This window comes from Triticum urartu, chromosome 7A (assembly GCF_056163025.1).
Source record: "Triticum urartu cultivar PI428250 chromosome 7A, HENAU_Tu73, whole genome shotgun sequence".
Lineage (NCBI taxonomy): Eukaryota > Viridiplantae > Streptophyta > Magnoliopsida > Poales > Poaceae > Triticum > Triticum urartu.
The window spans coordinates 559285259-559357347 of NC_141879.1; the positions used below are offsets into that span (position 1 = coordinate 559285259).

The following is a 72089-nucleotide window of genomic DNA, read 5'->3' on the forward strand; positions in this document are numbered from 1 at the left end:
GGACCGAACATCCATGGGGCTGGAAATCCTGGTGGGTGCGATAAACCCTGCAATGCATACAGATATTGGAGTGTAACCATAATTGATAGACCGTCCTCACAAAAAATATGATATGGATACTTCAAAATATACAAACTGAATTGAGTGGACAGACATTAACATAGACTGTTCTCAGGATTGACCACACACCAAAAGCGGCAGTACTAATAAACAATACAGGGTTCACAAACACAAATCAAGTACAGAACAATAGTACTTACTACAGACAAGCAAAGTTGCACTAACTAAACTCTGCAGACTATTTTTTGCCACCGACCTACGGGATGAACCCCGCATAACTGACTAGGCCATGGACTTCATGTGAGATGTCTACATGCACCATCACCATCTTGTCAACCTTGGAGAACCTAACAGAGTGGTCTTTCCACTCATAAACATGATGATGAAGATAGGCCGCATCAGATTTGTTGGGAAGCTTTACAAGAACCACACCCTTCGTAATCGAAGGCACAGCCAGGAAATTGTTGTGGTCAAGTACAACCTCGAGAACACGCCTGACAACAATGCTACAGGAAAACACTATTTCAGGACACGTGGCGACACAGACACAGCAGCTGGATAGTTCAGCAGTAGAACTCATCATCAGGTCTTCCAGTTCACACGGCATGACTTTGAGAACTTCATCTCCACCGCGGACCTGGTTCTAATTCAAACAGAAACCATATTTTATTACTACCTCCGTTCAGAAATATAAGATGATTTTCGATATTATACTCCATATATGACTACATATACGCACAGAAATGAGTGAACAAAGACACTAGAACATGTCTTCAAAGGCATGAGAGCAGAGGGATTACATGCAATATCCATAACACAAGTTACTGAGGCAAATATACCCTCTTAAAAGGTAGCATTGATGTTCATAAAGTACTCCCTCCGTCCCAAAATTCTTGTCTTAGATTTGTCTAGATACGGATGTATCAAGTCACATTTAGTATTAGATACATCTGTATCTAGACAAATCTAAGACAAGAAATTTGGGACAGAGGGAGTAGTTGAAAGTAATCTATAAGAAATCAGTGTCAACCTCTCGCATGTTTTGGTCAAAAGAGGAATTTAGAACCGTCATTTGGCACACAAAAATCACATGCAAGATCACCCAGAAAGTTGTACTACTAGTACTAGTACTGCGTGTTAGATGAAAAAACACGATCAAGATCGAGAAAAAGATCGTCAAGAAGAGATATTACCTGGACTTGCTTAATGAGGGATCCCGAAGAGGGGGGCTTGGACAGGGCGATGGCTTTGAGCTTGTCTGCGGTAGTCTCGGTGGGGTGCTTGCGCTTCTTCATACCATGAGCCTCAACAGTTTTGGCCGGAGCCATAGACATCACTTCGGCCGGTGCTCCAGCATCCATCAAGAAACTGTCAAATAGAAATAAAAGAAAAGAAACCATAATCACAAACCCAAAATAAGAAAAGAGAGGGAGTTATAGGATCAGTCTCGGGGTTGCAAGACCGGGCCTTGGCCAGAATCAACACCATTGATGCGCTCACCTTTCCTTCTTTGGGAGAGAAGAACAATGGCAGAAGCAGGTCGGGGTTTTCTTGAAGAAATGAGGAAAAAGATGAGGCAGAAGTGAGGGTTGGGTAGAGACGAAGCTGAGAGAGAAGAGTGAAATGATGGTTGCTTTGTCCGTCCAACTTACTGCTGGAAAGGAGGGGTTTTTGTAATTTGACGGCTCATTGGGCATTACTGCGGCGCTTCGATCGGGGTAGTCTACCGTCACTCTACTACGGAGTAATTTAGTGCATGGCTGGTGGACCTCGATGCTGGTTGTCCCACACGTCGGCGAAAGTGAGTACTTTAGTGCATGGCTGGAGGAGGATCCGCACGGTAGAGCGTGTCCATTGTTTTTCAGAAGAAAAAAATGATTACAGCAAGCATTTCCACTCTTACGACGGAGGAGTGCGAAACACGGCAACCACTTGAACATACACAGTGCTCCTACTACTAGGCATGTGCAGTGGTTCATATGTCAGTACTACACAATCTTGTTGCTAGTGTAGTAAGATATGACGATAACAAATGATGTTGTGCGCATGTCAACTACTCCTATATGTAACATAGTACCGCTTTTTCGACTGTCCGGTCGAGAATGGACGGTGAGATCAATGTTAACAGAACTAGGTCCATAGCGCACGGAGAGTATGGTGCTACAGTACTCCACGAAACATGAACCACATGAAGCACGAATAGTGTTAGCCAGGGTGTATGAAGGGTGCACGGGATGGGAGCAAAAGTTCCCTTCTCGACCCACTTTTGGGTGTTTGGCAGAGTGCATGAAGGGTGCACGAGCCCACACCAGTAAGTTGACAAAAATACACGAAGAGGAAACAACTATATTGAGATGAGAATGCAACCAAACACACCCACATGCTTTGTGCTACAGTGACTGATCTGCACCGTCTGAGTTTGATCTAACGGTCATGTTGCGCCGAGACATGGACATGCCCATGCAGAGGGTTTAGCCCGACGGCCGGCATCGTCGCACTGGCACGACGATAGGCATCGCGCAGCCACAACACATGCGTGGCAACTTGGATCACCAAGTGGCTGAGGCGATCTTGGACCTCGTCACGATCGGCCCGCTCGCGCTCCAGCCAGCTCCCCTGGCGGCCTATCGTATCTCCCGCTTTCTGCAGCAACGCCGCCGACGCCTCGAGCATCTTTGTGGTGGACGCCTGCCGCTTTTGAAGCTCCGTGAACTCCCGCACATAACGGAGGAGCATGGCACTCATCTCCTCATTGAGCTCACGGAGCTCCATGTCCTTGGCCCTGATCTCCGCATCCTTGGCATGGAGCTCCTGTGTCAGGAGCCTCACCTCAGACTCCGTGATCTGCTGCGCCACCATGGCACCAGGTAGAAGCAATGGGGAGAGGAAGCAAAGGGGGCGAAACGACTGAAAGGCAATGCAATCTAGGGGAAGGCGGAGGGAGCGGGGAATCTTTTGGTTTTCACCACGGTAAAACACCAGTCGGTGACTTCTCACATCAGGGAGCAGTGGGTACAGGTGCAGTCATCGTGACTAATTGCTGCCGCGCCTGCTCCCGTCAATCAAAAAATTAAAAATCCTGCCGCGCCTGCTCCCGTCAATCAAAAAATTAAAAATCCTGCCGCGCCCAAACACCAGAGCAACGCCGCGGTGGATATTTAAATTTACCTGCCGGCAAGTAGAAAAAAAAGGGGTGAAAAAACAAATGTGGCGGCGGCCTAGCTAATCGGTCGAACTAGCCCAACTAGCTAGCCACCGTGCTTCACTGATGTACTCGGCGGGAAAGGTGGTCTTTCGTGATTTGATGACTCATTTACTTGCTTCGGCGCTACGACCGAGGAGGACCCAGAAAACGCGCGGTAGGGCGTCCCACGTCAGGAAGAATATATGCGTGCACCACCCGGGAGGACCCCGAAACCGCGCGGTAGGGTGTGCCACGTCTCGGCACGGAGGAAAAATGTGCGTGTAAAAATATACTGTATCAAACGTAGTAGAGTACCTATGGTTTGACCTCGGGACCCAGCCGGTCATTGAAAACACCCCACTAGCCACACAGCTTCATCATGCAAACATGGCACGGAGGATAGATGTGGTTAGCTCCGTCTCGACCAGCCACAACGTCTCTTGTTCTAGGCGATTCTTCTATTTTCCAAGTTTTTTTAGTTGTAATAACACCACGGCAAGCTAGCGCCGCTCTTCGTGTGTGCCCGTGCAAAGGTTAGACAATGGAGAGAAGAGAGATTGAGATCGCAGACCTGGGACCCACCAGTAAGTGAGATAACGGTCATGCACGTGTTGACGAGGCACTCCCTCTACTCTACTCAACGCAAGTACTGTATAAAATCAAGTTATGGGACAAAGCCAACAACCGTTCGTTTTTTCAGGCTATCGACTTACGCTTTGTAGTCCAGGTTGCCAGTTCGAATCTCATCTTTCAGATTTGTTAGTTTTAGGTCCAAATTTGATTAATGACAAGTGGGACCCCCGTGTGTTGTTCCGATATTTCAGTGTAGGATGGTTTTTTTGAACAAACACTTTGCGCGGTTAGACAAGTAACGGCACGAGTTACACGTTTTTTGCAAGTTTACGAACAAAAATGACAGCGGCATAGAATATCACATCCACCCCACAGCTTAGATACTATGGTGATACGGGTTTTTACACCGTTGGAAGTGAGATCCAATGGCTTGGGAGTAGTCTTTGTAATTATGCGCAATTTCCAAACTCTCCAAAGGTTTTTTTGCAAATAAAACATTCAGGCCTCGTGTGTGCCGCTGCATCTTCGATCCAACGGCTCCCCGGTGCTCATATTAGGTGCTCCCCGTAGCTTAATTACCCGCTACGGTGATTGGAGTAGTTGTGGGCCGAATGCTACGAAAATATAATCTAAACCGACCGGAATAAATGCCTACACAAGTTAATCCAAGGTTTGAGTGCCCCTCGCAATGTAAATAGCTCCGGCTTTGCGAGGGATGGAGAGGTAGTAGCTTCAACGCGTGGAAGATACGGTGTGAGAAAGCAAGGTCAATCGAGAGACATATAGATAGAGAGACAAAGTGAGTGTGGTCCGACATTCATTGAACAAATATATATGCTCTGGAGAGATATTGTCCGATTGAGCTTTTTGGCAAGGGTGAGGGCTGTAAGATAGAGCTTGAGAGATGATCCAGTCACAGACGTGTAGATATATTTTGTGCGTGAGAGGAAGCAAGGTCAACCGATCACATAGGGTCGCCGTGCGATCGAAAGAGCGAGACGGGTTGGAGAGAGTGACCTAGATAGACGATGTGCGTGAGAGAGTATACAATGTGAATAGGTCGAATTGGGCTCAACATGGTGATATATCGTTTTTGTACGAGAAAGAGCAAGGTCAATCGAGACATACGGAGAGAGAGATTGAGTGAGCGTGGCCCACCATGAGGTCGAAAGAGTGGTGGCGGCTTGGATGGACTAACCTAGATAGACAATCTGCGTGAGAGAGTATAGAGTATGTCGATCGAGGCCCGAACAGGGAGATATATCATTTGTGTGTGAAAGAAAACGAGGTTAAACGAGACTCAGATAAAGAGAGCGAGATTGAGCGAGCGTGGCCCGCCGTGTGGAAGAAAGAGTGAGACAGTCTCGAGGGAGTGACCTAGATATACAACGTGCGTGCGTGCGCATGCACGAGAGGTTGGGGGCTAGATAGGCAATGCATGTATTTAGCACGAGAGGGTGAGAGGGAGAGGGGGAGAGAGAGAGAGAGAGAGCTCGGCACGGGGTGCAATGGTGGGTGTGTGAGGTAAATACATTTGGTAACAGAGTGGAAAAAGGGGTTGTGTAGTTGAGAGACTAAGAGTCGAAACATGGAGAGAAAGAATGAACGTGTGTTGGAAACCGATAGCTTCCTAAGGTGGTTAGGAGAGGAAGATTGACCGATATAGGAAGTATGTAGGGTTTGTGCGGGGGGGGGGGGGCTAAAAACAACATTTGAATGTACATAGTACGAGACTTAATGTCGATGTTTCAATTCAGTGTACATTGTAAGATTTGAACCGAGGACCAGGCATACAGGTAATTATTTCGAATTCGTGCCATACTAAGTTTCGAAAAGTTGACATTGACTCAGTTTGTTGTGCTATTTTGTAGGTCATATGTTTGAATCCATCCAAAAGTTTTCTCACTACCATGGTGTTCATCATATACATATGAATTTGTATTAAAAAAGTAGCATGGATACAGTGAAATGCGAAATCCACATTAGAATTGGAGATCACTACGTGACACACACTCTAATTCAAATAACAAGCTACGTGACACACAGTCTAATTCATATAACTAATTATGTGACACACACTCTAATCCACGTTAGCGTGGGTACCGTTTCGATTTTTTTTCAAATAACTCCTCATTAATTAATTTATAGTACTCCCTCTGTTCACTTTTATAAGACCTTGAAGACATTTCAGACAATGTGCAAAACAGTTAATTTTAAGTTGTCTGAAACAACTTACAAAAGTGAACGGATGGAGTATCTTGTTTCGAATGACTAATTATTGCAAGGAAAATACGGGCATGGTAATACATACTGATTCGTTTGCAAATGAAAGAAGATTCGTTTGCATTCTCAAATGTAGGCACACCAGGCAAACCAGGGTCGTGTCGGGGTGGACGCTGCTTCGGTGCCTTAAAGGCAACTACCTTTGGGTCACTGACATGTGGGCCAGCCACCTGTTGGGCCCATATGTCATGGACACAAAGGCAGGTGCCTTAAGGCACCGAAGCATAGTCCTGTCGGGGTGGTCGCGTGTGTCGGACGGACGCGTAGCACCCAACCACCCACCCCCCTCCCCCCAAAAAAAGGACGACGATAATATTGTTGGGGAACGTAGTAATTTCAAAAAAATTCCTACGCACACGCAAGATCATGGTGATGCATAGCAACGAGAGGGGAGAGTGTTGTCTACGTACCCTCGTAGACCAAAGCGGAAGCGTTGACACAACATAGAGGAAGTAGTCGTACGTCTTCTCGGTCCAACCGATCCAAGCACCGTTACTCCGGCACCTCCGAGTTCTTGGCACACGTTCAGCTCGATGACGCTCCCCGGGCTCCGATCCAGCAAAGCTTCGGGGAGGAGTTCTGTCAGCACGACGGCGTGGTGACGATCTTGATGTTCAACCGTCGCAGGGTTTCGCTTAAGCACCGCTACAATATGACCGAGGTGGAATATGGTGGAGGGGGGCACCGCACACGACTAAGGAACGATCACAAAGATCAACTTATGTGTTCTAGGGTGCCCCCTTGCCCCCGTATATAAAGGAGCCAAGGGGAGGGGGCGGCCGGCCAAGGAGGGCGCGCCAAGGGGGAGTCCTACTCCCACCGGGAGTAGGACTCCCTTCTTTCCTAGTTGGAGAAGGAGAAGTGGGAAAGAGGAGGAAGAGGGAAAGGAAAGGGGGGGCGTCGCCCCCTCTCCTTGTCCTATTCGGACTAGGGAGGGGAGGGGCGCGTGGCCACCTCTTGCCTCCTTTCCTCTTCTCCCTTTGGGCCCATGTAGGCCCAATAACCCCCGGGGGGGTTCCGGTAACCCCCCGGTACTCCGGTAAAATCCCGATTTCACCCGGAACGATTCCGATATCCGAATATAGGCTTCCAATATATCGATCTTTATGTCTCGACCATTTCGAGACTCCTCGTCATGTCCATGATCACATCCGGGACTCCGAACAACCTTCGTTACATCAAAATACATAAACTCATAATGAAACTGTCATCGTAACGTTAAGCGTGCGGACCCTACGGTTCGAGAACAATGTAGACATGACTGAGACACGTCTCTGGTCAATAACCAATAGCGGAACCTGGATGCTCATATTGGTTCCTACATATTCTACGAAGATCTTTATCGGTCAGACCGCATAACAACATACGTTGTTCCCTTTGTCATCGGTATGTTACTTGCCGGAGATTCGATCGTCGGTATCTCAATACCTAGTTCAATCTCATTACCGGCAAGTCTCTTTACTCGTTCCGTAATACATTATCTCACAACTAACTCATTAGTTGCAATGCTTGCAAGGCTTATGTGATGTGCATTACCGAGAGGGCCCAGAGATACCTCTCCGACAATCGGAGTGACAAATCCTAATCTCGAAATACGCCAACCCAACATGTACCTTTGGAGACACCTGTAGAGCACCTTTATAATCACCCAGTTACGTTATGATGTTTGGTAGCACACAAAGTGTTCCTCCGGCAAATGGGAGTTGCATAATCTCATAGTCATAGGAACATGTATAAGTCATGAAGAAAGCAATAGCAACATACTAAACGATCGAGTGCTAAGCTAACAGAATGGGTCAAGTCAATCACATCATTCTCCTAATGATGTGATCCCGTTAATCAAATAACAACTCTTTGTCTATGGTTAGGAAACATAACCATCTTTGATTAACGACCTAGTCAAGTAGAGGCATACTAGTGACACTCTGTTTGTCTATGTATTCACACATGTATTATGTTTCCGGTTAATACAATTCTAGCATGAATAATAAACATTTATCATGAAATAAGGAAATAAATAATAACTTTATTATTGCCTCTTGGGCGTATTTCCTTCAGTCTCCCACTTGCACTAGAGTCAATAATCTAGTTCACATTGCCATGTGATTTAGCACCAATAGTTCACATCATTATGTGACCAACACTCAAAGGGTTTACTAGAGTCAATAATCTAGTTCACATCGCTATGTGATTAACACCCAAAGAGTACTAAGGTGTGATCATGTTTTGCCTGTGAGAGAAGTTTAGTCAACGGGTCTGCCATATTCAGATCCGTATGTATTTTGCAAATTTCTATGTCAATAATGCTCTACACGGAGCTACTCTAGCTAATTGCTCCCACTTTCAATATGCATCCAGATTGAGACTAAGAGTCATCCGGATCAGTGCCAAAACTTGTATCGACGTAACCCTTTTACGATGAACCTTTTGTCACCTCCATAATCGAGAAACATATCCTTATTCCACTAAGGATAATTTTGACCGCTGTCCAGTGATCTAATCCTAGATCACTATTGTACTCCCTTGCTTAACACAGTGTAGGGTATACAATAGATCTGGTACACAGCATGGCATACTTTATAGAACCTATGGCTGAGGCATAGGGAATGACTTTCATTCTCTTTCTATCTTCTGCCGTGGTCGGGCTTTTGAGTCTTACTCAATTTCACACCTTGTAACACAGCCAAGAACTCTTTTCTTTGACTGTTCCATTTTGAACTACTTCAAAATATTGTCAAGGTATGTACTCATTGAAAAAACTTATCAAGCGTCTTGATCTATCTCTATAGATCTTGATGCTCAATATGTAAGCAGCTTCATCGAAGTCTTTCTTTGAAAAACTCCTTTCAAACACTTCTTTATGCTTTACAGAATAATTCTACATTATTTCCGATCAACAATATGTCACTCACATATACTTGTCAGAAATGATGTAGTGCTCCCACTCACTTTCTTGTAAATACAGGCTTCACGACAAGTCTGTATAAAACTATATACTTTGATCATCTCATCAAAGCGCATATTCCAACTCCGAGATGCTTGCACCAGTCCACAGATGGATCGCTGGAGATTGCATATTTTGTTAACATTTTTAGGATTGACAAAACCTTCTGGTTGCATCATATACAACTCTTCTTTAAGAAATCCATTAAGGAACGCAGCTTTGTTTATCCATTTGCCAGATTTCATAAAATGCGGCAATTGCTAACATGATTCGGACAGACTTAAGCATAGATACGAGTGAGAAACTCTCATTGTAGTCAACATCTTGAACTTGTCGAAAACCTTTTTTGCGACAATTCTAGTTTTGTAGATAGTAACACTACTACCAGCGTCCGTCTTCCTCTTGAAGATCCATTTATTTTCAATTGCTTGCTGATCATCGGGCAAGTCAACCAAAGTCCATACTTTGCTTTCATACATGGATCCCATCTCAGATTTCATGGCTTCAAGCCATTTTGCGGAATCTGGGCTCAGCATCGCTTCTTCATAGTTCGTAGGTTCATCATGATCTAGTAGCATGATTTCCAGAACAGGATTACCGTACCACTCTGGTGCGGATCTTACGAGGTTCAGTAATAACTTGATCTGAAGTTTCATGATCATCATCATTAACTTCCTCACTAATTGGTGTAGGTGTCACAGAAACCGTTTTCTGTGATGAACTACTTTCCAATAAGGGAGCAGGTACAGTTACCTCATCAAGTTCTACTTTCCTCCCACTCACTTCTTTCGAGAGAAACTCCTTCTCTAGAAAGGATCCATTCTTAGCAACGAATTTCTTGCCTTCGGATATGTGATAGAAGGTGTACCCAACTGTCTTGTTTGGGTATCCTATGAAGACACATTTCTCCGATTTGGGTTTGAGCTTATCAAGATGAAACTTTTTCTTATAAGCATTGCAACCCCAAACTTTAAGAAACGACAACTTTGGTTTCTTGCTAAACCACAGTCCATACAGTGTCGTCTCAAAGGATTTAGATGGTGCCCCTTTTTTTTCATGAATGCAGCTGTCTCTAATGCATGATCCCAAAACGATATTAGTAAATCGGTAAGAAACATCATAGATTGTACTATATCCAATAAAGTATGGTTATGACGTTCGGACACACCATTATGTTGCGGTGTTCCAGGTGGCATGAGTTTGTGAAACTATTTCACATTGTTTTAATTGATGACCAAACTCGTAACTCAAATATTCGTCTCTGCGATCAGATCGTAGAAACTTTATTTTCTTGTCACGATGATTTTCCACTTCACTCTGAAATACTTTGAACTTTTCAGACTTATGTTTCATCAAGTATATATACTCATATCTGCTTAAATCATCTGTGAAGGTCAGAAAATAATGATACCTGTCGCGAGCCTCAATATTCATCAGACCACATACATCAGTATGTATGATTTCCAACAAATCTGTTGCTCGCTCCATTGTTCCCAAAAACGGAGTCTTAGTCATCTTGCCCATGAGGCATGGTTCGCAAGCATCAACTGATTCATAATCAAGTGATTCCAAAAGCCCATCAGTATGGAGTTTCTTCATGTGCTTTACACCGATATGACCTAAACGGCAGTGCCACAAATAAGTTGCACCATCATTATTAACTTTGCATCTTTTGGTTTCAATATTATGATTATGTGTATCACTATGATCGAGATCCAATGAACTATTTTCATTGGGTGTGTAACCATATAAGGTTTTATTCATGTAAACAGAACAACAATTTATTCTCTTACTTAAATGAATAACTGTATTACAATAAACATGATCAAATCATATTCATGCTCAACGCAAACACCAAATAACACTTATTTAGGTTCAACACTAATCCCGAAAGTATAGGGAGTGTGCGATGATGATCATATCAATCTTGGAACCACTTCCAACACACATCGTCACTTCACCCTTAACTAGTCTCTGTTTATTCTGCAACTCCCGTTTCGAGTTACTAATCTTAGCAACTGAACTAGTATCAAATACTGAGGGGTTGCTATAAACACTAGTAAAGCACACATCAATAACATGTATATCAAATATACCTTTGTTCACTTTGCCATCCTTCTTATCCGCCAAATACTTGGGGCAGTTCCACTTCCAGTGACCAGTCCCTTTGCAGTAGAAGCACTTAGTCTCAGGCTTAGGATCAGACTTGGGCTTCTTTACTTGAGCAGCAACTTGCTTGCCGTTCTTCTTGAAGTTCCCCTTCTTCCCTTTGCCCTTTTCTTGAAACTAGTGGTCTTGTCAACCATCAACACTTGATGTTTTTCTTGATTTCTACCTTCGTTGATTTCAGCATCACGAAGAGCTTGGGAGTTGTTTCCGTTATCCCTTGCATATTATAGTTTATCACGAAGTTCTAGTAACTTGGTGATGGTGACTAGAGAATTCTGTCAATCACTATCTTATCTGGAAGATTAACTCACACTTGATTCAAGCGATTGTAGTACCCAGACAATCTGAGCACATGCTCACTAGTTGAGCGATTCTCCTCCATCTTTTAGCTATAGAACTTGTTGGATACTTCATATCTCTCAACTCGGGTATTTGCTTGAAATATTAACTTCAACTCCTGGAACATCTCATATGGTCCATGACGTTCAAAACGTCTTTGAAGTCCCGATTCTAAGCCATTAAGCATGGTGCACTAAACTATCAAGTAGTCATCATATTGAGCTAGCCAAACGTTCATAACGTCTGCATCTGCTCCTGCAATAGGTCTGTCACCTAGCGGTGCATCAAGGAAATAATTCTTCTGTGCAGCAATGAGGATAAACCTCGGATCACGGATCCAATCCGCGTCATTGCTACTAACATCTTTCAACACAATTTTCTCTAGGAACATATCAAAAATAAAACAGGGGAGCTAAACGCGAGCTATTGATCTACAACATAGATATGCTAATACTACCAGGACTAAGTTCATGATAAATTAAAGTTCAATTAATCATATTACTTAAGAACTCCCACTTAGATATACATCCCTCTAATCATCTAAGTGATCACGTGATCCAAATCAACTAAACCATAACCGATCATCACGTGAAATGGAGTAGTTTTCAATGGTGAACATCGCTATGTTGATCATATCTACTATATGATTCACGCTCGACCTTTTGGTCTCAGTGTTCCGAGGCCATATCTGCATATGCTAGGCTCGTCAAGTTTAACCTGAGTATTCTGCGTGTGCAAAACTGGCTTGCACCCGTTGTAGATGGACGTAGAGCTTATCACACCTGATCATCACGTGGTGTCTGGGCACGACGAACTTTGGCAACGGTGCATACTCAGGGAGAACACTTTTTATCTTGAAATTTAGTGAGAGATCATCTTATAATGCTACCGTCAATCAAAGCAAGATAAGATGCATAAAAGATAAACATTACATGCAATCAATATAAGTGATATGATATGGCCATCATCATCTTGTGCTTGTGATCTCCATCTCCGAAGCACCGTCATGATCACCATCGTCACTGGCGCGACACCTTGATCTCCATCGTAGCATCGTTGTCGTCTCGCCAATCTTATGCTTCTACGACTATCACTACCGCTTAGTGATAAAGTAAAGCATTACAGGGCGATTGCATTGCATACAATAAAGCGACAACCATATGGGTCCTGCCAGTTGCCGATAACTTGGTTACAAAACATGATCATCTCATACAATAAAATTTAGCATCATGCCTTGACCATATCACATCACAACATGCCCTGCAAAAACAAGTTAGACGCCATCTACTTTGTTTGTTGCAAGTTTTACATGGCTGCTACGGGATTAAGCAAGAACCAATCTTACCTATGCATCAAAACCACAACGATAGTTTGTCAAGTTGGTGCTGTTTTAACCTTCGCAAGGACCGGGCATAGCCACACTCGGTTCAACTAAAGTTGGAGAAACTGACACCCGCCAGCCACCTGTGTGCAAAGCACGGCGGTAGAACCAGTCTCGCGTAAGCGTACGCGTAATGTCGGTCCGGGCCGCTTCATCCAACAATATCGCCGAACCAAAGTATGACATGCTGGTAAGCAGTATGACTTATATCGCCCACAACTCACTTGTGTTCTACTCGTGCATATAACATCAAACCATAAAACCTAGGCTCTGATACCACTGTTGGGGAACGTAGTAATTTCAAAAAAATTCCTACGCACACGCAACATCATGGTGATGCATAGCAACAAGAGGGGAGAGTGTTGTCTACGTACCCTCGTAGACCAAAGCGGAAGCGTTGACACAACATAGAGGAAGTAGTCGTACGTCTTCTCGGTCCAACCGATCCAAGCACCGTTACTCCGGCACCTCCGAGTTCTTGGCACACGTTCAGCTCGATGACGCTCCCCGGGCTCCGATCCAGCAAAGCTTCGGGGAGGAGTTCTGTCAGCACGACGGCGTGGTGACGATCTTGATGTTCAACCGTCGCAGGGTTTCGCTTAAGCACCGCTACAATATGACCGAGGTGGAATATGGTGGAGGGGGGCACCGCACACGACTAAGGAACGATCACAAAGATCAACTTATGTGTTCTAGGGTGCCCCCTTGCCCCCGTATATAAAGGAGCCAAGGGGAGGGGGCGGCCGGCCAAGGAGGGCGCGCCAAGGGGGAGTCCTATTCCCATCGGGAGTAGGACTCCCTTCTTTCCTAGTTGGAGAAGGAGAAGTGGGAAAGAGGAGGAAGAGGGAAAGGAAAGGGGGCGCCGCCCCCTCTCCTTGTCCTATTCGGACTAGGGAGGGGAGGGGCGTGCGGCCACCTCTTGCCTCCTTTCCTCTTCTCCCTTAGGGCCCATGTAGGCCCAATAACCCCCGGGGGGGTTCCGGTAACCCCCCGGTACTCCGGTAAAATCCCGATTTCACCTGGAACGATTCCGATATCCAAATATAGGCTTCCAATATATCGATCTTTATGTCTCGACCATTTCAAGACTCCTCGTCATGTCCATGATCACATCCGGGACTCCAAACAACCTTTGGTACATCAAAATACATAAACTCATAATGAAACTGTCATCGTAACGTTAAGCATGCGGACCCTACGGTTCGAGAACAATGTAGACATGACTGAGACACGTCTCCGGTCAATAACCAATAGCGGAACCTGGATGCTCATATTGGTTCCTACATATTCTACGAAGATCTTTATCGGTCAGACCGCATAACAACATACGTTGTTCCCTTTGTCATCGGTATGTTACTTGCCCGAGATTCGATCGTCGGTATCTCAATACCTAGTTCAATCTCGTTACCGGCAAGTCTCTTTACTCGTTCCGTAATACATTATCTCACAACTAACTTATTAGTTGCAAGGCTTATGTGATGTGCATTATCGAGAGGGCCCAGAGATACCTCTCCGACAATTGGAGTGACAAATCCTAATCTCGAAATACGCCAACCCAACATGTACCTTTGGAGACACCTGTAGAGCACCTTTATAATCACCCAGTTACGTTGTGACGTTTGGTAGCACATAAAGTGTTCCTCCGGCAAACGGGAGTTGCATATTCTCATAGTCATAGGAACATGTATAAGTCATGAAGAAAGCAATAGCAACATACTAAACGATCGAGTGCTAAGCTAACGGAATGGGTCAAGTCAATCACATCATTCTCCTAATGATGTGATCCCGTTAATCAAATAACAACTCTTTGTCTATGGTTAGGAAACATAACCATCTTTGATTAACGAGCTAGTCAAGTAGAGGCATACTAGTGACACTCTGTTTGTCTATGTATTCACACATGTATTATGTTTCCGGTTAATACAATTCTAGCATGAATAATAAACATTTATCATGAAATAAGGAAATAAATAATAACTTTATTATTGCCTCTAGGGCATATTTCCTTCAAATATAAGTTCGCGCTTCCACGTTTCGGATTGAAATATCTGGCGGCCCCAATTCCAGCCCTGCAAAATCTCTCTTCTCCACCGTCCCCTTCCGCGCCCAGATTGCTCAAATCCCTAATTCGCCGCCAACCCTTGAATCGCCCCTCGTCTCGTCTCTTTCCCCACCATTCCCCACCTCTGTGCCGGACGACGACGACGAAGACGACGGTCGCGCTTCACCACCGCACCGGAGCTACCTCATCTACGCCCTCGTCCACCGCACCGGGTGGTCCACCGACAATGTCGGCCGCTGCAACCGACGTGCCTCACAGACACCGAGTTCCACCGCATCAGGTGCGCTTCACCGACGCTGTCTCCCAGCTCACTGGGGCTACTTCACTGAGCACATCGTCGCACCTCCGCCCCCCGAGGCCGTTGGGGCTTCACCAACGGTCTCGTCCACCGCATCGTAGCGCTCCGCTGCCACTCAAGATCTGCATCTGTGCACGGCCAGCCAACGCCAGCGCATCACCCTCAATGGCTCTGAAGTGACCCGCACTCTAGCTAGGCGATCATGCCCAAACGCCGGCCCAAACTAGGTATCCACACATCACTCCCTTGTGCACTGTTCCGATGGTGTTTGGATATCCTTTCACTGCTCTCTTAGCTTACCCGCCTATGCAACTCTGACCTTAACTCTTATTTCTTCTGGAGATATCATCTGAAACAAGCAAATCCATATTTTAGCGAAGCATGACGGTGCTACGGGATCTGGTACACATCCTGCACACCCGTATAACCTTGTAAGTATCTGTCCTCCGGTACAACATCAAGGTAGATTCCTCTTATTTGATCAACCATTCGCCGTGTCAAAAATGCAGAGGGGGATGCAAGGAGCACAAGGCCTGCACATCCAAGCAAGTGGTAACATGGACTTGTACATGGAACATCCCAAGCGCAAGCAGAGCTGCAGTGAGCCTATACAACGAGCTAGCGTAAGTCCCTGCATTTCATTTAATTTGTACTGGCATTCGTGTATGATTTGTGTGCAGTGGGTGATCCACAAATTCAAGTTACCAGGGGCGAACATTTAACTTAAAAAATACGAAGGCACTTGCACTCCGGAAATCAACATAACTTGAGAAATGTGAAGCTACATGCACTTTGAAAACCAGCTAATGATCCAAAGTAGTTCAGATTATAAACACTAAATGATGCAAGCACCAAAAAACACAAAATGCAACATGGTGTACAAGGACTACAAACATGGTCTGTACTTGCTTGAATTATTCGTTCTCTGGCTGAAAATATCGAAGTGTAATTGCATGTATAACCAGTGCGCAAACTGCATATCAATATATCTATCCTGCACAAGTATGCCAATAGTTTCAAACAACGGATTAGAAAAGTATTTATGCTATGTTTTCATGATACGGGGACTTTCTGGTAGATGGCCTCGACGTTTCCTCAAGCTATGAAAATGCACTATAATTTGCTTGTCATCAATGCCTGCAAATCTCTGTCTCTCTGAACATAGTAGATCATCATTAGACACTAAATCCTTCAATGAGCTTGCAAAATGCTTGCATTAGATCCCTCATTAGACACTATATGTTCATCACCAGGAGCATGTAAAATGTTTGCATCAAATCCTTCATTAGCAGTCTATTCATTAGACACTTCAGGCTCAAGAACAACATGAGCTTGTATATTTGCACCGGAAACTTGATTAGATACATCAGATTCAGTCAGTTCAGTATTGATTGGGGGAGTTATAAAGTAAGTAGAAATTGGTTTCATTTTCTCATAGATTCCCTACATACAAGCAGTTTTACAACATCGTCAGGTTTAACTATTGGCCAGAAATTGAAGAGTTGAATTAGATATAATCAGGGATGTGATGTACCTGCTCGTTGCGCATGCTACTCTTGCAAGCTGCGACTATCCGTTTGCGCAAGCTCGATGCCATGCCCATGCTGCCGCCGCTGCCTCCCACGCAGGCTACACCCAGGGTTGGATCTTCATCTTCTTGTCCTTCCATTCGCTTGAAGCCCGGCGACCGCCCTCCAATGAGGGCGCGAGGAAGTGCTGTGTCGGTCTGTCCAGCGGTGGCTAGGTTAGGAGTGAATCGGATTGGCGGCTGGAGCGAATGAATTGGGATTTTTCCTGCTGTCGATCGATATGGGAGGCGCTCGTTTGGGCCGCGAGCCTGCTATTGGGCCTGCCTTGCACTTATGTTATTGGCCCATCCAAATTGAAACATTTTTCTTCATTTTTTACATTGCCTGCTCGTGTGTTGGGACGAACAAAACTAGCGTGGGCCAACCTGGACGACTCAAACTAGGTGCACACTTTCCAGCCACCTGAGGCGGCCGCCCATACCAGCCCCTATGGTGGTGTCGCCCCTTTTTGCGTGTATGATTGGATAGTGAAAAATATTCCAGTGGCGCTTTTGATTTACCCACAGAATGGTTGAATTGCTTGTTTCTATGAACTGAGTTCGCCAATAATGTGAAGGATGCCAGTCTTTTCATCCTATTGTAGATTGCTTAGATCTCGATATGCCAAAAGTAATCGCATGAAATATACAGTAAAAGCCAGTGTGATGTGTTTGGCTACAACTAGTCTGACTACACGTCCTCATATAACATATTAAGGACGCACTGTCTTACCAGATTAACCATTAGACTTACCCATGCAGTGTGGGAAGAAAGAAGTATTGGGACTGCGTATCCAAGCAATTGATGCCATGGACTCCTTCATACAACCTTGTAAGCGAAAAAGAAGTTGAAGTGTGCCTGTACAAAGAACTAGCGTAAGTTCAGTTACCTGCTTCTCGGAATTTTAGTTAGCCACTTATTGCAAAATTGTTCAATTACGTTGCTTGGCTTAATTTAGTTTGCTACTGATTACATAATGGCATAGCCTGTTAATCATATTGTAGACTGCGCCTATCTATGTGTTTGATACTTACTCTTAAGAATTACCTGTTTGCCTTAACTTAAATATCTACTTGTTTGTTTAACTGCTTTGCTGCTGCAACAATGGGTTACAATGATGTTAATAACTACTTTTCAGCATCCAATTGAAACTCTTTAATTCCTTGTTTGTTTAACTGGTTTGCTGTTATAACTCCCAGTTGAGATGTTTTGCTAACTTCAACTTTTCTGAATCCAATCAGAACTTTAATGGCAAAACAGGTTAGCCCAAGATCAAAGAGCGAGGTCCCCATGGACGTTGCATCATCCCACAGCAGTGGCACCGGCCCAATCGTGCATTATGAATTGCCAACTGCTGATGCTCTAGAGGCTAAACTAGTGGTAGAAAGAGATTCTGCTTCTGCACTTAGAGATGAAGTTGACATGTTGAGGAAGCAAACAACACAATCACAAGCAGTACTCAAGACAACCATTAAATATTTGGTGGATTTCAAAACGAAGCAAGCTGAGACTGACCAAATTGTTAAGGTCCTGAAGGAAAAAAGGAAATTAAATTCCAACTTGGTAAATCATAGGTGAAATGTTCTTTCCATAGTTGAATAACCTTTGTGTTGTCTGTTCATGTAATCAATCAAACCATTTGTTTTAGAGATCATGTAATAATTGTTTTTTTGTTTTTTTGTTTGTAACTTTATTTGAGCACAAGTCTGTATTAATTGATAAGACTCGGAGACATTTCATTTGGATTGCTGTGCCAGACCTACAAATATGCCAATCGGGCTGAATGTGCATTCAGCAATAGTAGTATAGATGGACCATAAGTGGCACGCATCGGAAAGGGCCAAGATGCTGGCTAAAAAAAGGATGCTATTGTAGCCAAAAAAAAAGTACAGCGGCCTGGCTTATGTATGTAAGTTGATATTATTGATCCATATACTCTATAAGTGTTTATATGTCTGTTAGTTCCGTACATTCTTGGTTGATTGACTTGGTATTTGAATCTTGATACATCGCGTGTGTACATATCTAAATGGGAGTACACATTATGCTGCGTGTGACATTTGAGTTGGACATGAAGTGTTCCAAATATTCGAATTCACCTTAAACTGGATTCTAGTTTCTGAATTTGAGTATCGACATTTGTAAACCATATTCATATATGACAGTGGAATACATCTTTGTCGTCCTTTTGAAGATATATAAAAACACATAGAATGATTTATAAAGATTCATATAGGAATACAAAATGGATTCGAATTTAGTTGCCAGGGTAAACATGGATGCTTATTGTCCAAAAATTCGAAAGAAACAGCAAAATGTCCACTCCCACATCGGCTGCCCGAAGCCAAGTGTTTGGGAGATGGAAATTACTGTCTACCCATTACACGGACAATCCATCGGCCCGATTTCCACTGCTCTGAATAGGGGTAGATTAGTAACTTCAATTAGACGTGACACGACCGCCTCTGAGCCCATTCCGACACGGTGGGCGTCAAACATGGGTGGCAAAACTCATTTGATTCAAGCTCGTCCGAAAGACCTCTATTTCTCCCTCCATTCCCCATTCATACACGGTGGGCGGCAAAACACCCTCTCCTCGTCCGAAATAGATGTAGGCTAATATTTTAAATAGGGGCAGATGTGTAACTTCCATCAGACGTGACACAACTGCCCTACCTGTCAGCCCCGTTCATACACCATGGGCGCCAACCATGGGCGGCAAAACACCCTCTCCTCGCCCGAAATAGTTCCGGCAAATATTTGGGAGATGCGAGATTACTGTCCTATCCCCAACCGACGAGACGTCCAAATTTGAAACGGGGGATAAGTTCGTAAATTTCCCATATTTCAGACAGGCGCGTCCCAAAAACATGGTTCCCCGTACCTCTCCCTCCATTTTCCCATTCATACACCGTCCGCGCTAGAACACCCCATTCCCACACCAGCCTCCGTCCGCCACCCCATCCATCGCCGCCATCCTCCACCACATCCATCGCCACCGTCCTCCACCATGCCGGAGCGCCTACCAAGACCGTGTCGTCCACTGCTAGAGATGGATGTTTCTCATCCACGGCAACAGACCAATAGCCTTGCATCGCGTCCTCTCGCTTCATCGGCGCTGTCGTCCTCTTTGCCGGGGCCGCTCACACGACCTTCTCTTCCACCGCAACGGGACTTATCCCCCGATGCACCCCTCTACCGTAGCAGATCTGCTTCAACGCCACCGAAAGCCATCGCACCCTCGATGCATACACGGCGCCGCAAGATAGGTGGTACTTCATATCTCCTCAACTTTTTGATCTCAACCAGAAAATAGATCTTAACTTGGTTACTCTACTTTCTTTTCAGCTCTTAGAATTTAGTTCTTAGTTCGAAGCAAACAATGGATGCTAAATATTATTTCTCCGGTTTGCAGCTTCAAATCTGCCATGGCACAGCCATAATACGGTTTAATTGATCATGCTTAGGGTTTAATTGATCATGTTGGTTCCGTGGTGGTTTCTTTAATAGAAATCAGAGGGGAAACCCTCTTTTGCTAAAAAATATATGCTTAGAGTTTCCCCCTTTTATGATCACTATATGATCAGAATACATGCTTCATGTCATAATAACACTGCTCCACCCATCAAGCTAAACAAGTTTAGTTGTTCAAATACGAATCTAATATTATTAAAACAGAGTTGTCTAATTGGTCAGCTAAATGTTCCTAAATTAGTTTCAAAAATGCATGTTCGCCGCTCGGGTGTGTATCTCTGTGTGTGGTCTAGTCATCACGGTTGGGGAGGTGAAATTTGCATATGTAGGGGTTTATAGGGAGACACACTCCGAGTTGAAACCGCAATGCATTCCATAGATAATCTGACTACTTTTTATGTTTTCATGAATCTCAGATTCTGAACAGCATCATAATGATTATGAGCTTGCGTGCATGAAAAGAATAAAGCAAAACAATGCCATGGCTATCAAACTTGGCATTAAGGGACTGAAATCAAGTCTGGATGCAATGCAATGCAAACACTCTCCACCTACAGATTCATGCTCAGAATATGATCCTAACAGTGATTCTGAGCTAGAGGGAGACCTAAGTCAATGTAGCTCCCTAGTGGAGGAGTCAGAGGAAGATGCCCTATCTTATTCACCCATCAAGGTACTTGCTCTAACTTTCCAAGGTTACATTGCTCGCACATATCTTGCAACTGATGCTTTGCATTGCTTCTACTTTGTTGAACTGTCATTATCTTAGTTTACACATCGTGTATGTGAATACGCCTTGCCTATCCATTTTCAGTACATATTCCATCTGTCATCATACCATATTTATCCATTCAAATGTTGTTCTTGTGTATCAGACGTTCAAAAACAAGAGGGCGATTGCTGATCGTGGAGGAGCACAAGAAAAGTATTTAGAAAAGGTAATGGCACCTGATAAATCAAATAGCCCATTAGGTGTAGTTGCAATATCACCTGACCCACAAAATACCCCAACTCTAGTAGACTCTAGCCCTACTACACTGGTCATTTCTGATGCCCCAACTCAGTAGACCCCAACTGCAGCAAACAGTATGATTATGCCAGTTGACATAGCACCAGCTGTACGACGCAAAACCCCCATTCCAGCAAAGAGTACACCAAATCCAGTTGCCAAATCCCTTTTCGAACCAGAGAGAGCCCTAATTGCAGCAAATAGGACCCCTGTTCCATTTCTTCCCAGTTTAGAAGACGAAGCTTATGTAGTTGTCAGGAACTTTATGTGCATCTTTCCTTCATGCAAAGAATATACCGCAGACACAGAACAATTTCCAGTCTTCCTTCGCAACTTACGCGTAAGTAATGTACTAATGTTATTCATGGTCATTACTGCATATGTTTCTGCTGACAGAAGACACAAGATTTCATTCTTTTAAATAGGCGAGGCGCAAACTGGATTGTGATGACGAGCAAGGGTTGGTTGCGCTTTTCAAGCACTCGTTGATGAAGTATCGTTCCTACCTGAGGCAAGCGCACTTCGATGGCAAGCCTCTGAACGAAATTTCTGTAAAGTCTCCGGTGCTACATTTATCCGACCGTGACTGGAATAATCTTGTTACACATTGGTCTCGGCTGCAGTGTAAGGTACTGTCTATGATATCACATCACAATTTGAACTACATTTCTGCATTTGCCTTAATGTCTCATTTGTATGAAAACTGTTAGCAGAAGAACATTCGTTCTCAAGGGACCACAGAATCTCGCAACTATACTGCACACTGCATTGCTCTTGTGAGTACCTCTTGCCCTGTATGACCATACTTACTTTCATAGTTGTTTGATTATGTAGCATCACTGCACATGTTAGCCTCGTAATTGTCCATTTGGTGGACATTATAAGATCCGTATGGACTCTTACATAAATTTAGAATCAACCCAATGCTTTTGAAGAGGTTTAGCTCTGCAGTCCTCTTGTAAGGACTGAACGTGGTCTATCACTGTACTTACATTAAAAGCTACTCCCTCCGTCCCATAATATAAGAATGTTTTGTACAGTACACCAGTGTTCAAAACACTCTTGTATTATGGGAAGAGTGATTGGTTCATTTTGTAGCATTCTGCATCTTATCTCCCTCGCCCACCATTTACTAAAAAAGATCAGATCTATATTTAATCTTACAACAAGTAGAATACACAGACAATGCCAGTGCAGAAGTGTAGCCCATTGCTCTTGTCAGTACATTTTGTCCTGTAACGCTTGTACTTCCAGGGATTGGTAGTTGATTATGTAGCATCAATCTGCATCTTATCTTCATTATCCTCTATCCCTTCCAGTATTATCATATCTATAATTACTCTCTACAAAATTAGAGTACAGGCAATGCTTATGAAGAAGATTTTGTGCTGAAATTCTTGAGTTATCCTTCCCTTGCCATGGAGAAGGCCATTATAAAGCCGGTGTTAAATGTTAATGTATGTCAGTCCTTCTAAAGCCTTTATCCTCAACTGCTGTTTAATTTGCTCATACTCCCTATCGTTTACTGCTGTTTAGTTTGTTGTTTCCACCAAAATGCATGTTCGTAAGAACCGTAAGTTCTAAGTTTTACTTGTAAAACCAAATTCCTTATTCATACCATGCACATTACTTAATAATCCCTATATGTATGCTTCTTTTGTGGATCTATAATCCAGTGTGTGGTGAAGCAACCCACATTTGCACCTTGTCATCTCCTGTTTTATCTTACTGATGTGGCTGATGATTGATATGTCCATTTTGCATCATGCTTTTATATCGATATTTATTGCATTATGGGCTGTTATTTCACTTTATGTCACAATACTTATGGCTATTCTCTCTTATTTTACAAGGTTTACATGAAGAGGGAGAATACTGGCAGTTGGAATTCTGGGCTGGAAAAGGAGCAAATATTAGAGACCTATTCTGCGCAACTCCAAAAGTCCTGAAACTCCACGGAACATCTTAAAATAAATAAAGAAAAATCCTCGCCAAAGATGAAGGCCAGAGGGCCCACACCCTGCTCACGAGGGTGGGGGGCGCGCCCCCTACCTCGTGGGCCCCCTGGTGGCTCTCCGACGTCCATCTTCTCCTATACGAAGTCTTTCGATGAGAAAAAAATAGGAAGGAACTTTTCGGGACGAGACTCCTCCGCCATGAGGCGGAACCAATCTAGAGCTCCGGCAGAGCTGTTCTGCCGGGGATACTTCCCTCCGGGAGGGGGAAATCATCACCATCGTCATCACCAACGCTCCTCTTATCGGGAGAGGGCAATCTCCATCAACATCTTCACCAGCACCATCTCATCTCCAAACCCTAGTTCATCTCTTGTATCAAATTCTTGTCTCAAAGTCCGGGATTGGTGCTAGTAGGTTGCTAGTAGTGTTGATTACTCCCTGTAGTTGATGCTAGTTGGTTTATTTGGTGGAAGATCATATGTTCAGATCCTATATGCATATTATTACCCCTCTGATTATGAACATGAATATGCTTTGTGAGTAATTATGTTTGTTCCTGAGGACAAGGGAGAAGTCTTGCTATTAGTAGTCATATGAATTTGGTATTCGTTTGATATTTTGATAAGATGTATGTTGTCTAGCCTCCAGTGGTGTTATGTGAACATCAACTACATAACACTTCACCATTATTTGGGCCTAGAGGAAGGCATTGGGAAGTAATAAGTAGATGATGGGTTGCTAGAGTGACAGAAGCTTAAACCGTAGTTTATGCGTTGCTTCGTAAGGGGCTGATTTGGATCCACATGTTTCATGCTATGGTTAGGTTTACCTTAATACTTTTGTTGTAGTTGCGGATGCTTGCAATAGAGGTTAATCATAAGTGGGATGCTTGTTCAAGTGAGAACAACACCCAAGCACCGGTCCACCCACATATCAAATTATCAAAGTATCGAATGCGAATCATATGAACGTGATGAAAACTAGCTTGACGATATTCCAATGTGTCCTCGGGAGCGCTTTTCCTATTATAAGAGTTTGTTCCGGCTTGTCCTTCGCTACAAAAAGGATTGGGCCACCTTGCTGCACTTTATTTACTTTTGCTCGTTACAATTTATCTTATCACAAAACTATCTGTTACCACTTATTTCAGTACTTGCAGAGAATACCTTGCTGAAAACCGCTTATCATTTCCTTTTGCTCCTCGTTGGGTTCGACACTCTTACTTATCGAAAGGACTACGATAGATCCCCTATACTTGTGGGTCATGTAGCGACCCGACCTCAGATGGCCAAGCCTCTGTGTATCTGTGCCATCCCTGGATCGGTATGCTGGCACACACAGTACATCAATGTATATATCAAAGTGCAATCACATGTATAAATAACGTAAAACTGATATATACCTCATAAGTCTCAGCGGAAACAAACAATCGGGTGTGGAGTCCCATCAACGCCATCGGCAGGTTGAGTGTAGACCGTAATCCTGTACCATACTCTTACTTGTCGGAAGGAACATATCTACAACATGAGACGTTGCAGCCGTGTAGGTCAGTACATTGAATGTACCGGCAAGATCACAATATGAGAAGAGCAGATGATAAAACTATTCTATATGCAATATGGCTTTGTGGCTCTATGTCTGATGTTTTTGCGTAAAAGTTGGTTTTATTTTCCCTACAACAAAGGAATATCAGGAGTCTGTACTACGGAGTTTTCTATCATGACATGGTTCCGCCAACCGATGTCTCATACGCAAATCATCATAAGTTGCCCACGATTTAAATTATCAGTCCGGTGTTGAGAGTTCCGAGATAGATCCAAGTCCAGAGGCTCAAATTGTCTGTAACCGGGGACACGGCTAATCGATTAGGTTTTAACCCTTTGTAGAGGTTTGTACACTTTACCCACAAGATTCGATCCCTCTTTTGTGTTCTCGCACTTCAGGGTGTTTGAGAACAAGATGACCGAAACATGGTCTTCCAAAGAGTTCCTCTGACCATTGTTCGGTGCTCATCCAATCCTACCGTAGTTCTACATCTGCTAGCACCGTCCCAGCCAGAGTCACCACTAAGGTCAACCAAGCCAGAGCCCATAGTGACTTGCGGTTGCACAGGTAAGCTTCCGGGCATGAAGTATTCTTCCATCTCTTTGAGCCTGGGTGAAGCTTTCCGCAAGATGTCATGGCGCTTCTCCATGCATCCCGGCCAACCACTGGTTTCTCCAGGGTGCCCGTCAACCGTCCTTCACCCAGTAGTGTGTATTGAATTCTTGTCTCGAGTCTCAAAATCTTGAGGAGTCCTGAAGCTGCAGTCCTTGCCGGTGCCATCATGAAGTTGTCGCCATTGACGTTGAGTCCTCCTTCACACCACTCTCATGCACTCATACCAAACCCCGTCTACTATAGCGTAGCATTAAAAAAATATAACGTCCTGGGTTTGGTAACAGGGAGATGGTTTCTACCTCATGCATTCTACTCAACTACAAGATTCAATAACACTACTGGAGAGACTGTTAAAAGGGTGATACTACATGCAAATAAACATAGGTATGGAAAACATGGTCAAAGTGAACTTGCCTGGCCAGTTGGTGAAGATATTATCGCTCTTAAAAACTTGATAAACTAGTCGTCACTCTCCGATGAAATCTATACAAGCAAGCATAGTATTCACATAAGAAATCATTCTAGCACTCAATCATAACAATCAAAATAACAACGAAATCGAAATAGGATCGAAGGTAAAAACCAAAGAAAACTCCAAATCACTCAAATAAACTTATAGGGCTAATCTACACCACAACAACTCTACCTAACAACAAGTAAAAATCCTAAAACAAAAAATACTTAACACACGGTAAAAATAATTATCCGCTATGTAACATAAAGTATTTTTCCTATAATAAAATTCTAACAGTACCTAGAACCTCTAACACTATTCCTATTGCTAGCAACTAGTCATACAACAAACAACACCTAGAACCTCAAGAATACTAAGTCTAATAAATCCTAGAAACCACCTACTGTTAACCAATAGAATATATGACACACTGGCGAAAACTAGCAAAAGAAACTAATTAAAACTATTAATAATAATTAAACTACAAACAGTACTAAAAACAGAGTAAACAGTACTGTTTACAATAAAAAGCTAATCTAACTAACTCACTAACATGCAAACTAAACACTACTGCGTGGCTAGTCTAATAAGTAACCAGTAGCAAAAAGAATCGGTCAAAAATAATATTCCTAACTCAAAATAGCTCAAATCTAGTGATTTGAGCAAATTCATACAAACACAAATTTAAACTGCTCAAATGTGAAATAAAATTGAACTAACAGAAACTTCATAAATTTTGTGATCCAAGGCAGTTGGAATCACTCAAAAATACCTCGTAGATAATTAACTATGGATTTTACAAGATTGAAACTATTCTATTTTAAAAACAGAACGAAAAAAAATAGTAGGTCGGGATTTACTGTAGCAGTTCCGGTGATGGGGTCCTGGTGGAGCTCCGGCGACGTCCTCCGGTGGCCCTCTGGCGTCGGGGAAGGGACGGTCGGGGGTGGAAGAGCAGGGCGGAGCAGCTGGTGGCGGCGGTGGGTGGCGGAGAGGGCCGGTGGTGGGTGGGGCAGAGCAAATGGCGGCGGCGGCGGCGAACTCCGGCGGGGCGGCTCGGCAACGTGGGGCGAGGAGAGGAGGGACTAGGTGGGGGAATGGATGCGCGATGTGGCTATTTATAGGGGGAGGAGGTCGTATTGGAGGAGGGGGCGAGGGATTTCGTGAATCCCGCGATTCCGGCGATGCTCCGGCGGTGGCTGTAGATCGTGAGTATCTTGTCTGGAGGAAGGAGATGATTCGGTTCGGATCGGGCCGGATTTGGCCCAGGAAAACAGTACCTTCCCTTTTTTTGAATAACCCGCGAAGAAAAATCATTTTTGAAAATAAAATGAAAACAAAATATAGGAGTATTATATATCAAAATGATCAGAAAAATAAGCCCAATTTAATGGGATATTTTCCAGCAGAAAATAAAATACTTTTTGAAAAGTCATTTTTTTAAATTCAAACAAAAATCAAAATGACTTCCAAAACTCTATGGAAAATTTATTCCAACATTTTTGGGGTGTCATGTTACTCCCTCTCAACACTTTTGTTCAAGTGTTCTTTGTCAGAAAAGTTTTTGAATAAAACTCAAATGCCACTTTGAGTTAAAATAAATAAATTAAATGACAACTTCAAAATGAAATTTTTCTTTACTTCCCACTCTCTTTCATTGAAGAAATCATGAGGATCATTGAGTGGCATGAAGTTTGAAATATTTCCAAATTCAAATATTTTCAAACAGAAACTTTTTTTGGAAAGTCCTTTTTATTCCCTCTCAACAAAAATTCAAAAGTTCAAAATTCTAATAAATTTCACTCAATCAATCACTCAACAAGCAATCAACAATCATATATTTTAATTATTATGACATTCCAAAATTTATAATTTTGGGATGTTACAGGTCATCAAGACTCTTTTCTGGCGCCGTTGCCGGGGAGTGTAGCACCTTTGGTAGGTGGAATTTGGTAAGGAAAAATTTATATAGTGTGCTGAAATTTACTGTCACTTGCTACTATGGAAAGTAATTCTCTGAGGGGCTTGTTCGGGGTATCTTCACCCCATCTAGTAGAGCAAAGAGTTGCTCCTCAACCTACTGAACCTATTGAAAATGAAACTCCTTTTGAATTTCCTTCGGTTATGATGGAAAAACTGCTAGCTAACCCTTTTACAGGAGATGGAACAAAGCATCCTGATGAGCACTTAATATATGTGGATGAAGTTTGTGGATTATTTAAGCTTGCAGGTATACCCGATGATGTTGCTAAGAAGAAGGTCTTCCCTTTATCTTTGAAGGGAGACGCATTGATATGGTATAGGCTATGTGATGATATGAGATCATGGAACTATAAAAGATTGAAGTTGGAATTTCATCAAAAGTATTACCCTATGCATCTTGTTCATCGTGATCGCAATTATATATATAATTTCTGGCCTCGCGAAGGAGAAAGCATCGCTCAAGCTTGGGGGAGGCTTAAATCAATGTTATATTCATGCCCCAATCATGAGCTCTCTAGAGAAATAATTATGCAAAGTTTTTATGCTCGGCTTTCTCATAATAATCTAACCATGCTTGATACTTCTTGTGTTGGCTCTTTTATGAGGAAGACTATTGAATTCAGATGGAATTTATTGGATAGAATTAAACGCAACTCTAAAGATTGGGACCTCGATGAAGGTAAGGAGTCAGGTATGACACCTAAGTTTGATTGTGTTAAGTCTTTTATGGATACCGATATTTTCCATAAGTTTAGCACTAAATATGGACTTGACTCTGAGATAGTAGCTTCTTTCTATGAATCTTTTGCTACTTATGTTGATCTCCCTAAGGAGAAGTGGTTTAAATATCATCCTCCCATAGAAGTAAAAGTAGCTGCACCTATTAAAGTTGAAGAAAAGACTGTCACTTATAATGATCCTATTGTTCCTACTTCTTATGTTGAGAAACCACCTTTCCCTGTTAGAGTAAAGGATCATGCTAAAGCTTCAACTGTTGTTCGTAAAAGCAATATTAGAACTTATACACCCCCTGAGCAAGTTAACGTAGAACCTAATATTGCTATTGTTAAAGATCTCTTGTCTGATAATATTGATGGGCATGTTATTCAGTTCGAAGGTGAAACTGCTAGAATTGCTAAACCTTGTGCTAAAGATAAACATAGACCTGTGGTAGGTGTGCCTGTTATTTCTGTTAAAATAGGAGATCATTGTTATCATGGCTTATGTGATATGGTTGCGAGTGCTAGTGTTATACCGCATACTTTATATGAAGAAATTAAGAGTGAAATTGCACCTGCTGAGTTAGAAGGTATTGATGTCACAATTAAACTTGCCAATAGAGATACTATTTCACCAATTGGAATTGTTAGAGATGTTGAAGTCTTGTGTGGGAAAACTAAATATCCTGCTAATTTTCTTGTTCTTACTTCTCCGCAAGATAGCTTTTGTCCCATTATATTTGGTAGACCCTTCTTGAACACTGTTAATGCTAGGATAGATTGCAAAAAGAATGTTGTTACTATTGGCTTGGATGATATGGTTCATGAGTTTAATTTCTCTAAATTTAGTAAACAACATCGTGAGGAAGAATTACCTAGTAAGGATGAAATTATTGGTCTTGCTTCTGTTGCCGTACCTCCTAGTGATCCTTTAGAACACTATTTGCTAGACCATGAAAATGATATGTTCATGAATGAAAGAAGGGAAATAGATGAAGTATTCTTTAAACAGGAACCTATTCTGCAACACAATTTGCCTGTTGAAATTTTAGGGGATCCTCCTCCACCCAAGGGTGATCCCGTGTTTGAGCTTAAACCGTTGCCTGATAATCTTAAATATGCTTATATTGATGAAAAGAAGATATATCCTGTTATTATTAGTGCTAACCTTTCAGAGCATGAAGAAGAAAGATTATTGAAAACTCTGAGGAAGCATCGTGCTGCTATTGGATATACTCTTGATGATCTTAAGGGCATTAGTCCCACTCTATGTCAACATAAAATTAATTTGGAAGCAGATGCCAAACCAGTTCGTGATCCTCAATGACGTTTGAATCCTAAAATGAAAGAAGTGGTAAGAAAAGAAATACTCAAGCTTCTGGACGCAGTTATAATTTATCCCGTTGCTGATAGTCAGTGGATAAGTCCTGTCCATTATGTCCCTAAGAAGGGAGGTATTACTGTTGTTCCTAATGATAAAGATGAATTGATTCCACAAAAATTATCACAGGTTATAGGATGGTAATTGATTTCCGTAAATTAAATAAGGCTACTAAGAAAGATCATTACCCCTTACCTTTTATTGATCGAATGCTAGAAATATTATGCAAACATACACATTACTGCTTTCTAGATGGTTATTCTGGTTTCTCTCAAATACCTGTGTCGGCTAGAGATCAATCAAAGACTACTTTTACATGCCCTTTTTGTACTTTTGCTTATAGACGTATGCCTTTTGGTCTATGTAATGCACCTGCTACCTTTCAAAGATGCATGATGGCTATATTCTCTGACTTTTGTGAAAAGATTTGTGAGGTTTTCATGGACGATTTTTCCGTCTATGGTTCCTCTTTTGATGATTGCTTGAGCAATCTTGATCGAGTTTTGCAGAGATGTGAAGAAACTAATCTTGTATTGAATTGGGAAAAGTGCCACTTTATGGTTAATGAAGGTATTGTCTTGGGGCATAAAGTTTCTGAAAGAGGTATTGAAGTTGATAAAGCCAAGGTCGATGCTACTGAAAAGATGCCATGTCCCAAGGACATCAAAGGTATAAGAAGTTTCCTTGGTCACGCCGGATTTTATAGGAGGTTCATTAAGGACTTCTCAAAAATTTCTCGGCCTCTGACTAATTTATTGCAAAAATATACACCATTTGTCTTTGATGATGATTGTGTAGAAGCATTTGAAATACTTAAGAAAGCATTAGTCTCTGCACCTGTTGTTCAGCCACCTGATTGGAATTTACCCTTTGAAATTATGTGTGATGCTAGTGATTATGATGTAGGTGCTGTTCTAGGGCAAAGAGTTGATAAGAAATTAAATGTTATTCATTATGCTAGTAAGACTCTAGACAATGCTCAAAGAAATTATGCTACTACTGAAAAAGAGCTTTTAGCAGTTGTATTTGCTTGTGATAAGTTCAGACCTTATATTGTTGATTCTAAAGTAACTATTCACACTGATCATGCTGCTATTAAATACCTTATGGAAAAGAAAGATGCTAAACCTAGACTTATTAGATGGGTTCTCTTGCTACAAGAATTTGATTTGCATATTGTTGATAGAAAGGGAGCTAAGAACCCCGTTGCAGACAACTTGTCTAGGTTAGAGAATGTTCTTGATGACCCACTACCTATTAATGATAGCTTTCCTGATGAACAATTAAATGTTATAAGTACTTCTCGTAGTACTCCTTGGTATGCTGATTATGCTAATTATATTGTTGCTAAATTTATACCACCTAGCTTCACATACCAGCAAAAGAAAAAGGTTTTGTATGACTTGAGACATTACTTTTGGGATGACCCGCATCTTTATAAAGAAGGAGTAGATGGTGTTATTAGACGTTGTGTACCTGAGCATGAATAGGAACAGATCCTACGCAAGTGTCATTCCGAGGCTTATGGAGGACACCACGCTGGAGATAGAACTGCACATAAGGTATTGCAATCTGGTTTTTATTGGCCTACTCTCTTCAAGGATGCCCGTAAGTTTGTCTTGTCTTGTGATGAATGTCAAAGAATTGGTAATATTAGTAGATGTCAAGAAATGCCTACGAATTATTCACTTGTTATTGAACCATTTGATGTTTGGGGCTTTGATTATATGGGACCTTTTCCTACCTCTAATGGATACACACATATTTTAGTGGCTGTTGATTACGTTACTAAGTGGGTAGAAGCTATTCCAACTAGTAGTGCTGATCATAACACTTCTATTAAAATGCTTAAGGAAGTTATTTTTCTGAGGTTTGGAGTCCCTAGATATTTAATGACTGATGGTGGTTCACACTTTATTCATGGTGCTTTCCATAAAATGCTTGCTAAGTATGATGTTAATCATAGAATTGCATCTCCTTATCACCCACAGTCTAGTGGTCAAGTAGAATTGAGCAATAGAGAGCTCAAATTAATTTTGCAAAAGACTGTTAATAGGTCTAGAAAGAATTGGTCTAAGAAACTTGATGATGCATTATGGGCTTATAGAACTGCATATAAAAATCCTATGGGTATGTCTCCGTATAAAATGGTTTATGGAAAAGCATGTCACTTACCTCTCGAACTAGAACATAAGGCATATTGGGCTATTAAAAGAGCTCAACTATGATTTTAAACTTGCCGGTGAGAAGAGGTTATTTGATATTAGCTCACTTGATGAATGGAGAACCCAAGCTTATGAAAATGCCAAGTTGTTTAAAGAAAAAGTTAAAAGATGGCATGACAAAAGGATACAAAAGCGTGAGTTTAATGTAGGTGATTATGTATTGCTATACAACTCTCATTTAAGATTTTTTGCAGGAAAACTCCTCTCTAAATGGGAAGGCCCCTATGTTATCGAAGAGGTCTATCGTTCCGGTGCCATAAAAATCAACAACTTCGAAGGCACAAATCCGAAGGTGGTAAACGGTCAAAGAATCAAACATTATATCTCAGGTAATCCCATAAATGTTGAAACCAATATTATTGAACATGTAACCCCGGAGGAATACATAAGGGACACCTTCCAGACCGTTTCAGACTCCGAAAAGGAATAGGTATGTGGTACGGTAAGTAAACCGACTCCAAAACAATTTTTAAGGCAATATCTCTCCGTTTTGGAATATTTAGAAAAAAGAAAAATAAGTAGCAGTCCGGGAAGGACACGAGGGCCCCACGAGGGTGGTGGGCGCGCCCCCCTACCTCGTGAGCACCTCGTGTGCCTTCTGGAGTCCGTTTTCTTGCATGATACGTATTTTGGTCGGTAAAAATTCATTATATAACCTCCCGAAGGTTTTGACTCCCGTATCACGCAAATATCCTCTGTTTTCGTTTCGAGCTGTCCTGTTGCAGATTAAATCCACATGTCTTCCCAAGATTCGGAAGGAGAAATCTATGTGGATGATTACTTAGCAAATCCCAAGGTCTATGGAGATGTGGAACACAATGGATGGACCACGGAGGAAGAAGAGGACTATGAACCCAAGGGGAAGGAGGAGACGAGCTCAAATGAAGATGAAGCACCATTACCTCAACCTGGGGACATGCACGTGGAGTTCAAAAAGTCAAGTCTCCCTGATAGGGTAAAGAAACCCAAGTTCGAGTTTATCCCTTTTCGTCTCTTGCAGGAAAATAAGCGGGACCTATGCAAAAAGATATTAACCCTGGAGTGGGAGATTGATGATCTGAGGGATCAAAATGCCGTCCTCAAGCGCAAATTAAGGGAGAAGCCTAAGCCATCAACTAAGGCAACATCACCACCACCTTATTCACCGACAAAGGAGACATAATCACATGGGTATGGGTACTCCCCTTGGCAACTGCCAAGCTTGGGGGAGGTGCCCCGGTATGTATCACAATCACAACTCCTATCTTTACCGTTTTTTCTTAGTTCGATCCTATTAGTAGTATCTTGATCTAGTAGAATAAAGTTTATGACATGATCTAGTTTTGAGTTTGCTTTATGATCTCTCTTTGTAATCGAGTCCGTGAGCTATATATAATAAAGATTAGTGTTGAGTCAAGGGCTCGATTATTTTGCCATGATCTTGGATGAATAAAAGAAAAGAGAAAAATAATAAAAAGAAACAAAGAGTTCATATTGATCTTATTGAGAGTAATGACTTCACATAGAAAGAGTATGATGATTAAAAGTTGTTGGGAGTTGGTAGACATAGCTTTGGTCATTGTTGCAATTAATAGGAAGTAATAAGGAAAGAGAGGTTTTCACATATAGATATATTATCATTGACATCTTTTATGATTGGGAGCACTCATTAAAATATGACATGCTAAAGGGTTGATGTTGGACAAGGAAGACAACGTAATGAGTTATGTCTTTCTTATATCTGAGATAAAGTATGTTGTCATGGATCCTCTAACTTGTTGAGCATGCCTTTCCCCCTCATGCTAGCCAAATTCTCAGCACCAAGTAGAAATACTACTTGTGCTTCCAAATACCCTTAAACCAGTTTTGCCATGAGAGTCCACCATATCTACCTATGGATTGAGTAAGATCCTTCAAGTAAGTTGTCGTCGGTGCAAAGCAATAAAAATTGCTCTAAATATGTATGATTGATTGGTGTGGGAGAAATAAGCTTTATACGATCTTGTGATGTGGAAGTAATAAAAGCGATGGACTGCATAATAAAGGTTCATATCACAAGGGGCAATATAAAGTGACGTTCTTTCGCATTGAGATTTTGTGCATCCAACCATAAAAGCGCATGGCAACCTCTGCTTCCCTCTGCGAAGGGCCTATCTTTTATTATTATCTTCTACCTTATGCAAGAGTCATGGTGATCTTCACCTTTCCTTTTTCATTTTATCCTTTGGCAAGCTCAGCATGTTGGAAAGAACATGATATATATATATATATATATATATATATATATATATATATCTAATTGGATATAGGGGAGCATGAATTATTATTGTTGACATTACCCTTGAGGTAAAAGGTTGTGGGGCAAAACTATAATCCCCTATCTTTCTCTGTGTCCGATTAAAACTTCATAACCACAAGTATTGCGTGAGTGTTAGCAATTATGAAGGACTAAATGATAGTTGAGTATGTGGACTTGCTTTTTAGCTCTGACATAGACTCTTTCCGATGTTATGATAAATTGCAATTGCTTCAGTGACTGAGATTATAGTTTGTCGGAGCCCAATAAGGTTTATGATTTATACTTTTGCATTGTGAATAGATCATCACTTGAACATAAGTAATCATATGACAAAATCTATATATGTTGTTGTTATGAGAATAATCATGATGCCTTCATGTCCGTATTTTATTTTTATCGACGCCTCTACCTCTAAACATGAGGACATATTTATTGTTATCGGCTTTTCGCTTGAGGACAAGCGAGGTCTAAGCTTGGGGGAGTTGATACGTCCATTTTGCATCATGCTTTTATATCGATATTTATTGCATTATGGGCTGTTATTTCACTTTATGTCACAATACTTATGGCTATTCTCTCTTATTTTACAAGGTTTACATGAAGAGGGAGAATACCTGCAGATGGAATTCTGGGCTCGAAAAGGAGCAAATATTAGAGACCTATTCTGCGCAACTCCAAAAGTCCTGAAACTCCACGGAACATCTTAAAATAAATAAAGAAAAATCCTCGCCAAAGATGAAGGCCAGGGGGCCCACACCCTGCTCACGAGGGTGGGGGGCGCCCCCCCCCCCTCTTAGGGCGCGCCCCCTACCTCGTGGGCCCCCTGGTGGCTCTCCGACGTCCATCTTCTCCTATATGAAGTCTTTCGATGAGAAAAAAATAGGAAGGAACTTTTCAGGACGAGACTCCGCCGCCACAAGGCGGAACCTTGGCAGAACCAATCTAGAGCTCCAGTAGAGCTGTTCTGCCGGGGATACTTCCCTTCGGGAGGGGGAAATCATCACCATCGTCATCACCAACGCTCCTCTCATCGGGAGAGGGCAATCTCCATCAACATCTTCACCAGCACCATCTCATCTCCAAACCCTAGTTCATCTCTTGTATCCAATTCTTGTCTCAAAGTCCGGGATTGGTGCTAGTAGATTGCTAGTAGTGTTGATTACTCCCTGTAGTTGATGCTAGTTGGTTTATTTGGTGGAAGATCATATGTTCAGATCCTATATGCATATTATTACCCCTCTGATTATGAACATGAATATGCTTTGTGAGTAATTACGTTTGTTCCTGAGGACAAGGGAAATGTCTTGCTATTAGTAGTCATGTGAATTTGGTATTCGTTTGATATTTTGATAAGATGTATGTTGTCTAGCTTCTACTGGTGTTATGTGAACGTCGACTACATAACACTTCACCATTATTTGGGCCTAGAGGAAGGCATTGGGAAGTAATAAGTAGATGATGGGTTGCTAGAGTGACAGAAGCTTAAACCCTAGTTTATGCGTTGCTTTGTAAGGGGCTGATTTGGATCCACATGTTTCATGCTATGGTTAGGTTTACCTTAATACTTTTGTTGTAGTTACGGATGCTTGCAATAGAGGTTAATCATAAGTGGGATGCTTGTTCAAGAAAGAACAGCACCCAAGCACCGGTCCACCCACATATCAAATTATCAAACTATCGAACGCGAATCATATGAACGTGATGAAAACTAGCTTGACGATATTCCCATGTGTCCTCGGGAGCGCTTTTCCTATTATAAGAATTTGTTCCGGCTTGTCCTTTGCTACAAAAAGGATTGGGCCACCTTGCTGCACTTTATTTACTTTTGCTTGTTACAATTTATCTTATCACAAAACTATCTGTTACCACTTATTTCAGTACTTGCAGAGAATACCTTGCTGAAAACTGCTTATCATTTCCTTCTGCTCCTCGTTGGGTTCGACACTCTTACTTATCGAAAGGACTACGATAGATCCCCTATACTTGTGGGTCATCAATGATATGAACAACATGCCATGCACATTATCCAAAATAGATACAATGATTTTCTTTGCCCTTCATCTATGCTTGTTATGTTGACATGGTAATCCAGTAGTGTGGTGAAGCTCCCCGCATTATGAACAATGCCAAATTATGCTATTGATATTTTGAACATACTCTTTATTTTCTAATTTGAAATTGGATATAATTGACAGAACAGTTATCATCTTTGTTTATACACGTGCAAAACCTGTCATCTCTCTGCTTTGTTTCAGGGTGATATGCCTGATGGCATGCACAAGTCTGTTGAAGGTTGTGAGAAAAACCCAACATATATTGCAGCAAATAAGGCAAAACATCTTGAAGATAGCGAGACAACCCCAAAGTCTTGTCTTGATGCAGTGTTCAAGTTACTTGAGACTAACAGTCAGACAAGCTCATAGAATTCGTTGTCTGAATCAGTTCGACTTCTTCAGTCCCAAGTTCTAGCAGAAAGGCATTCTACAACTCAACTTCGACTTGAAGTCCTATCTCTAAGAAAGATTATGGAGAACACCAATGAGAACCTCATCGCTAAACAGCTACACCTGGAAGCTATGATCGACATGCTAGGTCGGTCTCACAGCCTTGCTCAGCAGCTTGCGCAGCAGTTTCCCTGCAAGGCTAACCTTTCTTGAACTGTCTTGGAAGTGGTCTCGGTTCAGTATTATTTTGTTACGCTGCAATGGTGCCCAGTTTTTGTAATCTGCTTCTTCGTTGCGCTTTATGATCACTGGTGGCGAACTTTGATGCCCAGTGGATGTAATATACCTTAAATCCTTTATTGTGTAGTGTAGGTTTATTCTTAGTTACTATGCCGTAATTTCTTTATTGTATAGAGTAGGTTTGCTCTTAATTCCTACTAGTTACGCAGCAGCCCGAAATGAACCCCGGCCCATGATTGTGCGAATCAAATCACGGGCTTTTAACAGGCCAAAATTGTTTGGGTCCTTGTTTGGCCCAATCAGATATCGGCTGCGAGCAGGCCGGATGCAAACCAAGCCGTAGTTAGGCCCAACTATATGACGGGCTTTTAACAGGCCGAGTTTAATATAGGGCCGAAATGTTAAACGGGCCCTTAACAGGCCAAAACTAATATCAGGTCGAATTACTAAGTGGGCCTTTAGCAAGTGGGCCCAAAAGCATAGTGTCCAGTTGACAGGCCGAATCTGATATGGGCCATAATTGAGCCCAAAGCCTCTTAAAGGGTCGGACCTGATCTGGGCCGTAATTTGGCCCAGAACGTGGTAGGCTTTTAACGGGCCGGATCTCATATGGGCCACTATTAGGCCCAGAGCGTGGTAGGCCATTAATGGCCCGGATCAAATATGGGCCGGCATTTGGCCCAAAACATGGCAGCCAGTTAATGGGCCGGCCTACTAGGGTCCTCAAAATCTTGTGGGCCTATAGCTGGGCCGGCCCATTAATGTCGGCGAAATCTCGTGGGCCTTTAGCTGGGCCGGCCCATTATGACCCGCAAGAATCTTGTGGGCCTTTACCTGGGCCGGCCCATTATGGCACAAAAAAATCTCATGGGCCTTTACCTGGGCCGGCCCATTATGGCCCGCAAAATCTTGTGGGCCTTTAGCTGGGCCAACCCATTATGGTCCGCAAAATTTCATGGGCCTTTAGCTGGGCCGGCCCATTATGGTCCGCAAAATCTTGTGGGCCTCTAGTTGGGCCGGCCCATTTAAACTTGTTGGGTCGTGCCACGTGTTGACGTATCATAGGCGCCTTCTGTCCAGTGAGTGGATGACATCTGTCCCGACGATGAGCCGACACGTGTTTCCTCTAGCCAATGATGATTTTACACGTGGAAAATCCCCATTGGTCGGGGCTGTTAACGGGTTATCAGATCCAAAACCCGACCCGATAGCTTAACGGCGTTCCATTACGGTGGATGCCATGTGTCGGTCACCCTTGACGAAAGCACTTCTGTGATGCGCAATTTATCGTCATGGAAGTGGACACTTCCGTGATGATAATTTTGGTAATGTCATGGAACACTTCTACGACAGCACAGGTATGACTATCTTGATTCTGTCATAAATTTGTCATGGATGTACATGCATGACAAAAAAAGCGACCTACTGTGACAAACACGTATCATCACGGAAGTGTATTTTTTTGTAGTGATGATGTCAACTACATGATCATGCAAAGCAATATGACAATGATGTAACGTGTCATAAAAAACGGGACGGTGGTAAGTTGCATGGCAATATATCTCGGAATGGCTATGGAAATGCCATAATAGGTAGGTATGGTTGCTATTTTGAGGAAGGTATATGATGGGTGTACGATACCGGCAAAAGGTGCGCGGTATTAGAGAGGCTAGCAATGGTGGAAGGGTGAGAGTGCGTATAATCCATGGACTCAGCATTAGTCATAAAGAACTCACATACTTATTGCAAACATCTATTAGTTATCGAAACGAAGTACTACGTGCATGCTCCTAGGGGGATAGATTGGTAGGAAAAGACCATCGTTCGTCCCCGACCGCCACTCATAAGAAAGACAATCAATAAATAAATCATGATCCGACTTCATCACATAACGGCTCACCATACGTGCATGCTACGGGAATCACAAACTTTAGAACAAGTATTTCTCAAATTCACAACTACTCAACTAGCATGACTCTAATATCACCATCTTCATATCTCAAAACAATCATAAAGAATCAAACTTCTCGTAGCATTCGATGCACTTTATGATAGTTTTTATTATACCCAACTTGGATGTTCATCACTTTAGGACTAATTTTATAGCCAAAGAAAATTACCATGTTGTTCTATAAGACTCTCAAAATAATATAAGTGAAGCATGAGAGATCAATAATTTCTATAAAATATAACCACCCCTGTGCTCTTAAAAAGATATAAGTGAAGCACTAGAGTAAAATTATCTAGCTCAAAAGATATAAGTGAAGCACATAGAGTATTCTAATAAATTACGATTAATGTGTGTCTCTCCAAAAGGTGTGTACAGCAAGTATTATTGTGGTAAACTAATAAGCAAATACTCAAATCATACAAGATGCTCCAAGCAAAACACATATCATGTGGTGAATAAAAATATAGCCTCAAGTAAAGTTACCAATGGACGAAGACGAAAGAGTGGATGCTTTCGGGGGCATCCCCAAGCTTAGGATTTTGGTTGTCCTTGAATTTTACCTTAGGGTGCCATGGGCATCGTCAAGCATAGGCTCTTGTCACTCCTTATTCCAAAATCCATCAAATCTTTACCCAAAACTTGAAAACTTCACAACACAAAACTCAACAGAAAATCTCATGAGCTCCGTTAGTATAAGAAAACAAACCACCACTTCAAGGTACTGTAATGAACTAATTATTTATTTACATTTGTGTTAAACCTACTGTATTCCAACTTCTCTATGGTTCATACCCCCCCTATACTAGCCATAGATTCATCAAACTAAACAAACAACACACGAAAAACAGAATCTGTCAAAAACAAAACAGTCTGTAGTAATATGTAGGTTTAGAATACTTATGTAATGCCAAAAATTCTGAACTAAATTGTTGGACGTGAGTAATTTGTATATTAATCATCTTCAAAAAGAATCAACCTAATCTCACTCTCTGGTAAAAAATGGCAGCTAATCTCGTGAGCACTAAAGTTTCTGTTTTTTACACCAAGATTGCAAAGACTTCCCCCAAGTCTTCCCAAAGGTTCTACTTGGCACAAACACTAATTAAAAACATAAAACCATATCTAAACAAAAGTTGGATGAATTATTTATTACTAAACAGGAACAAAAAGCAAGAAACAAAAATAAAATTGGGTTGCCTCCCAACAAGCGCTATCGTTTAACGCCCCTAGTTAGGCATAAAAACAAGAATAGATCTAGGTATTATCGTCTTTGGTATGCAATCCATAAGTGGATCTCACAATAGATTCATGAGGTAATTTAATTTTATTTCTAGGGAAGTGTTCCATGGCCTTCCTTAATGGAAATTGAAATCTAATATTTCCTTCTTTTGCATATCACACAAATCAACAAAGTTGTTTAGATGTGTAGCTGCATCTTCACTAGGAAGGCCAGAGAATTGATCTTTCATGACAAGATTCAGCAAAGCGACATTAATTTCACAAGATTCAGCATCAGTAATAGGAGCAATCGGAGTGCTAAGAAAATCATTGTTGTTGGTATTGAAAAAATCACACAATTTAGTATTATCTTGAACCATCGTGACAAACAATCCAACACACAAGCACACAAGAAGCAAGAAAAAGAGGCGAACGAAAAAGAGGACGAATAAAACGGCAAAGGTGAAGTGGGGGAGAGGAAAACGAGAGGAAAATGACAAATAATGTAATGCGAGGGATAAGAGTTTGTGATGGGTACTTGGTATGTCTGGACTTGTGCGTAGCTCTCCCCGGCAACGATGCCAGGAATCCTTCTTGCTACCTCTTGAGCATGCATTGGTTTTGCCTTGAAGATGAAAGGGTGATGCAGCAAAGCAGCGTAAGTATTTCCCTCAGTTTTTGAGAACCAAGGTATCAATCCAGTAGAAGACTACACGCAAGTCCCTCGTACCTGCACAAACAATCAAGAACCTTGCAACCAACGCGATAAAGGGGTTGTCAATCCCTTCACGGCCACTTGCAAAAGTGAGATCTGATAAAGATAATAAGATAATATATTTTTCATATTTTTATTGTATAGGTTGGCAAATAAAGATTGCAAAATAAAAGGCGGCAGAAATAGCAAGTAGATAGGAAAATAATATGATGGAAGATAGACCCGGGGGGCATAGGTTTCACTAGTGGCTTCTCTCAAGATAGCAAATTCTACGGTGGGTGAACAAATTACTGTCGAGCAATTGATAGAAAAGCGCATAGTTATGAGAATATCTAGGCATGATCATGTATATAGGCATCACGTCTATGACAAGTAGACCGAAACGATTCTGCATCTACTACTATTACTCCACATATCGACTGCTATCCAACATGCATCTAGAGTATTAAGTTCATAAGAACAGAGTAACGCATTAGGCAAGATGACATGATGTAGAGGGATAAACTCAAGCAATATGATATAAACCCCATTTTTTTATCCTTGATGGCAACAATACAATACGTGCCTTGCTGCCCCTACTGTCACTGGGAAAGGACATCGCAAGCTTGAACCCAAAGCTAAGCACTTCTCCCATTGCAAGAAAGATCAATCTAGTAGGCCAAACCAAACTGATAATTCGAAGAGACTTGCAAAGATATTAAATCATGCATAAAAGAATTCATAGAAGAATCAAATATTGTTCATAGATAATCTTGATCATAAACCCACAATTCATAGGATCTCGACAAACACACCGCAAAAAAATTACATCGAATAGATCTCCAAGAGAATCGAGGAGAACTTTGTATTGAGATCCAAAGAGAGAGAAGAAGCCATCTAGATAATAACTATGGACCTGAAGGTCTGTGGTAAACTACTCACACATCATCGAAGAGGCTATGGTGTTGACGTAGAAGCCCTCTGTGATCGATTCCCCCTCTGGCGGAGCACCGGAAAAGGCCCCAAGATGGGATCTCATGGGTACAGAAGGTTGCGGCGGTGGAAATAGGGTTTCGTGGTGCTCTCGGATGTTTTCGGGGTATATGAGTATATATAGGCGAAAGAAGTAGGTCGGTGGAGCCACGAGGGGCCCACGAGGGTGGGGGCACGCCTATCCCCCTTGGGTGTGCCCTCCTACCTCGTGGCCGCCTCGTTGCTTCCTTGACGTCCACTCCAAGTCTCATGGATTGCGTTTGTTCCAAAAATAACTCTCCCGAAGGTTTCATTCCATTTGGTATTCCTTTTCTGCGAAACACTGAAATAGGCAAAAAACAGCAATTTGCACTGGGCCTTTGATTATTAGGTTAGTCCCAAAAATAATATAAAAGTGCATAACAAAGCCCATTAAACATCCAAAACAGATAATATAATAGCATGGAACAATAAAAAATTATAGATACGTTGGAGGCGTATCATGTACCTGCGGGTAAGCTTTTGGGTTTTCTGGTTTCTAACAGAGGCATTGAAGCTAACCCGGAGAAAATCGAGGCTATTACTTCCTTAGCTAAACCGACATGCGTCAATGATGTTCAGCGTTTGGCGGGTCGTATCGCGGCCTTAAGCCGGTTCATAAGCCGGTTAGGGGAGAAGGCTATCCCTCTTTATCAGATTATGAAGAAGACAGATCACTTTATTTGGAGTGATGCTGCTAATCAAGCATTTGAGGATCTGAAGAAACAGTTGGCTAAGCCGCCCGTTCTTGCTGCTCCAATTGATAAAGAGCCTTTGTTGTTATACATGGCAGCTAATAGCCGGGCTGTCAGTGTAGCCATTGTGGTGGAAAGGAAATAGGCAGGCAAGGAGTACCCGGTTCAACGGCTAGTTTACTACATAAGTGAGGTACTTATGGAGTCCAAGCAGAGGTATCCGCACTGGCAGAAGCTTGTGTATGGGGTTTTCATGGCAAGCCGGAAGCTTAAGCAATATTTTCTGGGTCATCCCATTACTGTGGTTAGCTCTGCTCCTTTGGGAGACATCATCCAAAATAGGGAAGCCACAGGCCGGGTTGCCAAGTGGGCCATTGAGCTTGGACCGCATGGTTTGAAGTATGTGCCTCGTACGGCCATCAAGTCCCAAGGACTCGTGGATTTTATCAATGATTGGACAGAGTTGCAGACACCTGAGAAAAAGCCGAATAACACTATCGGACTATTCACTTTGATGGATTCAGGTAGTTGGAAGGCTCGGGGCTGTAGTTGTCTTGACTTCCCCACGAGGTGATAAGTTTTCTTATGTTCTCCGGTTAATGTTCCCGTGTACTAACAATGCAGCTGAGTATGAAGCCTTGCTCCACGGTCTTCTAATGGCTAAAGAGATGAATCTAAGCCGGGTGAGATGCTTTGGCGACTCAGATTTGGTAGCTCAACAAGTTTCTGGTACTTGGGATTCTAAGGATCCACTCATGGCGGCTTATCGTCGAGAGGTTGATGCTATTGCGGGTCACTTCAAGGGTTACCAAGTTGAGCACATTGATCGCAGGAAGAACGAGGCGGGTGATACTTTAAGCCTGTTAGGGTCTCAGCATAAGCCGGTACCACCTAACATCTTCCTGGATATTTTGCTTAACCCTTCTATCAAGTTGCCTACAGAGGAGGATCTTGATGTTCCTAACCCGAAAGCACAATTGGTGGCGGCTCTTCATGCTATTCCTGATTGGACAGTGTCGTATTTGTCTTACATGACCCGGGGCGAGTTACCTGAAGATGAGATCTTGGCCAGGCAGATAGCCCGGCGATCTAAGTCAATGATGATTGTTAATGGGGAGTTGCATCATCGCAGTGCCACAGGGGCGTTTCAACATTGTGTTTCTCCTGAAGAAGGCTATGAGATTCTGTGAGAGATTCATGAAGGAGATTGTGGTCATCGGGTCGGCTCTAAATCTCTCATCGCCAAGGCTTTTCGTCACGGTTTTTATTGGTTGACGGCTCATGCTGATGCTGAGGATTTGGTCAGCAAATGTGACTGTTGTCAGAAGTTTTCACGACGAGCTCATGTTTTGGCTCAAGAGTTGAGGATGATTCCAATTACTTGGTCGTTTGTGACTTGGGGGCTTGATATGGTTGGGTCCTTCAAGAGGTCCAAGGATAAAAAAACACCTTTTGGTGGCAGTTGATAAGTTCACTAAGTGGGTTGAAGCAGAGTCGGTTAGTAAGTGTGATGCGGCAACGGCGGTTCAATTCATCAAGAAGGTGATCTTCCGTTTTGACTTTCCACACAGCATCATAACAGATAATGGTACTAATCTCTCTAAAGGCGCTATGAAATAATTTTGTCAACGGGAGCATATTCGGCTTGACGTTTCCTCTGTGGCTCACTCTCAATCCAATGGTCAAGCGGAACGAGCTAATCAAGAGATTCTACGAGGCATCAAGCCCCGGCTTATGGTTCCTTTGAAAAGAACACCGGGTTGTTGGGCGGAGGAGTTACCCTCAGTGTTATGGAGTATCAATACAGCCCCCAAAAGATCTACAGGTTACACACCTTTCTTCGTGGTTTATGGAGCAGAGGCGGTTCTCCCTAGTGACATCCGTCACAATTCACCCCGGGTGGCGGCTTATGTTGAAGCTGACAATGAAAAGGCATGCCAAGACGCACTTGACCTGTTAGATGAGGAGCGTGACCTCGCGGCGGCTCGTTCAGACATTTACCAGCAAGATCTACATCATTACCACAACCGCCGGGTCAAAACCAGAACCTTTCAAGAGGGCGACTTAGTGCTCCGGCTCATCCAGGATCAGACGGATATGCATAAACTATCACCACCTTGGGAAGGACCTTTCGTGGTTAGCAAGAATCTGCATAATGGGTCATACTACCTTATCGACGTTCGAGACCACAAGGACTCACGCACATCGGAGAAGGAGACCCGTCGGCCATGGAACATTGCTCATCTTCGGCCCTACTATACTTGAGCCACCAGATCTCATGATGTACATTAGTCTGATGATGTATATATTATAAACAATATAATAAAGCTGGCATCCTTGATAATTCAAGGCCTCTGTCGTTTCACTTCATCGAAGTTGAGTCTTTATGTCATCTTATATGTTCACTTAATAGGCTTGATGCCCAAATTTCAGGGACCAAAGAGAGTTGGATGCACAGCACAGCTCAAACATAGGTCCCCGACGAGCATGATTCGTAAGTGTGTCACTTGGGGGCTTCCTGTTCAAACATAGGTGTCTTCACCAAAGAGAACATGGCATTACTACCCTCTTGACCAGGTTATCTTGTTCAAACATAGGCGTATTTGACCAAAGAGGACATAACCTTTCCGGGTCATCCTACCTGTATACCAGCTGCTTCAACTCCATCAGGTCATCCTGATTGATCCGCTGAACTCTTAAACAATCAGTCTTTTACGGTGTATTCACCAAAGGTCCTGAGCTTGCTAAGGTTCAAACGACGGTTTGTCATGCAAGAGCACGGCTTACAGATAGTCAGGATAGATCCAGGCTTCATAAGCCGCCTTCCTTGAAACTTGGATAAATCGGCCCGTGATGCATGCTGCTACTCTGCCCTGCGTACTCCCGATAAGTCTATCTTTAAACAAGACCTGACTTTATCTAGGTTCAAATGTTGATTGGGTACTGTAAGTGCCGGCTCACGGAAAGCACGTACCTTCCAGTGGCTCAGGCTAGTTTCATCGAAGAAGACACTTTGGCTTGGCGGCCTACAAAAGCCTCAAATTTTTTTGATTTCTTATTTCTTTCATCTCTTTTTCGCCATTTGGTTTTACAAATCGGGCCAAGCTGCCCTATTTATGACTCATATTTGAAGCATCTTTTGGGTTTTTTGCAACCCGCCAGGATGGCAGACTCTAAGTCGCCAGAGCGTAAGAATCTGATGTTTAGAGTTATAGCTCTAAAAATTCTAATTGCATGAAGCTGATAAACCGGCAGTTTAAGTACACACCACAGATACGATATTTTATTCAGCATTGTGGTTAGACTCGCCCTGGTTATGAACTTTACGTCCCCAGTGGCTTCAATTGGGTATCATGACCCGCCCGGCGGTAAACTGCCAGGGTACTTGTGATTTGTTTGTGTGCAGGATAATTATCACAATGATCTGCATAAATCCACGCTATCATAAGCATATAGAGATAGTTTCTCAAATTGGCAGATCAACAGTATTGCGCAAAACAGAAATGCGCACGATGGCACGGCGGATTAAAAGTTTTACTACCCTATTACATGACTCCATGAGTAAAACAAGATCAAGTGTTTTGCAAGGATCAAGCATGTACACTGCCCGGCGGTTCATTCTTCTTGGCCTTGCTGATTTGAGGCCTACGGGTCATCCCTTTCCGGTTCTTCGTCCTCCTCCACCGTCTGAAAATTTGGTGATGACCAATCGATACCAGATAAAGCTTGAAACTCAGCTTTGTCATCTATAAGATCAGACGGCTCAACTTTAGGGGCAAAAGTATGCTTACGGATTGGAGGGATCAGATCCATCACTCTATAAGTCGGCGTGGGCATCTTCTGATTTTCTTTGTTATAAGCCAGATGGTACTTCAAAAGGTCTGAGTCATTGGCAATCTGAGTTGCCATTGGACGTATATCTTTCATACAAGCCGCAAAGTCATTTTGGTCAAACGGAGTACCATCCTCTTTTAAGCTTGGGTATCCAGTGGCTACATCGGCCGGGTCTAGTTCTGGTACCCATGCTTTAGCCCGGCTCAAAGTTGTCACGGCGCCGGCTCTTGCAGATGATCGCTTCATCTCGTCAATCCTAGTAGGCAGCACAGAAAGTTTCTTCAAGACATCTATCAAGAGAGTATGTGCTGCATTAGTTCGAGAAATTGTGGCTAGTGCACGCTGAGCTCCAGTATAAAGTTGTTCAACAAGAGTGTAAACAGCTTTGAGCTTCACAAGCATATCTTGGTTAAGATTGCTGCTCCTGGGACCTGAGTAAATTACAGATTGGTTAGCGGCGGTTTATACTATCAAGAAAAGGATTCACTTTGGATGGTTAGCAAGGCGACTCACCAAAGATAGCAGAAACCATCTGAGATACACGGTGTTTTAAGTTGGTGAGCTCAGTGGTCACCTCTTGAAGAGCCGCCTCTGTTTTCTCAGCTCGTTGCATCAAAGCAGTCTTTTCTTCAGGCCAAGTTTTTCTCTCCGCCTCAAAGCTGGTTTTCAGTTTTTTCGTCTCAGATATGCTAAACTGGAATTTTGACTCAGCCTTCCGGGTCTCATATTCCTGATTCGACAGCCAGGTCTTTGCATCAGTCAATTGTGATTCAAGTTCAGCAGTAGCAGCCTGTATAAAACACAGAGTTGTCAACATGTTCATATCAGGGTTACAGGAATATAAATCTCAAGTCTTTTGCAAGCAACAACACTTGGCACTTTGGGGCTAATGCCTGCCGAAAAATTTATTAATACAAAGCGGCTCATGTGAATAAGTCCCAAGCACTTTGCAAGCAAGGCTACTTGGCACTTGGGGGCTAATGCATATCGCTTGTGTCTTCCTACTATTTTATGATGACCCGGTTGTGCTATAAACAATCACAGCCAATTTATGGAGGCTACACAGATAAGCTTTCACTTTTAAACAATAGTAAATAGGACCGGCTCATTCGTGCTGATTAAACCGACCCTTGGGGACTACGGATGCAATGCTAAATTGTTTAAACATCCAGTGTAATTCTAAACCGGCCTTGCAAGGATTCTACTACAGATGCTTATGGATTATTTTAAGTCTACATCATATCCAATCTTATCATAACCAGTAGACTTGGGGGCTGGCGGGATATACATAACTTATTTAAAGCCGGAAATCATACCTCATTCTTTTGATGCATCTGCTTCACCATATCAATTTCAAGATCATGGCTGGAGTGTACTTGGTTGAGGTAGCCAGACAGAATTTCACTGCTGCTCAATTGTGCATAGTGGGAGACATCAAACCTCACTTTCCGCCTCTCAATAACCTCTTGCTTGGTGGAGTGCTTGGCCAAGACAATTGGATTTCCCGGTTCTATAAAACCGGTGCCAGTGATCAGAACGTCATCAGCATGAGTCTCTGGCGGCTTAAGCGAGCTTGATGGTTCAGTGTTTAAAGAGTCGGTATTGGTCTGTTCAACGGAGAGGTCGGAAATTTCAGGTGGAGTGTCAGAGGCAGGTTCTTCTGGCTATTTTTCAGAGACTTCGGGTGCAGAGACTTGCTGCTCCATTTCAACAACTTCAGGTGCCTCAGTTGGTTTGGTCACCTTTGCCTTCTTACTAGGCTTTGCTTGTCCGCTACACGAGTTGTGACAAATCAGTATAATTGTATGAATGTAAAGAAGTACAGAGTAAAAAGTAATTGTCGTTACCCAGGGGCAGTCTTGAAAGCCGGCAGCTGGGTCTGTGATGAGTCGCCAGAGGAAGAACGGGAAACCTCCTGGTATTTGAATTAGAGGAATTGAGTGGATGGTGAACGAGGCCCGTCGGCGGGTAAAGGGAATTTATGTTTGAAAAGACCTCGCTTCGGCGTTTCCATGGAGCCAGAGTGTTTGGTAAACCGGAGGACAATTCTTCACCTCCGTTGTTCCGAGTCTGGTGCCGGCTCTCGTGCTGCTTTTGCTTCAAAAGAAAGTGAGGATCCAAATGAGCTAAGGGGTGTGAAAAGCTTACTTTCCGGATTACTCGTCGAATTTTTTGTCTTGGCAAAGGTGCTGAGCCAGAGGGAATAATGGTTACCTCTTCTTCAACTGCTTGGCTGGCCCCCGTGTCATCCTGAGAGTAGTCAATGTCAATAAGATAATTGAAAAAGGAGCCAAGGGAGTCAAGGGCTACCTCTGACTCAGCGCTATCATCTAGCTCAAACATTTCAGAGGCACTTGGTTTCTTATTATGCTTCTTGGTGGGTTTCTTGGCGGCTCTCTTGGCAGCCCTGGCCTTTTTGGCGGCTTCATGGTCATACTTTGCCTTCCAAAAATCAGATTTAGCCTGTGAAAGACAGTAAAATTGAGTTAGTGCAATATCTGACTGATGAGATGAAAGTAAAGTAAGTTAAGAGGCTCACATCTGGCGGCGGATTAAGTGTGCAGAAAGGGTTCAGACCCACTTTGTTGCAGTCTTCTATATCTTCATTCAGAAGGGTTTTTGTCATTTCAGTAATAGCATCATCCATTAAGCGCAAGGGGCTATGGCGTAATGGATCCTTTGTACCGCCTGTATAAGTACACATTAAGCCGGGTCAGCGGCTCAAGGGTATGATTCGCCACGAGACCCAGCACCAGACCAAATCAATGCCAGATAGTCTGTTTCCCAGCAAAGCCTTGACCTTCGCAATTGTGGGGGCAAGCTTTTTACGTTCAGCGCCTAAGAGCTTTTCCGGGAGATTATGCTTCAGGTCAAGACGTTCAGTACGATAACCCGGCAATGGATTCTCGTCAGCCGGAGAGGTATCCTTGCAGTAAAACCATGTCTGGTTCCAATCTTTGGGATGACTCGGCAGGCGAGCATAAGGGAAGATGGCATCTCTTCTTCGTTGGATTGAGATTCCGCCAAGTTCCAAGCTGGGCCTGTTTGTAAACTTGTTTTGGCGGTTCAAATAGAAATTTCCCTAAAGAGTTCGACACTGGGCTCCTCTTGAAGATATACTTCGCAGAAAACTTGAAAGTTGCAGATGTTTGACACAAAATTGGGTCCGATGTCTTGAGGATGGAGTTGAATGAAGTGCAGAACATCTCGGAAAAATTTAGAACCGGGTGGTGAGAAGCCCTGATTCATATGATCAGTAAACACAATGAATTCGTCATCTTTGGGCCGAGATTTTTCTTCGCTTGGAGCAGGGGCGCGATAATGCATGACACTTTTTGCTGGCAAATACCCGATTTTGACAAAATCTTTGAGTGTGCCCTCAGTAACGATGGAGGGAACCCGGTTACACGAAGTGACTGTCTTTGGCGGCATTGTGAACAAAGAAGCCTAAAAAAGAAGAAAGGTTTGCCGGTTCAAATTGATTCATTAAGCCGGAGATAAAAGACGCAGCATATATTCAGAATGGCGGCTTAAGTGGGGCCTAATGATATATGGGTAATTGTAAGCCGGTGATGTAAGCCGCCATGACCAACACGGATATTCAAAATCTGACAAGAGCAAATTCTACTAAGTGTTGGGACAAACAGGTTTCACGGGTTGAAGCTATAAGATTGGATCTGTAGCTGTTCAGAAAAAAGAAATAAAATATAAACCTAAGGTGGCGGCAGCAGAAAAGTGGGGGTGCCCAGATGAGATCTGTTGAGATGAGGATACATTCTGATATCAAAAACAAGTGCTAAAACTGCTACCGCGCAAGATCTATATTGTTTTTTCGGATCAAAACTATGCAATTTAAGGAAGCAGAAGGAGGAACGGTGATGAACGCCGACGAACAAGGAAACCCTAAGACAGATCTATCAAGAGGAAAGATGAAGACTTACTGACGCTGATGGACAGTGGAGGGTCGATGGCGGCGTTCTGATTCGTTCAGGATGATGCAGCGGCCGGTGTTGATGCAGTGGATGAAGGTCAACGGCGGCAGAGCTCGGGCGTGCTGGAGCGTTGCGAGAAGGAAGACGAAGACGAGAAGGCAAAGGGGGAGAATGGAAAGAGGACTCATGGCCTTATTTACAGGATTGGAAGGACAAGTGGCAGGCGCGAGAATCGAGGAGACAAGGAAATGGATAGGTGACGGCACGAGCGCCTCGATTTTCGAAGGTTCGTTAAAAGAGAAGGTTTATTAAGATTTGGGTCGTATGTGGTATTAATAACAGGTGACGTCATGGCAGGTTATAACATCTCACAGGAAAATGAAGAAGGATTTTTCTAAGTGTTGAAGATTGACATGAACAAGTTCAAATCAACCTGGGGCCTAATGTTGGGGATATGACTATTGGATATGACCCGCCCAGGAGGGGCCGGGTTATCCCAATGGCGGTTCATCTGGACAAAGCCCATGAGTATGTTGAAGATGGAGGTTCATGAAGTAGGCCTATTAAAGGACCCAAACCGAAAGGCGGCTTAAGGCTCATAAGTGTAAACCGCCATGTATATGTAACTTGTATTGTAAGGCATGTAAGATAAGTCACCGGGCCGAACACGGTTGTATGAGCCGGTCGGGACTCTGTAAGCCGCAGGACGTCAACCCATGTATATAAGGGGACGACCCGGCAACGGCTTAGGAGAAGAGACAACATATCAAAAGCCAGGCAAAGCGTATCCGCTCCCTGGTAATCGAAACCCTAACAATACCATCTCAAACTGGATTAGGCTTTTACCTTCACCGCAAGGGGCCGAACCAGTATAAACTCCTCGTGTCCTTTGTCCCGTTTAACCCCTTTAAGCTAATCATGTCGCAATGGCTCCACAACTAAGTCCTTTCACGAGGACATCTGTCGTGACAATTCCACGACACGTTCACTATGCCAATGTTGAAGAAGGGTTTCCTTCGCAAACTTTGGAACATAGTTGCCATACTGTGTGTGTCCTAATAAAAACATCATCAATATTGATAAATATGAAAATAATAATGAACAAAAGTTTGTGATGTATCTGGAACTTATTGAATTTTTATTGGCGTCATTCAGATTTTATTTGCAACTAAAATTTCCTCATCGCTCTTAACAACTCATAAGTTTCTCTTTTCCACTCTCAAAGATAGCCTTAAAGCAAAGAGAGATGAACACAAGGAATGGGTCAACAAAGGGAGGAGCTTCGCCTCCAAAACACAATGCTCTCTAGGCCCTCACAAAGTCTAGGAAATAGCCCACCTGCCCAAGGGGCATGGTGTCTATTCGTAGAGAAAGCGGAAATCTTACTCTAACAAAGTAACTAGCCCGATCGCTTTTTCTTTGTCTTTGCACATTTGTTTTTCATATGATATTTCTTTAATATAAAAAGTTTCATGTCTTTGCTCTCAAGATGTGAACGTTTTCAAATTTGAAATGAAATTTTATGATCTACATACATATGACTGCTCGATTTTTGTTTTGATCTAATATATAACAACATTTCTTAGGAAGTATGCAAAATTACGCAATTTTATAGTTTTCTTGCCGTCACTATTATTGGAGGTAAAAAGCCATATAAAAATGTTAGACAAAATATTTGTAAATTTCTAGCGAAATAAGTTTGTCATTGTTCATTTGTGTTAATTGGATATGTTTGCACATGTGCAATTACCAGTTCATAACATAGATGAGTTGAAATACAAGGCGGTCCAAGCAATGAGACATTTAAAAAAATCCAAAAAGTGCATTTTTTTCATACCATCAAAAGTTCCCAAAATAATTTAGCGTGAACCCAAGCAATACACTAGGAATCTATAAACATTTGCGGAAAAATGTTTTCACTTTTATTGTGCTCAATATTTTTGTAGAGCTGAAGTAACAAATAGTATTACTTCAATTTTTATTTTATTATCCTTACTAACAAAATTGTGTCTTTATCCTCCAGTTTATGGGTGCGGCTAGTATTGAAATAATACACTTCTGAAGTTAACCCTAAAGAGTAACTAGACTTACTCCTAGTTCCGTTCCGTTCAGAAAGTATGAGTGCTTATTTGATTCAACTTGTTTTCATAGGAAATTTGAAGGCTTAGAATGATTAGAATTTTCTTGTGCGTAGGATTGGAAGTTGTGGGAATTTAATCTTGGGTTGTTTTGGAATACATTCCAAAGGAATTTTGCATTCATCTTGGAAATATTCTTTAATTTCAAACAAATTTGATGCAAATTCAAACTTTTGAAACCCAAACGAACATGACATTGTTTTCCTCGATTCCTGAGTTTGCAAGAACCGTACGAATCGAAGTGTTACCCCTAGAAAAAGTGGCAATCTGATAATCATGTAACCACATGTTTCTAATATTAACACGAAAATCTCGGCAACATTACTCAACTACCCTCTCCGTTTCTAAATACTCCCCCGTTCCAAAATAGATGACCCAACTTTATACTAACTTTAGTGTACAAAGCTGGGTCATCTATTTTGAAACAAAGGGAGTATAAGTCTTTGTAAAGATTTTACTATGTACCACATACGGATGTATATAGATATATTTTAGAGTGCAGATTCACTTATTTTGCTTCGTAAGTGGTTGATATTGCAATCTCTTTAAAAACTTATATTTAGAAACGAAGAGAGTATAATACAGTAAAAAAATCTATAGCAAAGCTGTATACTTCGTCTCCTACTGCATAGTGAAGAAACAATTTTAGTGGTACATATAGTGCAGATATGCCTGAATGCAGAATCTGAATCGAATTGATCAAAGTTAACTCTGTGCAATCCATAAACCAGTTCTGTACCAAAGACTGACTAGTGTCAACAGACCAAAGAACAGCAAATATACATGTTTTAATTCACAGTAGTGAATAAAACCTTATAGGCTCACTCTGATGGTTTCGATGGCATTATATGATTTAACAATGTACACTGAACATTTCCACCATTTTACAGCTGTTAGGAATCGTCGAATTTTACAAATTACTGAAATGAAACAGGTGAGGTCCTGGTTGCATCTCCAGCGAACATCAAGATTAAGGTTGACTGAGTAAGAGGTATCGTGTGTCACAGCATCGGTCTTCTCATTTGGCAGCCTGCTCGATCACAGATATCTTCGTCCACCTTTCCTGCTCTTCGGGTGCATTATTGCCCTGAAGAGGTGGCAACGAGAAAGCACTGACTGTGGAGCTTTTGCTTCGGATCTCTTTCAGAGCCCTAAGCGCCGCAACCGTGCTCTTCATGTACATGCTCTCCATAAACTCAATCTCATCAAGCTCCGGAATACATCTGCTGTTAGCCAAGGAAGAACTGGGGTTCAGATGCTGGTCCGCAGTGTTGCCATCTTCTTTTCCCTCTTCAATTGATACAGATGGTTTGCTTGATGGCAGGAGCTGGTCGAGCATGGCCTCACACTCCTTCACAAGCTTGTACAGGAGGTCAGTGGTGAAGAAAGGCTGAAGCAGCACATTTTGGATGAAGGGCAGACGGATAAGAGCCCCAGTTCTCTTGTCATACTTCTTCAGAATCTTCACCAGCCCTGTAATTGCAACAGAAACATGAGCATCGTTGATGATGAAATATCAAATAGCTAGGCACTTTTATCGTTAGCAAATTCTAAAAATAAATTAGGTGAAATCTGCTGAAAATGACAGACAGGAAACAAACATACAAGTGCTAAGAAGCTGCATTTTAGGAACAGCACAGCCATAGGTAACTTATCGTGCCCCCTCTATAGCGAATCCGTGGATGCAATAACTTGGTGGTAAGATTAGATAATTCCACTGTGGTACAAGCACTAAATTCAAATGAAGGGCATTCAATGGTGGCAGCGCCGGTGTTACAGGATTGTCGAAATTGTCTTCAGGATATCGGGAAGGTTACTGTCGAGCACTGTATTAGGGAATCAAATATAGTTGCTCACGAGCTAGCTAAATGGGGAAGTGCTAACCCTCCTGCTTTGTGGGTGGAGGCACCCCCTGATTTTATTTTTAAATTTTTAGCAGATGATGTAAGTGTTATTTGAAATTGAATAAAGCTAGCCCGGACGCTTTCCCGTAAAAAAAACCCTGATCCCTCCACTAGCACCACAAGTAAAAATGGTGACAAGAACAAATGGTGAAAAAATCCTGTTAAAGTATACAGAAACCATGCATCTGGCATGTCAGGTTTGTCATAAAACCAAAAAAAATAAATTCAAAGGTAAGGCTTTTTATGTGTCACTAACAATCAGCAAGTGAACACTTTGAGACAGTGACGGGACTTCAGTACTTGACTTGCCCAATTTAATCAGAAGTTTCCTAGGTCATTTCATTAAATAATTTTTGAACATAAAATAGATCATAAAAGCTTTTTGCCACCGACTTTGATAGTTGCATTGTTACAAAGGACACATAAAAGGAGCCAATATGGTATTGAGTGGGCCACAGCGTGTCCACTAAAAGATGTTTGGGCGAGGGGCACTTGTGGCCCAATTTATGCACTTGGATATGAGTTTGCATCCAGACTTCTCCAAAACATGCAAAAACTATATAATCATCCATGAAATTTCCATTGATCTTCCGATTAGTAAAAGGGAGTTAACTGCATATCAACCTTGCTAATTGATTCAATGTTCATTAACATGTTGAGCTTGTCATGGTGCAAAAAATGAGCTTATCTAACAAAGAGTACAGAGGAAAAAAGATCCCACCCGCAATAATTTGCCAAGCCGAAAGAAAGAAAAAGGCGAACTGATAAAACCCCTCAACTTAACAAGATCATATGTTCACTATTAAGCTTTAGTGCTACTAAATTCTAACATATTCTCATCCAGGTTAGTAAATTTGATCCCAAGAGAAAACAACAACCATCAAAACTGGCACTTAAATTGTTTTAGATTATATTATATGATTTGTCAGCAACCCCAATGATAACTAGAGCAGCATTTTTTTCACACTAGAAGCAGCAATATTGACAAAGAGGAAACAAGAGTAATCAATTGTAAAGCTAACAAATGAAGACCTAGTTTGCACAAGCACTATATATGCTCATTGCAGGACAGTCTGGAGAGGAAGTAAATGATCTAGCGCATAATACAACGTCATCAGGACATTGTGTGAGTATGTGAAAAACAAAACATATTTTTAGTGACAATAGCAGAACACCATCTTGAATGACAAAAGTTCAATGCATCATGTGACTTTAGAAGTCTTATTACATCGTGAGATGCAATTTCACGCTACTGAAAAGAACAACTTATTTTCTACAAATTTTTTTTTATGTTTATAAGTCTAGATCTATAGTCGAATATTTGACGATTTCTACAGAAAGCCAGACAAAATCATGTCTAGTAGACCTAAAAATGTACTCCCTCTGTCCCATAATATAAGAGCATTTTTTACGCTAGCGTAGTGTCAAAAACGCTCATATATTATGGGAAGGGGGGAGTAGAGCCTATTAGGGCCATTTCAAATCACAGGAGAAAGAAATATAGTGTGATTTAAACTGATAAAAGATATCTATGCTTACGCGATAAATTGCTAATTTCTCGCAAGAAATCAAACTATTGATATCGTGCTGACGCAATTTCGCCCCAACCATTTATACATTTGTCAACGGCCGGGGCAGCAGCACGCGCAATTTCAACGGCGCAGCGGATCTATTCGCGTTGACTGTGACACAAGTGCTAGACTCACTGACAAGGAAGCCATAGCTGCTCGGAGGAACGGCAACTCCTCTTTTTCTTTACTCATGTTCACATAAGACGTAGAACCTATTCAGGCCATTTCAAATCACAAGAGAAAGAAACATAGTGTGCTCCAAACTGATAAAAGATATCTACACTTATGCGATAAATTGCTCATTTCTCGCAACAAATCGAACTGTTGATATATCGTGCTGACGCAATTTCTCCCTGACCATTTATATATTTGTCAACGTCCGGGGGAGTGCACGTGCAATTTCAACGGCGCAGCGGATCTATTTGCATTGACAGTGACACAAGTGCTCCACTCACTGACAGGGAAGCCATAGCTGCTCGGAGGAACGGCAACTCCCCTTTTTTCTTGACTCATGTTCACAAAAGCTCAATCTTAGTTCCCCCGCTTTAAGATGTAGGCTCAGTTACCTAATTACCCGTATTGGAACCATCTTCCTACTCCCTTCCCATCCACTACACGCACAAGCAATTCCAAAACGAGATAAGCAACAACAAAGTACTACGTACTCACTGATTAGGAGACAGCATAAATAAATAACTAGAGACAACTCCATGCAGCGGTGATGCGGCGACTCACCGGTGTAGTTGAGGGCACTGTAATTCTCAAGCAGCACCATCTCGCCATGGAAGTCGACGATCTCCTTGTGCACACGCAGCAACTCCTCCCTGGACTCCATCCCGGCAGCCCGGGCCACCCTGTCCTGCAACTCCTGCACCACTCACCCGCAATCTCAGTCAGATCAATGGACTCCGCGAATTACAAAGAAAATAAAAATAAAATGACGAATTGGACGGGCGGCCGGCCGGCCGGCTAGCAACCTTCTGGCGGATGATGTACTCCTCCTCCTTCTCGACGAAGAAAGAATTGAACTTGTCGAGCTCGGCCTCCAGGAGCCGCATGAAGTCGGCCTCCTCGGGCGTCATCGCCGCCGCCGCCTCGTCGCCGCCGTCCCCGGCGGGGTCCGAGACGCGGGCCCGCTTGGCCTGCCGCTCCTCGCCGTCGGCGCCGAGGCCGATGAGCTTGAGCCGCTTCTTGAGGTCCTTGTAGGACAGGAACTTGTCGCGCCACTCCGGCAGCGTCTCCACGATCTGGCTGCTCAGGCTCTTGCCGAACTTCATCGCCCCAGGCCCACGGAAACTATCCTCGCCTCCTCGCACGATCTCCAATGGCGATGGGGGGCGGAGGATCGAGGGATTGTGAGGGCGTTCGGCGGTCCTGCGGCGGACGGGGGTGGTGAAATAGAGGGGAAAGGGAAGGGGGGGGGGAGAGGATATGCGGAGACGGGCGAGGCGAGAGTGGAATATTCGCGAGCGGGAGGATATTATTTTTCTGCGGTGTGCGCCAGTGGTTGTTCTTCGCCTGCGTTTCTGGGTTTCTTTTTCCGGATCGCAAGTGAGACCCAGCACCAGCGCTCATCACAGCGAGACCACGTCTGGGTTTGACGAAATTTGCAGGTGAATTGTTTTTCTTCTAAAATAAAATGTCAGTGGGACAGCTACGGAATTTATTGGCCGAGAAAATAAAGTTGCAAATGTACAAAAACATTGGTGTGGAGAGAAGAATGGTAAAAAAGTTTGTTGTTCTTTTTTTTTGCGGGGAGGTGTTTGTTGTTCTAATGTGGTGTTGAATATGAATCTCGACGAATTGATAGATATTCTATTCGAACGGAAAATTGTCTTTTCACGAAATAAAACCCTACCACTTGAAAGGTTAACTGTATACTATCTTCCAAAATAAGTGACTCAACTTTATACTAACTTTAGTTATTTTGAAATGAAGGAACTTTGTACTAACTTTAGTTATTTTGGAATGAATGGAATGAAGGGCTTGCCCAAAAAACAGAGAAACCGGTGTATTTGAAGTGGTTAAAAAACATCACACTACAAATTGGTATAGAATCCAGTTAGACGATAGTTATTTCTTGACAAATTCTACTCTCATGATTTCGCTTGACTCCCTCAACATGCTTCCTATGCATCAGTGGCTCTTAAACTATCACGGCTTTCTCATCGTGCTCTTTGTCGGCTGTAGAGCGACAAAAATCACGAGGGTGGATGGTGATGTGACAACTTTGCTCAGGCAGATGTTGAGATGGAAGATGATGTGGCGCAAAAATGGATGATCCAAATTCCAGCAAGCCAAATACATACCACAATAAAAATGTTAATTTTCTGTGTTTGTGCATGCATATATAACTTTTCACATGTTAGGGAGAGGGCCATGTCATTATCCACCTCTCATCAGTCACCACCATGTTCTTCACACATCGATGTGCACGCCATCGTATATTGTTAGGAAAGAACATGTGGATGCAATGCATATATATGCATGTGTGTGTAACTTTTGGGATGTTAATGGAACAGGGCCATGTCAATGTCCACATCTCCCCTGCCCACAAAATTCACCACTTTAATCTCTGCAGCGGTTGGATACATGATGAGGAAAATCATGATAGTGTAGTCACTGCTTTTTTGTGAATTGAGTTCTAAAATGTAACATGGCATTTACATAGTTACTTACATCTTCGGTTAATTTCATAGGGAAACTATAAAAGAAGGCCCTCTGGTATAAATAAAGATCAAATTTTTTGTTCATGACAATTTGATACTAGAACGTGGATATGTCCATCCATGTTGCCAATCAACTGATTTATTACAAAAATATCTTTCTCAACCAACCGGTTTGGGTCACATATATCTTATCTTGGTGACTAAACCTTAAGCATGATTTGCTACACAAATAGTATATGCTACATGATCGCAAGACCACTTTTGATTAATAATTGTATACTAATAATAAACATTAATAATGCTCTTCACAATGCTAAGAAAATTTCTAGGACTAAATAAAATTATACACACCCCAAGTGCGACACTATTGGCTTTCCTGATTGAGAATAAAAAAAGTATTATTGTGAATTAAGCATAGCTCAATTGGTTAGGTTTCGTGTAACGGAGTGTGTCCACCCGATCATCTGGCACGGGTGCTCGCATTTTTCTGCATATGTTTCTGACTTTTTAGTGCAATTCTTTCAGATGTTTTGTATGGCGTGCCCATTAACTACGAGGTGCTTGTAGTGACCTCATCAATCCGGTTATCTACTGATCGAGTCCTCCAAAGGTCCTCGTAGGGTAGTGTGTATGTGCATGTTTGTGCGTCCGACGTTGTATTGTGTTTCTCAACAAAAATTTGTTTTGTTTTGTTGGCTGAATTCAACACTTGTCCTTTTCGTAGATAACACCTTATGTATGTTGTGTTTCTCATACTATTTGTCGTTTTTTCTGTGGTTTGCTCAATGGAGTTATGATTTTTTTTACTTGCTACCAATTAAGGATAACTATAAAAGACCAAAAAAGTGATATTTTGTAAGGATGTCATATAAGAGGTGGCATCTCTTTTAGACTGTCATTGGGCACTATTTATTAGCAAATAAGCTCAATTTTGTTTCCTCATAGAAAAAAGATCAATTTTGTTATCTTATTACTTGCCTGCTAGTTAAGATTGTTACTCCTTCCTTCCATCTATATAGGGCTTAATGTGTTTTCCAAGACCGCCTTTGACTGTTGACAAGATTAATAATACATGAGATGTATAATGTGAAAATTATATCATTGAAAGCTCCTTTCACACGTGAATTTGACTGTATAATTTGTGTAAGTTGCATGTCATATATTATTGCCCTCACATATGGTCAAAGTTAGCCTAAAAAATCGCACTAGACCCTATATAGATGGAAGAAGGGATTTATACAAAATGCAGACTGTTTTGTAAATGAACTGGATAAGAACAAAAGTTAGCCTAAAAAATCACACTAGGCCCTATATAGATGGAATGAGGGATTTATACAAAATAGCCTAAAAAATCGTACTAGGCCCTATATAGATGAAAGGAGAGATTTATACAAAATGCGGACTGTTTTGTAAATGAACTGGATAAGAACAAAAGTCAATAGAAGGATGAAGCACTGAAGCGATAAGCCCAGATGATCATGTCTGAGATGAACATAAATGTTTTTCAAAGTGATTAGGTAGCCATGTCAGAGATATCCACCAGAATATTCCGTGCAATAATATGATGGACAACTTTGAGCACTTTTTTCTCTGATAGCATGTTACTTGGACACAATAGCCCCCATGTGCATGTAGCTGCTCTTAGAAGGCTCATGAGTTAGTGATGACAGTGCCATGAGTAAATGGTGGCAGCCTGGTGTCTAACATAGTGTTGCTGTTCGTGTGGTTTCTCCCCGTAAATCTTTGCATACATATTCTAGGTCGTTAGAATGAAAATCTTCTACAAATTGGTACTCATGAGTAGTTGTGAACCAAGTCTAGCTTAAATGGTTAGGTTTTGTGGTGAAACATGCCCACGGGATTCAAGTGTTAGATTTTGCTAGCAGGGTTCAATTGCTAGACTTGATACAAGTGCTCGTATATTTTCTGAATTTATTTCAGACTCTCTGGCGTAATTTTTGAGTGGTATGGTGTGTCAGTCGACTACGAGGTGTTCATGCTGTCTTCGTCAATTTTAAAATTTGCCAGCTCAGTCTTTTTAAGGTGTTCATGGGATATATCACGTGCATATGTACATAGAGTTGAGTGTGTGTGTGTGTGCGTGTTCTGAATGTTGAACTGCGTTTCTTAAAAGAAATCTAATTCGCTAGAAGTTAGAAATATGTATACATTTTTCTACAAGTTTTGTCCACACACAAAAGAAAAAAGGGTTGCCACATTTGAGCAAAATGACTTGTTTCATAGTAGTACGGTTTACCATATTATATTACTTTTTGAAAAGCAGCCACGATACACGTAGCATTTAAAGTGTATAATCGGACGCCAAAAACTCTATTTTATTTCACGTGTAACATACATATCCACCACTTTGGATTTTCGGTTCCTATCGGCGACGCGAAGACTCGAAAAAGCTGCGAGAGAACGAAACAAACAGCAACGAATACTCGAAGGAACCGCTCATCCAATCCAAAAAGAAAAACGAAAAGGTGAGAGCAGCCGCACGGAGCGACACAGCTGGCGCGGCACAGAAGATCGGCAGCAAAACTCCCGAACTATTCCCGAAAGACACGCACACGCCATGACCTTGCAGCGATGGAAGATTCGGAGCATAATTCCTTGCCTGGAACCCGAATATCCAACCGGATATTGCCCCAGATCCTCTGCGCTTCGCTGTCCCGCCATAAAGCCCCCGCTCCTCCCCTCTCTGTCAAAAAAAAAAAAAACCACAGGAAACTCCACCTCGAAGCTGTCTTTTCCCTCGCGGCAAATACCCAGAAAATATTTACACGCTGTTCTTTTGCTGCCTCTTTGACGTGATTTTCATGCTCGTTAAAAACAGTGATACGTGGATTCCTTTTCTCACGAGTTCTCGTGTTCTCGTGTGTGTGTGTGCGTGCGCTCCAGGTGTCACTGGGCGGCCGCTTGCTTGTTTTTGAAAAGTGAGGGTGGTTGTTTCACTATTTTAAGTAGTGAGAGACCGTAGTTGAACTTGAACGACTTGAAGACTAGGATACTGGAGTTAGTTAGGGGCCAGTCGTAGTCACGTGTTACTACTGGGTCAGAAAAGTGTGTGTTGTGGTTGGACTATTGTGCGGTCCACATGAAACGACCACGGATATGTTTTTTTAGTCTTGGTTGTAAAGTATGTCCTACCTTTCGTCAACTTTTAATCTACGTGTGGGATGGCTTTTCCCACTTTTAGTAGTATATAGTCTTTAAAAGAGCTCTTGTTAGTGGGTGCTTTTATGGATAAAAAGGAATTTCATACATGTTTTCGGTCTGAATAGTCATTTTAATAACCGTTGTTTCGTAAATTTCTGAAATCACATCGTCCACGGCACTAAGTTGTATTTTTCACAGCACTAAGTTGTATATTGGTGGAGTATCTAAAAATACCATATTCCTTTGTTAAAACATCTGGCATGTTCTACTAATTACATTATTATGGCGTACACCTTCTTAATCCTTATCACTCATGAATCCCCGCTATCTAAGCGTGGTGTCTAGTGAGAAATGGAGCTTCTAACCACATAACATGAACAACCATTGTACCATCCACAACAAAGAAAATTTCATAGGTTTCGAGGTTCGACTAATCTCCGCTCCCCCGTCTTTAAGAGGATACTTTAAGGGACGGCGAAATGTATGGACCTAGAAATTGCAACAACGAAAAAGGTTTTGTAGCATAGTCGTAGATATTTGTACCATTATCCAAGTACCATCCTGCACATTTTTCGCTTAAAGAAAAGCTTCCAGCGAGACAGGACGTAGCCTAGGGCCCTTCCCAGTGCTCCACCATGAACGGGTGCTAAGCATGTCACATAAGCAAAAAAATAACATGGCACAACATTTAAAAGGGGAGAGAGTACTTTGGTGACCTAGGAAGAACCAATGCCAAGCGCGAGAACCTAAGCAAACCACTTAAATAAAACAATTTAGCCAATGCATGAAAGACTTTAGGTGCTAACTCATTAAATAAAATGTGTTTAGCAACAACAAGTTAAGCACCTATGCATTGAGGAGTTGAGTTGCTAAAATATTTAATGCACTTAGCACCTCATCTAAACACCTTTGCATTGAAAGATGTCTAGGGATCATCGACCCGTTTGGCTGCCCGTGCAGATCGAGCAAGCAATGGCCGGCTGCGCAAAGGATCGCTTTCAAGCGCGAGTCGACGGCGCTGCTCCTCGATTTCTGATCCGGGACAAGGCGACGCGGGGAAGAGGCTGCCCTGCCTGCCTGCCTGATCTGAACCGCCGAGGCCGAGGGAGCGACCACCGTCCGCCAGCCTGGGCTATAGATTTGAACCGAGCTCGCGGCCAACCGTACAAACCCTCGGGAGGAACGACCCGAACCTTTCTTGCATATTCTCGCGCGGATGCGCATCCAACGGGCCAAAATTGAAAATACTGCTGTGCATGCTGGGCTGGTTTTGTTCGTCTACGCGCGTCGGTGCGTGTTTGCAACGTGTAGATGTAGCGATCTCTCTACAGTCGTGCTTCAACTTTGATATATACAAAAAAAGTTTGATATAAACATGACACTAATTTGTTGGCCTATGGATGATCACGAACATGGCGCGGAGGATAAGAAGCACCGGATCGGCGGAGGCGGAGATAATGTTTTCCTTTGCGAGAGCGTGGAACATTTGGGTCGCCAAACGGCATCGGATGAGCATATCCCTCGTGACGTTCAACTCTTCTGGACGCTAGGAGCCGCATATTCGTCTTCGTGCCGGCCGCCCGATATAACATGGTTGAGTTTATATCAGCGCATCACTTAAAAAAGTACGATTATAGAAATATTGATCCGCACTTTCACATCACATCTCGATGGATCACATCTTAATGAAAAGCCTTTGTATCTAGACAAATCTAAAATATTTTTTTTATTTTTTCGCGAGAAAACTTCTGATCTATTATTCATTATCTGTCAAGATAGTATAATGAGAATCACAAGTAAAAAATGACATCTAGGTCAATGACTATAAGCATTGAAGCGAGCCGAAGGTGCGCCAACGTTATGGCCCCTTCCTCATCGGAGTTGGGCAAACCTTATTATAGTAGACAGTCATTGCTGCAGCTCTGGTTGAAGGCTTAAAATTGGCTAATACAGTTGGGAGCAACTCCTTGTTGGTGCAAACGGATAGTCTGATTTTAGTGTAGGCTCTCCAACAAAACTCTGGACACTCGATGGTGGCAGGCCCAATTCTTGAAGAATGCCGTTTACTGATAGTTAATTTTGGAAATGTCGTTATTGAGCATTGTAACCGCGAATCAAATATGGTGGCTCATGTGCTAGCGCAGAATGGAAGTGTTGATCCACCAAACTTGTGGTTGGACTCACCTCCAGGTTTTATTTCTAATTATTTAGCGGACGATATAAGTGTTGTTTAATTTTAATAAAGCTAGTCATGATGGCCTTTCCCTATAAAAAAAGACCCCATAGGATCAATACAACAGAACAGCAACCGCCCATCGATGAAGAAAAGAGTAGATCAAAAGGATCCAACCTGCAGACGCATGAATGCAGACGAACGAATATCAGGTCCAATTGGATCCACCAAAGATAAACGCAGACCAAATCCCACGAGATCCGTCGGAAACGCACCTTCACACGCCCTCCGATCATGCTAGAACGGGGGCAAGGCGGGGAGAACCTTATTCTATTTCAAAAGGCCGCATCCACATCGTCTTCCCAAGCATGGCACAAACCCTAACAAAACTGGAAGAAACACTTAAAATCGAAGCCCTCTCACCTGCAAGGGTCGGGATCAACCGCGCCTCCATGGTCCTAGAACCAAAGAGAAGAGGCTGACCAGTGGCGGCGCCAGTGAGAGGCAGAGCAAACCCTAGCTAAGACATACGGAGTACTAGTTGGACTGTGCCATATGCTATTTTTTTTGGAAAAGGAGGCTTGCCCCGGCCTCTGCATCTAAGCGATGCATGTATCTATCTTATTAAAAATCTCGAAAAAAACATAAGGTCTTAGATTCATTACAACTCGCAAGCAGAGCAAAAAAGAAAATAAAAATACATAACTCAATACCACAGCTGGTATGTATAATAGAACAAGATCTCTAGACTCCTATCCTATTATGAGACCACCATCCAAACCGGTTGAATATAGCCCATGCTACCATTTCCCACTGGTTGCACCCAGTAACCAAAGGCTCCCTGGAGTACGTAGGAGTGAGTAAGGACCATGTACGGATCCATCCCGTAGCTCTGAAAATAACCTGCAAAAAGTTTAAGATGTGTTGTCTATTAAAAATCATGTCGTTCCTACAGTTCCATATAGCCCAAACAAGCGCGCATATTCCAATCCGAATACGAGACGCGGTAATATGATCTACACCAGCTAACCACATCCCAAATAACAATTCAATGCTAACTAGAGAAATAATGTTAAAGGCTATATGAATCGTTCGCCAAAGTAATTTCGCAAGAGGGCAATCTATGAATAGGTGTTGTATTGTTTCATCATGATCACAAAAACAACATCGTGCACTGCCTACCCAACGTCGCTTTAGTAAATTATCTTTGGTGAGGATCACTTGCTTGTGGACAAACCACATAAAGATTTTAATACGTAAGGGAACCTTAACTTTCCAGATATGTATCCATCTCGGGATTGGGCCATAATTAATTAGATCTACATACATGGATTTGACCGTTGAGGGAGTCCTGGATTAGGGGGTGTTCGGATAGCCGAACTATACCTTCAGCCGGACTCCTGGATTATGAAGATACAAGATTGAAGACTCCGTCCCGTGTCCGAAAGGGACTTTCCTTGGCGTGGAAGGCAAGCTTGGCGATACGGATGTTCAGATCTCCTACCATTGTAACCGACTCTATGTAACCCTAACCCTCTCCGGTGTCTATATAAACCGGGGGGTTTTAGTCCGTAGAACAACATACACATCAACAATCATACCATAGACTAGCTTCTAGGGTTTAGCCTCTCTGATCTCGTGGTAGATCTACTCTTGTACTACCCATATCATCAATATTAATCAAGCAGGACATAGGGTTTTACCTCCATTGAGAGGGCCCGAACCTGGGTAAAACTTCATGTCCCTTGCCTCCTGTTACCATCCGGCCTAGACGCACAATTCAGGACCCCCTACCCGAGATCCGCCGGTTTTGACACCGACATTGGTGCTTTCATTGCGAGTTCCTCTGTGCCGTCGCCGTCAGGCCCGATGGCTCCTACGATCATCAATGGCAATGCAGTCCAGGGTGAGACATTCCTCCCCGGACAGATCTTCGTCTTTGGTGGCTTCGCACCGCGGGCCAATTCACTTGGCCATCTAGAGCAGATCGAAAGCTACGCCCCTGGCCGTCAGGTCAGATTCGGAAATTTAAACTACACGGCTGACATCCGGGGGGACTTGATCTTCGGCGGATTCGAACCACCGCCAAGCGCGCCGCACTGTCACGACGAGCATGATCTAGCTCTGCCGCCGAACAATGCCCTGGAGGCCGCACCCGCATCGGCTCCGACCCTTAGTTCGGAGCCAACCATGCCGATCGAGGATGGGCGGTTGGACACCACCTCGGGGGCTGTGATCCCAACGGCGGTTGAGCCGAACACCAGCCCCGTACTCTGCGAAACTCGTGACTCCATGGAGCCGGATTCTTCTCCGGACTCCGAACCCTCCACGCCCCTGCCGATCGAATCCGATTGGGCGCCGATCATGGAGTTCACGGCCGCGGACGTCTTTGAGCACTCGCCTTTCGGCGATATCCTGAAGTCACTGAAGTCTCTCTCTTTATCAGGAGAGCCTTGGCCGGACTACGGTCAGCAAGGTTGGGGTACGGACGATGAAGAAATTCAAAACCCACCCACCACCCACTTTGTAGCCACTGTCGACGACTTAACCGACATGCTCGACTTCGACTCCGAAGACATCGACGGTATGGACGCCGATGAAGGAGATGATGAAGAACCAGCGCCTACTAGGCCCTGGAAAGCCACCTCGTCATATGACATATACATGGTGGACACCCCAAAAGAGGGAGAGGGCGATGGAACAACGGAGGATGACCCCTCCAAGAAACAGCCCAAGCGCCGGCGTCAGCGGCGCCGCTCAAAATCCCGCCAACACAAAAACGGTGATTTCAGCACGGGAGATAATAATACTCCGGAGAGTGCCAAAGAAAACCCCCTCCAACAAGGTTTAGCACAGGAGGATGGAGAAACCAGCCCTCATGAGAGAGCGGCAGACAAAGAGGTCGAGGACGATAATTATATGCCTCCCTCCGAAGACGAGGCAAGCCTCGACGACGACGAATTCGTCGTGCCAGAGGATCCCGTTGAGCAAAAGCGTTTCCAACGCAGGCTTATGGTCCAAGGCAAGAAGCCTCAAGAAAAAACAGCAACAGCTCCGAGCTGATCAAGATTTGCTGGTTGACAGATGGACCGAAATCCTTGCGGCCGAAGAGCATAAACTCGAACGCCCCTCCAAGAGTTACCCAAAGCGCAGGTTGCTACCCCAATTAGAGGAGGAAGCACTCGATGCGGCCGAACGGCCACCTCGTGGCCGCGACAGAGAGGCCTCCCGGCCCTCCACTCAAGCCGCACCCCGTACCAAGGTACGGGAATATGCGCCGGACTTACGAGACATGTTGGAGGACAAGGCAAGGCAAATACGATCGATCTACGGATCGCGTGGGCACCCCACGGCTCGAGACGGTAACCATCACGCGGGCGACAAATTCGGCAGGGCCGAACACAGTAGACAAAACTCATTGGAGCTACGTCATGATATCGCCCAGTACAGAGGTGCCGCACACCCACTATGCTTTACAGACGAAATAATGGATCATCAAATCCCCGAGGGTTTCAAACCCGTAAACATCGAATCATATGATGGCACAACAGACCTTGCAGTATGGATCGAGGAGTATCTCCTTCATATCCACATGGCCCGCGGCGACGATTTTCACGCCATCAAATACCTCCCACTCAAGCTTAAAGGACCAGCTCGACATTGGCTCAACAGCTTGCCAACAGGATCAATCAGTTGTTGGGAGGACCTGGAAGCCGCATTCCTCGACAATTTCCAGGGCACTTATGTGCGACCCCCAGACACCGATGACCTAAGTCACGTAATTCAGCAGCCAGAGGAATCGGCCAAACAATTCTGGACTCGGTTCCTAACAAAGAAAAATCAAATAGTCGACTGTCCGGACGCTGAGGCCCTAGCAGCCTTCAAGCACAATATCTGTGACGAGTGGCTGTCCCGGCACCTTGGACAGGAAAAGCCGAAATCTATGGCAGCACTCACGACACTCACGACCCGCTTTTGCGCGGGAGAAGACAGCTGGCTTGCTCGTAGCAACAATATGACTAAGAACCCTGGTAGTTCGGACACCAGGGACATTAGTGGCAGGTCGCGTCGCAACAAGCAGAAGCGCCGCATTAACGACGACAATGTTGAGGATACGGCAGTTAATGCCGGATTCAGAGGCTCTAAATCCGGTCAGCGGAAAAAGCCATTCAAAAGGAATCCTAGGGGCCCGTCCAGCTTGGACCGAATACTCGACCGCTTGTGCCAAATACATGGCACCCCCGAAAAGCCGGCCAATCACACCAACAGGGATTTTTGGGTGTTCAAGCAGGCAGGCAAGTTAAGCGCCGAGAATGAAGACAAGGGGCTGCATAGCGATGACGACGAGGAGCCTCGGCCGCCGAACAACAATGGACAGAAGGGTTTTCCCCCACAAGTGCGGACGGTGAACATGATATACGCCACCCACGTCCCAAAAAGGGAGCGGAAACGCGCGTTAAGGGACGTATACGCGGTAGAGCCAGTCGCCCCAAAGTTCAACCCATGGTCCTCCTGCCCGATCACCTTTGATCGAAGAGACCATCCCACTAGCATCCGTCATGGCGGATTTGCCGCATTGGTTCTAGACCCAATTATTGACGGATTTCATCTCACTAGAGTCCTCATGGACGGTGGTAGCAGCCTGAACCTGCTTTACCAGGATACAGTGCGAAAAATGGGCATTGATCCCTCGAGGATTAAGCCCACCAAAACGACCTTTAAAGGCGTAATACCAGGTGTAGAGGCCAACTGTACAGGCTCAGTCACACTTGAAGTGGTCTTCGAATCCCCGGATAATTTCCGAAGCGAGGAATTGGTCTTTGACATAGTCCCATTCCGCAGTGGCTATCATGCACTGCTCGGACGAACCGCATTCGCCAAATTACAGGTTGCTACCCCAATTAGAGGAGGAAGCACTCGATGCGGCCGAACGGCCACCTCGTGGCCGCGACAGAGAGGCCTCCCGGCCCTCCACTCAAGCCGCACCCCGTACCAAGGTACGGGAATATGCGCCGGACTTACGAGACATGTTGGAGGACAAGGCAAGGCAAATACGATCGATCTACGGATCGCGTGGGCACCCCACGGCTCGAGACGGTAACCATCACGCGGGCGACAAATTCGGCAGGGCCGAACACAGTAGACAAAACTCATTGGAGCTACGTCATGATATCGCCCAGTACAGAGGTGCCGCACACCCACTGTGCTTTACAGACGAAATAATGGATCATCAAATCCCCGAGGGTTTCAAACCCGTAAACATCGAATCATATGATGGCACAACAGACCTTGCGGTATGGATCGAGGAGTATCTCCTTCATATCCACATGGCCCGCGGCGACGATTTTCACGCCATCAAATACCTCCCACTCAAGCTTAAAGGACCAGCTCGACATTGGCTCAACAGCTTGCCAACAGGATCAATCAGTTGTTGGGAGGACCTGGAAGCCGCATTCCTCGACAATTTCCAGGGCACTTATGTGCGACCCCCAGACACCGATGACCTAAGTCACGTAATTCAGCAGCCAGAGGAATCGGCCAAACAATTCTGGACACGGTTCCTAACAAAGAAAAATCAAATAGTCGACTGTCCGGACGCTGAGGCCCTAGCAGCCTTCAAGCACAATATCTGTGACGAGTGGCTGTCCCGGCACCTTGGACAGGAAAAGCCGAAATCTATGGCAGCACTCACGACACTCATGACCCGCTTTTGCGCGGGAGAAGACAGCTGGCTTGCTCGTAGCAACAATATGACTAAGAACCCTGGTAGTTCGGACACCAGGGACATTAGTGGCAGGTCGCGTCGCAACAAGCAGAAGCGCCGCATTAACGACGACAATGTTGAGGATACGGCAGTTAATGCCGGATTCAGAGGCTCTAAATCCGGTCAGCGGAAAAAGCCATTCAAAAGGAATCCTAGGGGCCCGTCCAGCTTGGACCGAATACTTGACCGCTTGTGCCAAATACATGGCACCCCCGAAAAGCCGGCCAATCACACCAACAGGGATTTTTGGGTGTTCAAGCAGGCAGGCAAGTTAAGCGCCGAGAATGAAGACAAGGGGCTGCATAGCGATGACGACGAGGAGCCCCGGCCGCCGAACAACAATGGACAGAAGGGTTTTCCCCCACAAGTGCGGACGGTGAACATGATATACGCCACCCACGTCCCAAAAAGGGAGCGGAAACGCGCGTTAAGGGACGTATACGCGGTAGAGCCAGTCGCCCCAAAGTTCAACCCATGGTCCTCCTGCCCGATCACCTTTGATCGAAGAGACCATCCCACTAGCATCCGTCATGGCGGATTTGCCGCATTGGTTCTAGACCCAATTATTGACGGATTTCATCTCACTAGAGTCCTCATGGACGGTGGTAGCAGCCTGAACCTGCTTTACCAGGATACAGTGCGAAAAATGGGCATTGATCCCTCGAGGATTAAGCCCACCAAAACGACCTTTAAAGGCGTAATACCAGGTGTAGAGGCCAACTGTACAGGCTCAGTCACACTTGAAGTGGTCTTCGAATCCCCGGATAATTTCCGAAGCGAGGAATTGGTCTTTGACATAGTCCCATTCCGCAGTGGCTATCATGCACTGCTCGGACGAACCGCATTCGCCAAATTCAATGTGGTACCGCACTATGCATACCTTAAGCTCAAGATGCCAGGCCCTCGTGGAGTAATTACGGTCAATGGGAACACCGAACGCTCCCTCCGAACGGAGGAGCACACGGCGGCCCTTGTAGCGGAAGTACAAAGCAGCCTCTCCAGGCAGTTCTCCAGTCCGGCCATTAAACGTCCGAACACCGTCAAGCGCGCCCGGAGTAACCTACAACAAGACCGCCTGGCATGTTCCGAGCAGGCGTAGCAATACTGCCCCAACCCCAACCCTAGCAAAAAGGCGATGCCAGTACTTCGCGTACATAATTACACTCTAGAAATACCATGGGCATAGGGGGAGGGGCATCATCACGGCACGCCCAAAACACGGCTTAAACCGCACCAGGGGCTGCCGATTTTTTTACTTTTCTCTTACTTCCAGGACTCTACTCTTCGGAAGGCCTATTCGGCAGTTCAATTGCCGCACAAACGATGCAAGAACCAGGGAAGCAGACAAGCCATGTCGCATTACGGAAATCCCAGGTGGTCTCTATCACGAGCAGTATACCTGTTTCGCATACTATTCCACAGCTTGCCCCTGGAGTAGACATATTAAATAGTCCAACTTTTCGTTTATCGCATTACTTGTATCGTTCTGCTTTGATCGCAGCTATTTTTAATAAACAATGCATAGCTTTTGTCTATTTTTGCACTATCTTTTTATAAATAAATGTTCCTTAATGACATGTTGCACCCATACAACTTGGTACGGCCAAAATAGGCCAGGGGCTTTTAGCACCCCTCAATATGGTGTGAGAAGTCCGAACACTTTCACAAGTGCGGCACCCCGAACTTATAGCATTATATGCATCGGCTCCGAATCATGTCTTGGGTCAATAGTTGGGTTTGCCCGGCTCCTATGTTTTGGTGCCTTACGTTCCGCTATATCGGCTAAGGTAGCACTAGGAGAACCACTGCGATTGTGCCCCAGTTGAGCTGGGCCGAGCACCTCAGTGGAGAAAGCTAAAACTGACTGTCATGATGAAGCGAGAGCTGGTCGCTATTTGAGAGGTTTTTTCGAGTCCCTAAAGACTTACGCCGCTTAGGGCGACAAGTCAGCTCTGTCTGGCCAAGGCGTGGATAGCGTCCCGAACTCGGTCTTCCAAATACTAGGGGCTTCGCCGAAATTTAAAATTATAGAATTCTATGGCTAAGTGAGAGTGTTCACGCATTATAGTCCGATTGCCTCGTTCATCGGGCTGAGCGCCTCCATCGAAGGACCCAAACATGGGAAAAAGAGCGCCCAGATTTATCCCTGAACACCCTAGCACTAGCGGCAAGGGGGCAGAAGCCGAC

The 72089-nt window shown here is 43.4% G+C and overlaps 2 protein-coding genes across 2 annotated transcripts; both read right to left on the reverse strand.

Annotated features, from left to right (window-relative positions):
* Window positions 1–46400: 46400 nt before the first annotated feature.
* LOC147960451 (uncharacterized) lies at window positions 46401–48028 on the reverse strand. Its single transcript, XM_087533357.1, has 3 exons — window positions 47906–48028; window positions 47103–47379; window positions 46401–47020 (listed from the first exon to the last, which is right to left on the reverse strand). Exons 1-3 carry the CDS (start codon window positions 47933–47935, stop codon window positions 46401–46403), a joined length of 927 nt encoding a protein of 308 aa, XP_087389483.1. The 5' UTR covers window positions 47936–48028.
* Window positions 48029–53427: 5399 nt separating this feature from the next.
* Window positions 53428–57576, reverse strand: LOC147960452 (SPX domain-containing protein 1-like). Its single transcript, XM_087535036.1, has 3 exons — window positions 57112–57576; window positions 56870–57002; window positions 53428–54132 (listed from the first exon to the last, which is right to left on the reverse strand). Exons 1-3 carry the CDS (start codon window positions 57409–57411, stop codon window positions 53678–53680), a joined length of 888 nt encoding a protein of 295 aa, XP_087391162.1. The 5' UTR covers window positions 57412–57576; the 3' UTR covers window positions 53428–53677.
* Window positions 57577–72089: the final 14513 nt, after the last annotated feature.

What these genes read in the sequence shown, in the direction of transcription:
- LOC147960451 (XM_087533357.1), bottom strand. Translation starts at nt 47,935, where the DNA reads ATGGTGAAGCAGATGCATCAAAAGAATGAG. An exon ending in AGATGCATCAAAAGAATGAG is followed by an intron (nt 47,380 to 47,905) that starts GTATGATTTCCG and finishes TGTTTTATACAG; the next exon opens with GCTGCTACTGCTGAACTTGA. An exon ending in GATGGTTTCTGCTATCTTTG is followed by an intron (nt 47,021 to 47,102) that starts GTGAGTCGCCTT and finishes TAATTTACTCAG; the next exon opens with GTCCCAGGAGCAGCAATCTT.
- LOC147960452 (XM_087535036.1), bottom strand. Translation starts at nt 57,411, where the DNA reads ATGAAGTTCGGCAAGAGCCTGAGCAGCCAGATCGTGGAGACGCTGCCG. An exon ending in AGTACATCATCCGCCAGAAG is followed by an intron (nt 57,003 to 57,111) that starts GTTGCTAGCCGG and finishes TGAGTGGTGCAG; the next exon opens with GAGTTGCAGGACAGGGTGGC. An exon ending in CAGTGCCCTCAACTACACCG is followed by an intron (nt 54,133 to 56,869) that starts GTGAGTCGCCGC and finishes TTGCAATTACAG; the next exon opens with GGCTGGTGAAGATTCTGAAG.